Source organism: Nuphar pumila, chromosome 5 (assembly GCF_984573655.1).
Source record: "Nuphar pumila chromosome 5, dmNupPumi1.hap1.1, whole genome shotgun sequence".
NCBI classification, from domain to species: Eukaryota; Viridiplantae; Streptophyta; class Magnoliopsida; order Nymphaeales; family Nymphaeaceae; genus Nuphar; species Nuphar pumila.
In genome coordinates, this window is record NC_143253.1 from 27555586 (window position 1) to 27627674 (window position 72089).

The 72089-nt window shown below is 37.4% G+C and overlaps 1 protein-coding gene across 1 annotated transcript; it reads right to left on the reverse strand.

The window, feature by feature from the left end:
- Nucleotides 1-9700: 9700 nt before the first annotated feature.
- Nucleotides 9701-52755, reverse strand: LOC149837228 (uncharacterized). The gene is made up of 13 exons (XM_090007997.1): nt 52550-52755; nt 52250-52333; nt 49854-50906; nt 47306-49717; nt 43897-47274; nt 31223-32144; nt 30427-31112; nt 28994-29086; nt 28539-28895; nt 27486-27624; nt 27301-27382; nt 27076-27193; nt 9701-10014 (listed from the first exon to the last, which is right to left on the reverse strand). Exons 2-12 carry the CDS (start codon nt 52298-52300, stop codon nt 27091-27093), a joined length of 9276 nt encoding a protein of 3091 aa, XP_089864123.1. The 5' UTR covers nt 52301-52333; nt 52550-52755; the 3' UTR covers nt 9701-10014; nt 27076-27090.
- Nucleotides 52756-72089: the final 19334 nt, after the last annotated feature.

A 72089-nucleotide genomic window follows, 5' to 3' on the forward strand; every position in this document is an offset into this window, starting at 1 on the left:
GAAGTCAGCTTCTCGGATTCCTATTGAATCCAACTACTACTATCTCTGTACCCAAGGAAGACAGTGCAAAGTAGCTTCAAAATGGCATACCAAATCAGAATGCAATTTCAAAGCAACAAACCAAATCCAACCATGAGTCTAATCTGTTCCAGCTAAGAGAGTGACTTAATGGACACACTTTGGCTGGATATCCGACCCAAACTCGCATGAGGGCCACACAAACTCCATGGTGAACTCCCTATTTTCTTCCTGATTTTTTCAAAGTGTACCCTCTAAATTTGATCAAGAGATATCAATGGTTGTCAATTCATTTAGAGGTATCTGTGGTTAGGCTGCTTCTTTTGACTTCACACTATTGGAAGAGCACGGCTAGGCTTGTCAAAAGTTAAGTTTTGGATCGGATATCCACTCACATTCAAATCCATTTAATCCGTTTCAATATAATAACTCCCAAATAATCAAATCAAATTCAGTTTTAAAGCGTTACATTTCAATCCAAATCACGTTGCATGTAAGTGGCATATCGAATATTCATAAATCCAAACTGAATCCGATCCGTTTACATCTTAGAAACATTCTATGTCACAAAGATACGGGTATGATCCAACATGTGATGCAAGTACAACATGCAAGTTAAAATAAAAAAACGAGGACACACAAAAATTAATAATCAATAAAAAAAACTGTTTCTAATATTTTAATATATAAAAATAAATTTTTATAAAGTTTGTTTTTAATTGTTACAAATATTAAAATAATATGCATAGATGTTAGTGTTTGAATCCACGTGTCATTGTGAGGGACCCACGACCAAAATGGCATGTCCTTGTGACACATGGAAACAGGCTGCCAATTTTTTTTTTATTGTGAGGCATGAAGAATATAACAGCCCCAAGTCAAGGATTAATATTGGTGCAATTCTAGGCACTCAAAAGGCCATGAAGCCCTAACATGCTTTTGTTCCCCTATGCCAAACGCATTCTTTTCTTTTGTGCACTTCAATTTGACAATGGCATTCATTGCCAAACATGGTCTTTCAACAGCTAACAGCTAGATTTGTGGCATTTGGTGAGGATTGTATTGTGGTGGTGAGACAAGATACCATGTTGTGGGGGCAGGCCCGTGTTGTGTGGATGGATCCAAAAATAGAAAAGTATATTTATACCTAATCCTTTGGAATAGATCCATGAGTGAGATATTTGTTTGAGTTGCAAAGCTCTACCACAAGTGCTAGGTTGGTGTATTTATTTCAGTCAGCAATTCAAAAACAAAAAAAAGACAACCTTTGAAATTGCATTTTTTAATAAATATAAAAAGTACTTAGAATTGTTTTTTAATATTATTTTAATAACTTTAACAGGTGTCACGTTCTGATTGACACACAAATTTATTTTTAGTTATTTTTTTGGCCTATTCAGAATGATTCACTTGAGTATTGGCCAAATGATATACTGACAACATTGGATCTAACCATACCATGATGATGAAAGAAAAAGTTAGTAGTACAATCACCTCACAGTTGAGCACTAAGGCTGGGTGTGTGGTCGTGTTCTCAACCCCAAGTTTTAGCTCGCCGGAAAGTGGGCTCATTAATTGACCTGGTTCGATCATGAGGAGGATCTTCCTTCGTCGTCAACAAAAAAAAAAAACATTAGGAAATCACCATCCTCACAAATATCCATATTCATACTCAAGCTAAGGTCATCCACAATTTTGTTTCAGTGGACAGAGGCTCCACACTAGACAATGCGTGGAGTCCTTAACACACGTAAGTGCAGGGCTGGGAAACGAGATGAGCAGCTCGTAGTTTGGTTCCGGCCATCTCGGCTCGGCATGGAAATTAAGCTTGGCAAACCCAGTTATGAGCCAGCTTGTTAGGTAATTCAGCCGACCAAAAACATGGCAAGCTAGGCTCAGCTGGTATAGGCTCATTCGGAACATTATATAATTATGTACATATCTTATATTGTTTTGTATGTATTACATGGGATTAAGATTTGCTATAGTCATGTGTATATGCAACCCCTTGTTTGGATTTTTTTTCACTTATGTGATCTACATATTTTGTTTAATGGAAATTGGTTTTTATATGGCCAGAACCCGACTTGTATACAAGTTTTTTTATCATCCAAAAAATCAACAGTTTGATTTTTTTTTTTACTCATAAAAACATGTTTTTCATCAAAAAATGATCCAAGAGTCGATTCCTCCTAAACCGAGCATGTTGAACACATCCATGGTTAGATTGTGTCAAAACAACTAGCATCATGAGCTTCAAGCCAGACTACATGTACAATGAATGTACCAAATATAAACCCTAATATATGTGTTGTAAATATGTTATATATATTATCAAGTTTTAAAAGTATTTTAAAAACAAATTTGCATTAGAAAATGAGCCAGCCCATGACCGGCTCACAATGAGCTAATGAGTTGAGGCCAATCAGCCAAAGCTCGGCTCGTTTCCCAGCTACGTAGGGATGGCAGTGGACCTGGGGACAACGGTGATCCGCCCCACCTCACCCCGTTTGGACTGGAGGGCATGAAACGGGGATGGAGGCGGGATGAAGGTTAAAATCTATCCCCGTGCGGGGATGGACTTATGCTTTTCCCCACCCCGCCCCGCCCCACCCCATCCCTGTCTCAATCCCCGCCTAGCCCCGCCCCGTCCCCAATCCTTTAAGGGATGACTATAGACTAATTAAGGGGAAACGGGGCCCCGCCTCACCCTCATTTGGACCGGGGATGGAGGACATGAAACGGCGATGGAGGCAGGGGTGGAGGTTAAAATCCATCTCCATGCGGGGATGGAGGTTCGGATTTTGAAATGGGGCAGGGGTGGAGACCTTGTCCCCCGCCTCCGCCCCGGTCCACTGCCATCCCTACAGCTACGTGACCCCAGACAATGGCAATTAAAGCGCCTGAAACGGACGGTTGATAACAAAGCAAACATGGCCATGATTGTGGTGATCCGTGGTGGCTTGCGTTTGCGTATGCAGCTTTTGCATCAAACCCCTCCTGTCAAGCGATAATCCACCACAATTCCACACCCTTGTTGATGCTGCCCGTGGCTCGTCCATAAACGCACCGAGGCAGTCGCGGGGTCCGGTGCTTTTTGAGACGTGACAGCTGCTTCTCACGAGATATGCCACGAGAGCGATAAGTTGTCACAAGTGGGTGTTGAGCTCACTTAGCAGTAGCATTGTGTTTTAATGAAGCACTAGGAAACGCTAATTACTAGGGTGTCAACGGGTCGGGTTTGGTTGGGATCCAGGTGAAACCAAACTTAGACTAGATTTTGGAGTATGTTATCAGGACTCTAATTGGGTTTACTATAAGAAAAACCATACACGAATCCGATAAGAACTACATGAACCAATCCTAGACTATACCGGGTAAAACCATATTTTTTTATCATTTTTACAATGAGAATTTTCGGCTCTTAATCTAAACTCGGTTTGGGTCCAGGTCTGGTATAAAATTTCACAAACTATACTTGGCTCTTAAGCGGGTCTTCTTATTCATCACCATACCCGGACCTTATTGGATTTTGTTCAGGTTGGGTCTGGGTAAACCAGGTCCGTTGACACTCCTTAATTACTGCTCGTAGGCTTGGAAAAAAAAATCGACCAAGAAAGCTGGGGTTAAGCAGATCACTACCAGTTATATGATCATGTACCACTGGGATTCAAACTTGCAACGTCTCAATACAAAGTGACGCCCACTAACTGCTCATGCCAGACAAGCTGAGCCTTCGTTGGTGGGTTTAGCACTACTTTTTTTTTACAAAGAAAGCTAGGGTTAATCAGACCCCTACCAGTCATACAACCATATACCATTGTGATTCGAACTTGCATCTTCCCAACACAAGGTGACATGCACTAACTGCTCCTGCCAGAAAAGGGGAGCTGCCATTGGTAGGCTTGGAAAGAGATCCACCTTTTGTTTGTGTTTTTTCAAAAAAAAAAAAACAGTACTTTTGCTTTTCAAGTCATGAAAATTTAGGGAATTTACGACCGTTGATTTTTGAATCAACAAAACAACCTATACACACTCGATTCTGGTGATTCAAAGTCAACCCCTACCAAAAAAGCTATGTAGAACATGTATGTAACATTAGATTTGCTTAAAAGAACACGAGCAATGAGATACTGCTCATTTCAACTCATTGATATCTTATGCACAAGAGACGTCCTTGAATACATGTTGTTTACACAGTCGAATTAGTGAAGACTAACTTTTTGAATCCAACGATTTAGACGCACAAGATTTTCCAAGGGTTGAAAAATCAACAATATATAATGTTTAAAAATTTAAAATATTATAAGATTAGGGACAAGCCCTTAGCAAATGGATCATGGCAAACACATTCACACTGATGAATCATGTGCCCATCACCGATGCATTCAAGATGTGAGCAATTTTAAACTACAAAAAATGATTGTACCTCTAAAATGGTGCATAATCGCAAAAACCCACAAATATGCCAAAATTCTCTACATATTCAAAATCAAAGATTCTAGACTTATTTAGGGTCATTTTATGTTGCAATCTTTCAAATATATTTGCGCAAGCATCCTAATGTTCGCACAAATATGTTGTGAACCTTCGAATATGGTTAAAATTACTTAAGAGATTCGCAACATATTTGCTCAGACGTCCTGGCATTCTCACAAATATATTGTGAACCTTCAAATATGGTTAAAATCTCCTGAGAGATTCACAATATATTTGTGCGGATCTTCTAACGTTCTTACAAATATATTGTGAACCTCCGAATATGGTTAAATTCACCTAGAAAATTCGCAACACATTTGTGAGAACCTCTGAATGTGGTTAAATCACTTAGGAGATTTACATAATATCTACACAACGTTTGCACAAATATATTGTGAACCTCTTAATATGGTTAAAATTACTGAGGAGTTACACAACATATTTGTGCAGAAGTCATATTTGTGCAGAAGTCCTCACATTCGCTTAAATATGTTGTGAACCTTCAAATATAATCAAAATCACTGAGAATATTCACAACATATTTGTGTGGGCCTCCTAATGTTCGCACAGATATATTGTGAACCTCCGAAAGATGAAACTCACCGAGATTATTCGCATTTGTGTGTCTCCCAACAATCGCACAATTACCATTTGAACCTCAAAATATGATAAAAATCATTGAGAAGATTCATATGATAGTTGCACGAATCTAGTGACATTCGTACAAATCACTCAAGAATCATAAAGAGCTCAAGGATAACACGCAATTATGGTGCTCTCGAGGGGCAAAGAGAGTAAAAAAAAAACACAAGTATTTATACTAGTCTGAAATCATGCAACTATAAACTTTTAGAGGTTCATAAGATATTTTATATGAATGTCAAAAGGTATCGTAAATTTCATATGAATTTATTTAGTTTGATTTTAACTATATATTCATGTGAACATAACATTGGGATGTTTGCACAAATTTGTTGTAAAGGGTAAAAATATCCTAGAAGCAATGATTTTGAAAATGTGGAGAATTTTGACATTTGTGGATTTTTGCAACGCATGAATTTTAGAGGATTGTAAGGTCGTTTTCCATTTAAACTCTCTGTGATGCCATAAAAAATATTGTTGCATGTGTTTTTTACTTAATCCAAATATGTGGATGTATTCATCATTGTTAATTTATTGAAAGCCATGCTTTGGCTCATTTAAAAATATATATATATTGAATCAAACTGATTTAACTAGAAACTATTTACCAATAGTGTTTCCCTTCGTCTAATAGGAGCAGGTAGTTCGCATTACCAAGTGCTAGGATGTTGCAAGTTTGAACTCTATTGGTATGTAAGTGGTTTAATAACTATTATAAAAAGAGGGGGCCCTAATTCACCAGCTCTGTTATGGGAAAAAGAAAAGAAAAGCCTTGTTCATTTCATTGAGTTTTTGGTGCAATATGAACTGTTGATTTTTTCTAAAAAAATATGAGCTGTTGATTTTCGATTGCTCTAAAAACACATATAAACATGAAAATATCTAATCTAATATCTTTAAATATTTTACTTTTCTTAAGATCAAATACATTCACAGGTTTAAATTAAGCAAAAAACACATGCAACTATGCTTTTTAGAGGAGAAAATAAAGTTCACATGTATGATGTTTTTGTTAGATGGTACCGTACTATCAAAAGCACCTATGCCCTCACCAACATGCAGTGGCTGCTGACAACCGCTCATCATGGTTCCTCGTGGATGGTATGCAACCAATCAATAGAAATTCACAACTCTCTGACAAAAAGAAGACAACAACCGTGGCCACATGTATAAAGTGTTCAAATTCATGTCAATCTAAGTTTCTTTAAAACAAAATAATGTGTTGCCTGACTGCATGGCAGGTGGCGACCACCACCATCAGAACATTTTTTTTTATAGGCAAGATGGGGTTAGGCAGAACCCCACCAGTTATACATCATACCATTGGGATTTGAACTTATAACGTCCCAATACAAGGTGACGTTCACTAACAGCTCCTACCAAACAATGGAAGCCCCCTTGGTACCACCGTCAGAACTTACAAGCACTTTTATCTTTTATTTTTGCATAACTTACACATAGGCACCTAACTTATGAAAAAATTACGTATAATTGATCAAAGTTTCAAATGTCTGAGACGGACGACTAACCTGTCAGAAATTGTTTAGATAAAACGCCATTATCTACCCCTAACAATAGCAACAATAGTGATACCTAGTAATTTAAAGAAAAAAAAAACTAAAAATTATCAATTTGAAAAGTTAGCTACTGTCAAGTGAACAAAAAGCAGCTCAGGTGGTATTTGAGTAACTTTGTAAAAGGTTGGGCACCTATCTTACATATTGTAAAATTAAAGGGGCTAAACATAAATTTGGCCGCTTATATTAGAATTACCCTTTATTCTTTTTCATGGCAAGGAACCTGTTTAGGAAGTAGGAAAGGGACTCACTGGCCCCCTTACCCTGGGTGGAAACTTATCCCACAAAAGCAATCATTTCTTCTAATAAGGTGAGTCTTACTTTTTTTAGGAAACAAAAGCCAAACACATTTTCTCAAACAATACACTTAAATTATTTAAATTTGAAAAGTGAATTCAATTCCTTTGACTTCAAAACAACTATATAACCTAAAAAACGTCACTGCCTAAAAGGGAACGGTCATTCCTATCTAACGGTGCTAACGCTAATACAACTAGTTAAAAGTCGAACAAAACCTGTGCATGTGCGAAGGGGGGTAAGTTATCCAACCAAAAAATGTCTAATATCTCTTCTCTATCTATTTAGTATCAGGCAGCACAAACCTTATATATTTTATCGTCAGTTTGTTTTATATTTTAAATTATAATATTTTGATATTTAGCCATGTTTTTTAATAACATAAAAAATCAATGGCATATATTGCACCAAAATTTTACAATAGAAAAAATTGGGCTTTTGTACTGAAACAATAGTATCCAAAGAATTGTTGCTTGTAAATGTTGAACCTTTCTTGGTTGGTCCAAAATTGATCAAACTGCATTGACATGAAAACCTTTCACATGGCATTTCAAGGAGGGGAATGAAACATGGGTATCACGAATTGAGCAGAACAGTGAAAGGTTCTACACATGAATGAAGAGTCAATGATGCTTCTATCAAGACTGAAGGTATTCTGAGCAGAGAGGTATCAAGTAATTTGGCCCGGGAACATGCTGTAATCTCAAACGCGAACAACATAAAAGAAAGAAACCATAGATCCAGCATACCTGTCCATCTTTTCTTGACGAAAATCATATGCAAGGAAAATTTCCATTTAAAAATGTATTGCTTTCTTGATAACCAACACTAATTTCAAAGCCTGCTTTTATATCCAACTTGTAATAAAATTGACAAGAATCACTAGAGAACACATCTATACTGATAAACCGATGCATGTGCATCAGACACAATTTATTGTGTAGAACAAATTGTCTTTCATGCAACAACCTGATAGAATTTCCATCCTTTAAGTGAGCCTATCTGTATTACACAGCACGTATATCATCCAGTAGGGAATGAATGTTTTACACAGAGTTCTCATATACCACCTCACAGTAGACAAGAGTGGGACCGTGTAGTCAATATTGATATTGCTAATAAAGAACAAGAAGTCCTGAGCAAGATTCTCACATGATGCAAGAAGAAAATCTGCAGTTTCCCATGTTGCAAGAAGACAACCTGTGAAGCTGCATAAACAGCCAAGACAAGGATGTGCCCATACTTGAGAAGCTAAATGAGCAGGCTCCATCTAGACTTCTCATCTCATATTAGGGATGTGAATCAGTAACACTCAGCTAATGCCTTTATTTTCCCGTTCGTTCACTAAGATCCTATTTAGGTTATAGCGCTTTTAAGTGTTAATTAGGACTTTGTTATGATCTTATAATATTTATCAATACCATGAACAATTTACAAGTTGCAAACTTCAGAAAGAAATGATCTAAGTTCCCAGGGTCTTGGACATGTGATATGACAAATTCCTTTTTATGACGCCTAGCACCATATTTCCCTCATCTGTCAAGGGGCAAATATATCCCTTAAGACCAAATACCGTAGCTTGAAGTACAACATGCAGCTTTTGCTGGGGCCTGTTAAATTACCTGCATCTATTAACAGCGTTTATGACAAAGTTTATGATGAAGACACTACTGTTTACTTCCCTAAAATACCATGAGGAGGAGTTCACAAGAAGAAAGGCAACGGCAATGTGTGCTCAAATGGTATGTGCAGCCAACCCTGGATGAAAGCTTTCCTCATCCACAAAGTACAAGGATCAAAACACTGATGCCATATTCTAGTCAGTGCATGCACATGCAAAAAAATTTCCCTTCGAATTTTACAAAAGCACATCAGAAGATCAGCAACCAAAAGAATAGCTGATCAAGCAAAGCTATGGATGAGAAAAAGTAAGCCAGGTCTCAAACAACCTTCCAAGACTGGGATGCTCCAATGCATGGCAGCAATTAATATGACTTCAGGCAAATTTTAAATCCTCAAATTAAGCATTTATGCTTGAGAAGAACCCGTCCTACTCAAGGGTGAGGGCACCCAAAGACAATGATCCAGAGTGTCCATGAGGTTGATGTCTTGCACCAACCTTGCTATTTCTTATAGGGGCAACGTTTGCTACCCTCATGGGTAAGGAACCCCTTAGTAAAAAATGCAATATTTTTATTTTTTTTCTGTTTTTTGCACATCTGACCCCTCAGATGTGATCTACATATCAAGTTTAGTAGAAACTGACCTTTGGATCATGTTTTTCTGATGTATATGTCAGATTTTACAAGGATTGAAAAATCAATGGTCTACAATGCACCAAATTTTCAAACCATAAAAAAAACATATTTTTATGTTGAAAAACTATGAGCCAAGTGTCAATTCCCTACTATTTTGACCATGCAGAACACACCCATGAGATCAGATTTGGTCAAACAACCTCCCCCTATGAGTTCTAACTAGCGGGCTCCTTACAAGGGCAGCAAATGATATCTCGTTCTTATACCCAAGCAGGTTTCTCTCCCAATAAACTGTTCAACACTATGGAGTTTGAACTTTCAGATTACCACCATTAAGATGGTTTAAGCAAATACGAACAGAGAAAATATCAATACGGAAATCCAAAATAAGGAAATAATCTGAAGATCTACTACCTGCAAAATGTTGCAAAATAAAAGAATTTCTTCATTAACAATACTCCAGTTATCAATACAAATTTTTACAATGGAAAACGTAATGAGATTTCTTAAATATGTATGCCTTTCTTCTTTGTGGTAGCATGCTTTATTGAATGCAACCAAGGCCAACTGAGATTTAATCAACAAAAGATAAAAGAGAATATCACAGTTGCCTATATGGCAAAATAATTACCTGCTTTGGGCTATAGTCTACAAAAAATTTCTTTGGTATAATGAATAGATCTCAAGAAGACAACCCTGTCTACCCTTTTTCTAGCAAATCACCTAGCACAAGCCAAATACAACTGCAAATCAAGCAGATTATTGGATCATGACCCTTCCAAGGAAAAGGATAGAACAGAAAAGAAAGAAAAAACACATGCAATTCCAAGCCACATATGAGAAATCATGCGACAAACAATGAGCTTCCTATATGAATAAATTCAAGATGACACACAAAACTTGAGAAAACAAGCTCAAGTAGTTTGTTTAAGCATCATCTCCTTTCACATTTTGCTTTCATGGACCTTCTTTAAACTATTTTTTTCCTTGTTTTCTTTATCTTCCATCAGTTATCTTAATTCCATCAATTGGTTCATATATAGCCAAGTCTGCATTGCCAAGGATGCTTGCATTATTAGAATACATCAATGGTCTAGCACAAGCCTATAACCTGCATATGCAAATTGACCGCTTAAAGGCATGCATTTACTCATGGATACTTTTAGATAAGTCCAGCATGTGGTATGGTCTTGTTCTCACCATGCCAAGAAATTCTTTCAAAGCCTTTGCCATTCGAGATATTCCAGTTTTCCCACCAGACTACAAAACTTTTGAGCATGTTTTGGCTGTAATTTTTTCATCATGACCCCCTGAGAAACTAGTTAACAGGTTCATAACTATTTCCTAGGATACTAGGCTCATAACTCATCTGCATTGCACATTTATCATGTTGTCACCTAGTTTCCTTCTATACCTATCCTAGGATGCTTTTTCAACCATAATCCCAAATATCCGAGAGACAACCGGTATATCATGATATTATCACAAGATTGTCATAAAGAACATTACGAAGATATTTTATCATGACACTTTCTGATAATTGCATGTGTGCAATATAATTCTCTAAAAAATTGTTTCAAATTTTTTAATTATTTTTCTTCCCCTAATCCCCTGTTTTTTAATTGCTTCCTATATTTTTCATATTATCTACAGAAAAGCCAAAACATCCCTTTGTTCTTTCATATTTCTCACTTATGGAGACGGACATTCTATCCACATAAAAACTAGGGAACTCCACAAAATTCATGTTCATGTACGTTATAGCTCCTAAGTTAATATTGGTCTATGTTCTAGACTATAATGAAAAGTTGAACTTGCATTGGACCTGGATAGATTGAAAATACCAAACTAGGTCACCACCACCTACAAATGTTTCACTAAATGAACCAGAGAACCCTACTGGACCAGGTCTGAGTCCAACTGGGATGTGCCATACTCAACCCATTGGCAACACCATCTATGATTATGTGGTACTCCATCTATCAGGTTGTGTGCCATCCGTGTAATATATGTTACACAAAAAGATCAAGGACTGGGTTGATTTGAAGAAGAATAGATTTTTCCCATCTATGTCAAAAGTGGTGCTTCCTAGATCTCCCGGCAACAAATATCTGGAAGATTTAGAAACACTTATTTCCTTGCAAAAACCATAGTTAGATTTAAGACAAAAAACAATAAAGAAAAGGACTTTGGGAGACATTTTTTCATAGGAAATTACCTGATGATACTGTTAAGTTGTAATATAAGTATATATATTTAACTAATATATACTTATATATATGTATGTACATATATATACATATAAATATTTATATTTTATATTTATATTTTATATTTATATTTTATATTTATATTTTACATTTATATTTTTTATATCAATGTAATAGGTTATACCCATTAGGGGTATTTTAGTCATTTCACTGTTATGTAATAGGCACATTTGTCCTTTTGTATTTTTTCCTTTATTTTTCCTGTTTTATATTTTTTATTTTTATTAAGGGCATTTTGGACAAATTCCATAGAGAGTAGTTGGGATGCTCCCAACAGCATTATGAGCCCTCACATGTGTATGTAAAGGGAAGTTTCCCCCTTGGTTAGGTTATGCTTTCTCAAGCATTCTCACTCTCAATAAAGCTTATATTTTTTACTTGTGTTTTAGCCCCTAAGTGGTGTGTGTGCATGTGTTTTTTTATTGACCCATAAGTGGTCCTTGTTTGGTAATGTTCTTGTGCTCTTGTAAGCCCATAAGAGGCACCCACGTTTATCATTTTTCCTTTTTTATTACATGGTATTAGAGACTTGGTGCTCTTACATTGTAACTTGTATTTGAAGATCATGTGGTGGACCATGAGACTGGGGGAGCATTGGTTCATTGCTTCAGAAAGTGTACCATCAAACTTCTTCGTCACCTTGCCATCTCTTTTTCTTTCCTTCTCTCTTCTTTTTTCTTTGCTTCCATAACCAACAAGGAAGTTGTAGCTGTTGTTTCCATTAAATTTGATGGGACCAACTACAACATATGTAGTGTCACCTTCGATACGGGAGAGAAGATAAAAAGAACCACTTGACAGTCAGTTACCTCATGCCCCTTCGATTCGGTACAGGCTATAATCCTATATAGTCATCGTAGATATGTAGCGCCATCTTCGATGGCTTCCTTAGCCCACCGCTTACCTGATTGATCACTTGTTTTCATAAGATCAATATGCCTAGCAAGAACCTAGATTTCTGGAGCGGGAGCAGAGGCGGGGCTTTGTGTGCTTCGCTTTTTTAGGTATAGCTTGTTAAAATATGTACCTAATCATTTAATGTAATATATATATTTTATATATATAAGGTAATACATATACATATATTAATATATATGTATATGTATCTACTTATTATATATATAAAATATATATTTCTATTTGTTTAGCCGTAGGGGTAGTTTAGTCTTTTCCTCTATTTTGCGCACATTCATATTTTGAATGTGATTGTAAATTTATTTTCTTTTTCTTTTTCTTTTTCTTTTTCTTTTTCATTTTTATTTTTTATTTTTATTTAATGTACCAAAAGGTACCTTGGGGGGGCCACTCACATAGACGTTGGGCCCCTCCAACGGTCACATTTGTGACCATTGGAGGGACTCCAACGTCTATGAGTGGAGCCCCTCCAAGGCCCCCTTTGGTGTTGTTATAAATAGGGGTTCTCCCCTTTGTATTCTCTCATGGCTTTGAGTCAAAGCCCAAGTGTTCAATAAAGTGATTCCATTATTTTTATGCATTTGCGCATTTGTGAGTTATTTGTGAGTTGTGCACAAGTGTTCTAAAGTGTTCTTATTGTGCATCCGTGCCGGGTTCATTATCAAGAATTTTAAGGTCTTGATCTTAGTATCTTGTTGGAGATACTTTTACATAGCTTTCTTAGCAATAGGGTAGGCTCGAGCTCTTCTCATTTGTTTCACTAACAAGCAAAGAGGCTCATATACAGAACGTCTCAAAACAATACTTGGAGCTCCACGTCAACTTGAAAGCCTTTTGAAAATAAATAATCAACTTAATCAAATTTGGGCTAAAATTTGGGCACTCTGGAAAGGATCTCTGGTGCTTTCTATGGCTGGAATTGATTCAATTCTGATGTGAGTAGGTGAAAAAACAAAGTGAGCGAGGGAATTGTTGTTTTAAAAAAGATAAGTACATGAGAGAGACGGCTGGCCAAGATTTTTTCGAGTAGCCTATACTACGCAAGCCGGAACGTTTAGAATGAGGATCCAATCCTGCAGGAGGTGCTTGAAAAAGGAATTCTTCTGAGACATCATTCAAGTTAGCATCAAAGTATGCATATGAGTTCGCGTAGTAAACGACTAAGGAATGTCTTTCCTACTTCCTTATAACTAGTTGCCCTTGTCTAGTAAGGGCCCTTTCTCTTTATGCGGGATTCCCTTCAAGCAACATCTGAGTTTTGTCTTCCCTCCTATCCCTCGGGACCAAAGAATCATTGGTCGATACAGAAAAAATGGAAGGCCTTCTGAGGCAGTAAAGGGAGAGAAGAACTTGTTCAGGCCAACCAATAGGTAGGAATCCGTATAGCTATTAACCCGAATGATGGGTTGAAAGATAAGCCCAAAAGATGTCACTTAGTAATCTCTGCCTCGATGCAGGTCAGCACCTCTAAAATAAACAGAGGACTTCATTTTGTGATTCATCACATCCTGGGGTTGAAGAAGGTCCCAAGGGTTCAGTTATTCGCCGATTCAAGTGGTACGTGAGTTGGGTTTAGAACATTGTGAGCCAGTTCAAAACTTATTCTTACCAAGGTTGTTGCAAGAGATAATGGTGAAACTAAAGAAGAGACCCTTAAAGGGAATGAGAGAGAAAAAGCTCTTAGACTATAAAAAAAAGCCAATAAGGCATGAGAAGTGTGTCATGCAAAAGTGTTCTCTCTCTTCATGGAGAGCACGTGTGAGGAACCTGTTAAGATAAATGTATTATTTTTTTTGTATTATTATATATATATGTATATATGTATATGTATATATACATGTATTTATATTTATATATATTATATATAGTATGTATATACAGTTTATATATAATATATTAGTCGACCTAGGTTGACTTTATTTAGCCGTTGGAGGCTAGTCCAACGGCTAGATTTCTAGCCATTGGATCCTGTCCAATGAGTATCTTGGGGCCCTCTTTATTCCCTCTTCTCTCCTCTTTCTCTATAAATGTGTCGGTGTGGGTGTGGGGGTGTGTGAAGGTTGAGAGAGTGATGGTAGATTCACGCTCTTTTGAGTGCTTTGAGTGTTTTGTATTGAGATTCTTTGTATTTTGAATTTCATTCTTAATGAAATTATTCATTCATAATACTTGTATTTCATTTTTATTTCTTATGGTTAGTTTATATCAGTGTTATTAAAAACATGCCTCAAGGCACAAAAAGCGCGTCTCGCCTCAAGGCGAGGGCCTTTGTGCCTTGAGGCGCAGGCATAAAGCGTAAAAGGCTTGAGGCGTACGCCTCGAGGCGAAATGCACCAAAATGTGAGGCGTTCACGCCTCATTTTTTTGGTCAAATGAGGGTCAAAGCCCTCATTTGACCAAAAATGAAATTTTTAAAAATCATGCCCCTCGACCCTAATTAGGGTCGGGGGCCCTAATTTTCAGTCTCTTGTCTCTCTCATCTCTCTCTCGTCTCTCATCTCTCTCTCGTTTTTTCGAGACCCTAATTTTTCACGATACTGATGGTGGTTTTTAATACGGTTATGTTCTTTTGTGGCGTTCGATTGGTATCACAGACGAGATTGCAGGCGCAAGCTGCAGGAGTTGTGTATTGGCCTTCGCAACAACATGTTGGAGAGAGGATGGCATCGCTCGGGCCGAATATGGTGCGTTGCACGATAAGTCTTGTTTTGTTTGTTCTCTCATTTTCCTCTTCGTCTGCAAGAAATCTTTTGCTTTTATTAGTACTTTGCAATTTTCCTTCCTTCTGTTTGGGTGGAGATAGGGTGGTTTTGCCAATCAGAGGAGGTAATATTCTATCAAATTCGTCCAGGGTGTAGCTTGTTGGTGCCAGAATGATACCCTCTTATTTATTCTCTGTGAAGCTCAGGCTCTTCAATTTTAATGCAAGCTATCAATCACAAATTGTTTCATTGTTTTTGTTGAATTTTATGTTATGCCCCTCTTTTCTTTATAGGGTTCAGAGAATGTTGAATTTGGTACCAACTCGTTTGTTGTTGAATTAAAAACAGAGATTACTTTTATTACTTTTTATGATTTTAAATACAGAAACAAATTTAAGAAAAAGGCCTAATCAATTCTAGTATGAAGAACTAAGCATCTCAGAGAGCCGTAGCGTGGTATTGAGCTCGTCCATAGCCTAGTGCATGCATCACAGGTAGGTTTTGGGTTGTAGGTCTTGAGCAAGAGTATAGGTCTGATCTTCACTCATGAAAGCGAGCGGGGTGCAACCTGGCATTGTGTGGCAGCTGACCTCTTGCGATGGTTTTGAGCATAAAAGTAATATATAATAGTAATTTGACAATGTTTGAATAGCATACTGTAATGAAAATTAACGTAAGAATAAATTCATGCATAATTGCAAATATCTATCAACATAATTCATATACGTGGCATCAATCTTGTGCAACTAAAACCCCGAAAAGAAGAAAGGTGACCCTAGTTATGTTTGATCTGGGTCTGTATTGGCTTGCCCTAATGCATGCAGGTAGGCTTTTAAGTCGGCCCAAGACTCCACTAACAATGGTTCGTATATGTATTTTTAGACTTCACGAGGTACTTTACTTCTCCGAGGTAATTATTGACATCAGTGTTATAAAAAATGCATTTCTTTATTTATTTGTATTTTTTGATATTTTTTATAATTTTTTAAAAGTTTTCAAAAAAAATTGAGGCTTACGCTTTACGCCTCAAGGCTTACGCCTCGCCTTGGTCTTTGGTGGAGCGCCTCGCTATGCCTCAATGTTTTTCACAACATTGGTTTGCATACATTATTTTTGGGTTCTTGGAATTCATTTGAGAGTGCATCGGGATCCATGTCTTTTCGTGACATGGTATTAGAGCAAGGCATCGTGATCTTGGAAAAGATTTGTATTGATGAATGGTATGGGTTCAAGGATTTTGCATTCCGGTATATATCTTTGACTTTTTCATTTTCATATGTATGGTAGGTATTTTAAAAAGGTTTATATTAAAAATTAATATTTTTTTAAATTAAAATATGTAGAAATTTTTGTCTTTTGATACATGAAATATATGTTTTAGATTATAGATATGTATATTGAAAAATTATATTTTGCAAGAATATGTGGTTTCTTAAAGTCTTATATGTGTTTTATGTCTTGCAAAATATTGAATTTCATGTTGTATTTTTGTATGTCTCTTAATGTATGTGTATAGATTGATTATCGTTGGGATTTTTTAAAATATTATGATGTTTCTTTGGTGATTTTAATTATATGACCAAGCATGAATTTTAAGATATATTGTGTGAACTCCATGATTAAGATTGTGAATCTCAAAAAAAAATTGTATGGTATTGTCATTAGTAATAACACAGATGTTCTCTATGCTCTCTCAAGGTCCTATCATAGGGTGAATGTGTTACTCCTGCTCTATTTTAAAATAACTCCTTAAGATTATTTTCAAGTTAATAATTTGTACTTATGCTTCTTCTTAAGCATTTTATAAAACTTATTATTTTAAGACTCTTGTATGCTTGTTGTTTAGCACTTTGTAACCTTATGTGTTTGTTGCCCATTGGTGGCTTATTGTTTTGAGTGCTTGTGCACTTTTGTAACCCTTAGTGGTTTCTTTTTGTGCATTGATATTTCATTACATGCTTCTTAGAGCTTTTATATTTGTTGCATTGGGATAAAATTTCTTATATGTCATATGTGGGTTCATGGTTGGTGATAGTTATGTGTGGTTCTTTATATGTTTACCATCTATTGTCTTATAGTAGACTTATGATTTAGATCTAGCTTCTTAAAATATATTCTTGACTCTTTAGTGAGATTTGTTGGATCTTTTGAATGTGATGTGCCTTAATGCACTTGTTCCTTGATTGATGGATTTATGATTCCATTTTGAAGGATACTCAAACTTCATGATTTCTTCTCCTCTATGTAGATTGCTTATATTAGGCATGATCCTTATTTGTTTGCTGGTTCAAGTTTGTGAAAATTGCCATGAGACATCTTGTGTTGCATACGATTGCACTTATTTCTAAATTTTTTTATTGAACTTGACTTGAAATTGTGACTTTCGAATCTATTTATGTTGTTGGGTCGGAGTTAGCCGTTGAGTTGAGTTATGTGTGCACCTCATGTCATCTTACGAGTCTAGATTACCAAAGGTTACGAGTGATTGCCACTTGCCTTTGGCCTGATTGATAATTGATTAGCCTCTGGACCCATGTTGCTTTTGTTGAACCAGAGTTGTGCATTGGGGTGAGTTGTGTGCACCTCGGTTTTGTTAGTTTAGATTGTTGGCTTATAGTTTGACTCTAACTGACAGTTGTTTGATCTACTGGTTTTGTGAGTGTGTTGCATCACTCATTTTTTATTTGGCCATTGTTATTATGAATGCTTATAATTATGTTTATCTGTGATGGTTATCTACTTTTTGAAACCATGGTGTTTCGAAAGTGTAAAATTTAATATATCTGCCTTGATTTGTAAATTTTTTCCTTATCTTCTTGATGGCATTAGCTTGATTTCATTACAAGCTCTCTTACCTCGTGTATTTCCTCCTATTATGTTTCTTATTTAAGTGTCATTTTATGTAAACAAGAAATGTTCAATGTGGTGAGTTATGTGCACCCATTAATGTTATATGCAGTTTTACAATTATTTGTGAGGTGACGTATATGCACCTCTTGTGGTTGTAGCTCCTATTTGACCCATAAGTGGTCCTTGTTTATTCACATTGTTTATGTGTTTGTAAAGCCCATAAGTGGCATTGTGATTATGTTGTTGTCCTAATAGTTGATATAATTGAATTTTGAGGTTTTGAGGTCCAGTGAGGATATTGCTCAAACTATAGTTGAGAACGAGTGTATAACAAGGAATTCATTGAATCTCTTAGTTTATTATGTTCGAATCCAGTATGGATCGGAGCTTATAGAGTGTATAACAAGGAACTCAGATCCATTTAATGGATCCGATCCAAGTTCACAGTATTTCAGAAAGAACGAAACTCTGAGGAGATCTGGAGCACTTAAAACCAAAAAGACATAAGTCTGGATCCATGAGATGGATCCAACCTCATATCAACTTAGATCCAAAAGAGATCCATATTGATTTGGAGTCTAGAATTGGATCCAAAAATAGGGATCCATGCTCAAAACACGCGAAGACCTTATTTTATATATATATATATATATATATATATATATATCAAAACTAATACATAGATAATATGTGTTTGGATCCAAGAACCAAACGAGACAAATATGGGTCTCATATAAAATATTTGGGGTTTGAGTCCTTTCGGACGCAAACTGATTAAAAACACAAGCACCAATGCATGAGTTGGCATTGGAATCCAATCTTGATCCGATCCAACTATAAACCATTTCTTGAAATTCTCTTTTAAGATTGTTTTTTATTTGGATCTTTGTAAGATCTAAATACAAAACACAACCCTTACTTAATTGTGGATATATAGATATTAGAGTAAAGGATTGAGTTGGGTCCAACTGGATCCAACCCAAAACCTGACCCATACCCAAACCTTTTGGGTCAAATCTAGGTTGGATCCAATCGAGGATGTCAACACCCCCTATTGACATCCCCAAACCGACTCCCCTTCTCCCCTATTTAAACCCCCTTCAGGAGGTTTCTTTTTGTTTGAACACTCTCATATTTCACTCTCCCTCTCTCTGACTCTCTCTTCCACCCTTCGTGCGCCACCGAGCATCGGCGCCATGATCCCGACAGATGAGCTCCACTGTTGTCACCTTCTTCCCCCCATTCCTTCTCCTTCTTCCCTACTAAATCATTGGCAAACCAGAGCCACCAGTGGTGGTGGCTCTGGGTCGCTAGATAAGAGGGTGCCTAGCACCCTCTCCCGTGTTTTTTCACGCGGAATTAGCAGCAGTCGGAGGTTGTTGTTGTTGTTTCTGGTGGGGCAGCCCCACTCCTTCCCCCTGCTTTCACCATTGGAAAACAAGAGCCACCATCCCAAGTGTCTCTGGCCCGCCGAACGAGACGATGTTTTGCACCCTCTATCGTTGGCTTTTGCAAGGCGGAGGCTGAGCACCCCACTCACATTTTCTCCTCTTCCTCTATTTTGCCGCCTGCTCCGCCCCTTTCCCCCATCTTTTGTCAGTGACAGCAGCAACATCCTTCTATTGCTGCCCCCGGGCTAGCCTACCAAGCTGAGCTCAGTTTGAACCAGGCCCAGCTCGGTTCCCTCTTTAAGAGGACCAAGCCCAGGCTCGGTCCTGCCTCGGATGGGGACCAGGTGTGGCTCGGCTTGAGTGTTGAGCCCTCAACCCCCCCCCCCCCTTACTGTGTTTGAGCAACAACAACTTCTACTGCTACTGTTGTCTCGAGTCGGGCCAAACCGAGCTGAACTCGTCTAAGGCCGAGCTCATCCCGATTCGGTCCAGCACCCCTGGGTCAGCTCGGGTGCATCGAGTCTGACTTGGTTTCATTGAGCCAGCTCAGTCGGACTTGCCAACCCTCCCTCGACCTGCCTTGTCAGGTATAGCCGAGCTGAGCTCAGCTAGCATCTAGCCCAGCTCGGTTCTCCTTGGTCCTAGCCCGGCTCGGTCAGAGGCAGCCTCAAGTTGCCTCTTGCTTGACCCAGCCAGTCAATTTAGGGGACACCAAGCCCGGCTCAGTCTTGGACCCCGGGTCCCTTATCTCCTTTCGAACCGAGTCGGCTTGACTTCTTGTACTGAGCCCCCCTTCCCTTTCTTTTTGAATCCGGCTCGATTAGACCTAGCCGACTTGAACTTGGGATTTCTGACTCGTAAACCGAACCAACTCGATCCTTTCCAAAGCAAGCATAGGTCGGTCTGATCGGCTTGAACTAGGTTCGGGTTCGACCCCAACGACACAATCGTGGCCTCATCCGCTAATATAAGATTTTAACATCATTATTTGCGCTGAACAATAAAATCCTTTTAGCGCTCCACATCAGTGTAACGGACGAATACGCCTAGTGAAGCACGAGCTTTTAGGAACCTACCCTCAAAATCATCAAAAATTTGGACCATCTTCGAGGTAGAGAAAAGTTGCATACGATGACAACGGCGAAACATTTCTGATATATATATATATAAGCTTTTAACTCAAGAACGCAATTTTGCGTATTCTTGTCCCATTTAAATTATGTTATTTACTTTGGCGAAGCGATGTTACGTGCACAGGTCCTGCTTTACGCAATTTACTTAGTCTGATGTGTGGTTTCATACACCGGGCTCTGCTTTATGCAATTTACTTAACCTAATGTGTGGTTTCACACACCGAGCGTTTCTCTATGATATTTAATTTGTTGTGCACAAGTTTATGCTTTAATATATATGGATCCTATATACATATATAATTATTCTAAGTACGCAGTTTTGCGTACTCTTGCTCTATTTCAATTATAAATGCATTTATTTAGAGTATGCAATTTTGAGTATTCCTGCCTACTTTAAATTATGCCAGTATTTATTTAAAGACGAGGATTTGTGCATCCCTGCTTTAACTAAATTTCAAAAGTCTTCATGCGAGTTTTCAAGTTTGCATGCCCTAATGTCTCATAAAATAAAACAAATGTTTTACATTCGCATGTTTGTGATATTCAGCGTACACATGTGTCACTTATCCTACGGATAAGGCTCTCATACTTGCATGCATCAAGGTTGTTGTGTTCATTCTTATCGGACAATTCTCAAGCATTGGAGTGTTCTTTAAAACACTTTTACAACCTGGTTCGAACTTGAACATAAGTTGAGATTGACACGACTCAAGCATTCACAACTGAGTCTTCTCTTCAAACCAATATAAAACAAAGACTTCGACTACGTAGACATCAGTCGTACTTCAGTTAGGTCTTTTTCTGTATCCAGAATGACCCGGATATGCTCCCGGCCTACGGCGCGGGAAATCGTGATTTCTAGTGTTGTGATTGGTCTTCTTTCTGAGAAACCAATATCATTTTCATCGTTGTAGTACTATCAGACATGCTCGTACATCAATAAATGGTTTTGAGGTTTATAACAAACTTCGTTGTGCGATAATGCACCATTTTATGAAAAAATCATGTAAACAGACATGATTGCCTTAACAGGCAAGATGCTCGATTTGGTTTAAAAGACCAAAGCATATTGAATAAGTTGTCAGATAAAATAAGACATGACACACCCATTCATCTCTTGGTTATGTCAAGAGAAGATAAGAGGTACAAACTCCGATGGAAAAGTTGTTAACAACTATTCTCCTCGAGTGGCAATGGCTCGGCATCGCCAGTCATCGGAGTTAGGGGATTGAGCTACTAAATATTATCCTAGGTGGTAGATCTCATTGACTTCTGTAGAAGTTCAGATGCATCCCCTATTTATTCCTACCTATGGAGAATTCTCTCTCGGTCTCTAAAACCGTCCCCATTGGAGCGGACTCAGCTAATCGTTTGGGTTATAATTTATATAAAATATTAAACCCCTAAACGGTCTCAATTGTTTCTACGTTTTGTCCTGTGAGTACTCACAAGTCGTTTATTATCGAAACAAGATTATGATGTTCACTATGCTTCTCTTAAAATCGAATGTTGTAAAATCCGATAATGCATATATTAGTCTTGTCTGATATCAATGCACCTACGAGGCTTTCATGAGTCTGACCCATTTTTATGAGATACAGGTGACGAATAGACTGATGTTGCAAGCAATGGCATTACATTGCATGTTTTACATATATATTGATATTTGCAAAATATCATTTATTGATATTTGTGGGATTTTAAATTTCTTCATAATTTTTTGTAAGTTGTTATCTCTTGAAATGTTTTCTTGAAATTGGTCCATAAGTGACCCTGTCATTTGTTCTAAACTATTGCATGGTTCATTTATATATGGATTAGTTGTGTGGTTAATATTACTTCTAAAATGTAATAGTTAATTTATTCATGTTTATTTATTTTTTCTTAAATCGGTATTAAATGATTTAAATCATTTCTTATATCATTGTGTAAAAATGATTTGTTCTTAAAAGGAAATCAATCTATGAGTAATTTATTCTCCTTTGTGGGTTCTTATGATGTAAGCACCTTTGTGAGTTATTCATGATATTGATGCTGTTTGAAAATCCATGTTTGATACCTTTTATGCATTAATGAGCTTTTCCTGATAGATATATGTGTGTATTGACTTTGAGTAATGCATATTTTCATGAATATTTAAAGTGATTAATGATTTATGAGTTTATCTTTGAGATATTTTATGCATGCAGCTCTCATTATGATAATATGTAATTATGTTTTCATATGAATTAAGAACTATGATTTCTTAAAAATTATCTATTGAGGTGAGTATCTCAATAACTATAATGATTTTTCAAAATTAATGTCAAAATTTTTTCTTACTTTAAATGATTTGAAAATCGTTAAATTGTCTTATTAAATATTTTCTATATATTATATTTTTTTTGTGTTTGGGCATCCTCTCCATAATATATAAATAATATAGGCAATTTTTGAAATCTTCTTATGATATATATGTGCATAGTTGGGATATTTTGTGAACTTCATTTACATATTTCAAGCATTGATGATATTAAAGATTCTAAAAACCCTTTGTATAATAGAGCATATGTTTGAAGATCAAGAGCACCCTTTAAGGAGGCAACTAATGAAATAACTTGATGAAGTCAATGAAAATCTTTTATGTAATGGGTTCTTTATTTGTATTTTCAAACTTCTAGTGAGTCATGTAAGTTTGAGGGGGCATGTTAAGATAAATGCACTATTTTTATGTATTATTAATATATGTATATATGTATGCATATATATAATATATTTATATATAGTATGTATATATAGTTATATATATATATATATATAATATATAAATATATTATTCATTTCATAGTGCATCGAAATTCATGCCATTTCATGAGTGAACCATATAAAAATATTTTAGAGTTTGAAAGAGCATATGAGGCATGGACCATTATTAAGGAAAGATATACCCAAAGAGATGTCACTAACAAATGAGAGTTGTGTGATAAGATCCATAATTGTAAACAAGGTGAAAAAAATTTGTTAGAGAACTATAGAACTCTCAAAAGACTTTGGGACCAAATGACAAAATTGGAGCCTATTTGGGACAAACCCAATGATGTTCTTCTAAGGAGAAATCAAATCATTGAAGAACAATTTTTCCAATTCATGAAGGGCCTTAGATTCGAATTTAAACAAGTGAGAGTCACTATCACTCATCGTAAGAAATATGAGCTTTCACCCATACATGAAGTTTTGGCCGAAAGACCATGTCCGAGACAATGTGTTTGCCATCTCAAGACCCGGAGTTTAACACCAACACTTATAAGCCTCCTCACTTCACGAAATCCAATTTTGGAAGGCAAAATATTGGTGAAGGGGGAAAAAGATTATATGCAATAATTGTGAAGAACCGGAGCACATTAAGCCTTATTGCCCCAAATTCAAATGAAAGGATGAGCAAAATGCGGCGAGCCTAAATGCATCGCAAGGGGATAAGAGTGAGACCAATGGAGATTCCAAATCCATTGGAACCATGTTATTGTCCGAAAGTAGAAGCCCTACAACCGCTTCTCAAGTGATCATCACCTCCAATAATTCTTTACTTTCTGAATGTAGAAGTAACTAAAGTGTATCTAATGTTTCTACTGTCGATGGTTCCTCTCATGACATAAAAAGGATTGGTGATTTAAAAAATTCTTCAAATTTTTCTATATGTAAAATTAGATTTGTTCCAAAACTCAATTTTCATGAGACCAATGTTTGGTGCAGAATCTCCAGTCTGTTTCTCAAATAGTCGATCATGGTTGTAGAATCTCATTTTCATTGGACCAATGTTTGGTGCAGAATTTCTAGTCCAGAATGAAGATTAGGTAAAGCCATAGAGAATGAGATCTCTACTACATGAATCGATTGATTATTCCTAAAAATACATTTTTGTTACAATGTACAAGATTTGAATATTTTTTGTGGCATTAAAGGCTAAGTCATCCTCACATATCTAAATTATCCCATGTGCCTCATTTAAGAAAATTTTGTAATGAAGATTTTGATTGCAGTGATTGTATTCTTGGAAAAATGAGTGTCAATCCCTTTAAAGAGAGAACCTTTTTTGCTAATAAACCACTTGAACTCGTACATTTGGATGTGTGAGAACCAGCACCAAATGTATCTATGGGTGGTTATGTTTATTATCTTATCTTTATTGATGACTATTCTCGGTACACATGGATTTATTTTCTTAGCCACAAAAATGAAGCATTTGAAATTTTCAAATCTTTTCACAATTTAGTCAAAAGTTTATTTGAGACTAATATAGTTATTTTTCGCTCTGATTCAGGAGGAGAATTTATGTTAAATGATTTCAAAAAACATTTGGAACTGAATGGAATAGTACATCAAAGATCCTGCGTTACATCCCTGGATTGGCAGAAAGAAAACATAGGCATATTATAGAAACTACCATAACTCAAATCATTTCGAAAAATGTTCCAAAAAAATTTTATGCCGAAACTGCACTTACTGATGTCTAAATCATAAATAGAATGCCTTTTGTCAAGACTCAAAACATTACACCTCTTAAAAAACTTTACAAAATTTTCTCGAATTATACTAGATTGAGAACCTTTGGTTGCAAATGTTTTGTTCTTACCAACAAAAATGACAAATTGTCTCTGAGAGCAATACCTTGTGTCTTTCTCGGATATTGTAAAACCCAGAAAGGTTTTAGATGCTATGATCTCAAAAAATGATGAACTCTATATTTTTAGAAATGTGACATTTTTTGGAAAAAGAAAGTTCATTTGATCAAAGTTTGCCTAAGAAAGCTAGTAATCTATGTCACATAGGTGTGAGTGCAGGTGTGGATGTGGATACGGGTGCAGATGCGAATGCGGGTGTGGATGCAGCGATGCAGCACTTTAAAAAAACTTGGGTGCGATGGTGCGGGGAGGGTATATATATAATTTTTAACAGTTTTAAGCTAACACTACATGTATGTGTGTGCATTTATGTATTTATATATATAATATAGATAAATTTGGTTATTTTTTGTTTGAGTTACTTACTAAAAATAAGGAAAGATCCTTTGAGTATTGATATTATGAATGAAGAACCTCCACTAAATACTCTCAGTGATGAGAATCATGATGTAGATGGAAGTGAACTTTCAATTTTTCAATACAGAAAAAGAGGTAATGATAGTCAGCCTAGTGCCTTTGAAAGATATTTTAGCCTTGAGTCACATGAATCTAGTACCCTTAGAAGATTCATTAGGGAATCTAGACCCCCAGATAGATTTGTGTCCTATGAGTCATTTTCCCATCAATATAGAGCATGTCTAGCGAAATATTCTCCTATTTTGAACCCACTACATATAAACAAGCCAAAAATCATCCTGAATAGATAGATGCCATAAACATTGAGCTTGAAGCTTTATAAAAATCTAATGTATATATGTACGTACATATATATAAGTATATATAGTTAAATATATATACTTATATTACAACTTAAGAGATACTACCATAAGAATGTCCCAGCATACCTTTGATAAATTTGAATATAGTGATATTCTATACGGTGGTTTGGACATATTCGGCGAAGGCCTAATGATGCTCCAGTTAGAAGGTTGGAGAAATGGGAAAATATATTAGTTAAAAGAGGTCGGGGTAGGCCTAGGAAGACTTGGATGGAGATGATAGGAAAGGATATGAATGCTTTGAACCTCACCGAGGACATGGCGTTGGATAGAAATGATTGGAGGAAAAGGATTCATGTGGAAGACCCAAAATGAATTTCTTTTTTGGTTCATATCGCTGACCCCAATTGTTTTGGGATGAAGGCGTAGTTGTTGTTTTTTGATATTCTATCAACCATATTTAGGAGTGGCAAATACATTTGATTAGAAACAAAGAAAAAAAGGATATTTTTATGACCACCTTACTCCAGTTAAAAAACAATTGTTTCCCTTTCTCCAACCAATAGTACCCAACCATTTGATATGGCCAATTTCTCACTTTTGTCATAATCTCTCTTCCACACCAGTGATGTTCTTTTGCTTTCACCAACCAATAAAGTTCCCCTAGAAGATGGCGTACCAAGTACGCCAAACACCAATACCTACACTCTCAACATCATAGAGCCTTGTAACTATCACATAATCATCACAAAAGAATGCAGGTCCAATTTCGAATTAATTTGCATCAATGAAATTGAGAAAAATCAAAAATATTGTGTAAGGTTCCCTCTAGAAAATGGCGTACTAAGTATGCCAAACACCAATACTTACACTCTAAACATCATGGAGCCTTGTAACTATCACATAATCATCACAGAAGGAGGCAGGTCCAATTTCCCAATAATTTTCATCAATGAAATTGAGAAAATTCAAAAATATTTTTTCATTTTCCATAACTTTGGATGGTAATTTCAAATCATAATGTACAGAAGCAGGATCATTATGAACTTCCAATTAAATAGTGATTGCTGAAGCAGTGGAGATAAATACCTAAAGACAATAGACAAGCTTAAAGCAATCCAACAATTATACTAAAACATGCGTTTGCAACATGATTCATAACTTACCTGAGAGAAGTCTTGTTAGATAATAGCAGCAGCAAATAGTACATGCATTACAATCCAATAGATTACAATTCCAAGCCTAAAAGTGGGCTGCCTCATTAACACTCGCCCGCCCGAAACCCTGGTTGGGTAACAGAGAAATCAAATAATGTACAGAAACAAAAATATGAACAGATGAGAAAATGTAAAAAATTATATCAATGACATGGTTACTGAATAAAGGCATACCATAGTCCATCAATCCTGTCAGCTAAAGGCCTTGCGATCCTTGGTACAATGCTCGATGTGGTTAGTGACTTGAAAACATGACCTTCAAATTAAAAGATATCTCATCAACAATGTATTCACGAATTCCCATCCCATGATCACTATAAAGCATTATAAAAGGATGGCAGCAAAAGAGCAGAACTGACCTTTATCATCATCTTCTGCATCTGACAGACTGCTGCCAGCCTCCATGTCAACAGCAACATGATCATTGGCAACTTTCCTGACATTCCGTGCATGAGATATAATAGGGCCCAAAGTAACCACTTTCTTGTTCCGCTGTCCCTAAAAACACAATAAAAAAAGTTGAATTTTAAGTGCATAATGCAATAAATGAGAACCAGCCTTACACAACAAAAATGCAAATAAACCTTCCAATTTTCTATCAAGAAGTATGGGATGCATTGTCCATTGGCAATCACCCAAAAAGTCACAGCTCAACTGCCACTAAGAAATGTGAATCACTAAATCCCACATGCATGGGATAAGGCTTGACAGTTAATGATGGATAGTCAAATTTTCTGTATATGAAATGAGAGAGTCTTCCTGTTTGACCATATATTATGTAAAAGAAATAGATGAGGAACCACAATGCGAAGTGCAAACAGACATTAACATCAAGAAGCGTGGGAATTCATGATTAAGTGGCTATGTCTTCCAAGAAGTTATAATGCTAGAAGGCAGAAAAACACATTAGTAATGGTGAGATGGCCATAGCAAAAGGAACTATACAAGCCAGACTCTTCTACGTAGGTCTAGCTATTGCTTCAGTTTTGCAGTCCTAACACTCCTAACGTGATGAAGCATAAATTACATGCCTGGACTCAAAACAACGAATAAGCATTATGTCTTACCTGTAAAAGATAATAGTTTGAAGTAACACACGATTAGGCTTCTTTTTTATGGCCAGAACTTACATATAAAAGTTTGTGTTGGTGCAAGATATTGCATTTGTAAGTCCATATAGATTTGAAAATTACAAGCAAAAGGAGGTAGGTCAGTCCACATACAAAAAACATACCTTATATTTAACAACAAAATGTTGATAAATAACCATGTAGACCAATAAAGCTGACATTTATGGAAGATCACAAGCACACACACACATGCACATGCACACACCCACACGCGACAGACACACTTCAGATGTGAATATGCAGTCAGGTCGGCAATTTTTCCAGCTGAATCAGTCAATGAACAGTCTGAGCATTTTTAGCATCAAACTTCAGATGTCCTACCATGTCTGTCCAAGAAGTCAAGCACACTAACCACCAAGCAAAAATCAGTTGCCATCTCCAGTGGCTCTTCGTTTCTTTCCTTTTGCCCAGAAAGCAGGATTTTTTGCTTTTTCTGTTTTTTTTTGTCTGGATAAGCACCCAGCAAGCAGGATTCATTAGAATTCCTCTAAAACTCGAACTGAAATAGAAATTCAAGTCTATCCAGCAAATGGAAGAGTAGAGAAATGAACAAGACCAGACTAGATGGAAAGTCGACTTCTCAACTCTATCACACATGCAGCAGCACCCATATAGAGACCTCTTCTGATTGGAATGTGTCTGCACCATATTTAGGGAGAATCCATGTTAAAATCTTTGTCATAGGCAAACCCCAACCCCCTACCTGTTTTGGAAAAGGAGCAGTCAAGGATTCTCACAAGGGATGAGCGAGATTTAACTGAAAAAATCCCTGAAGGTGTGTATTCCCAACTGATGCTATCCTCCTTCTCACTGGTTTCAGCCTTGAGAGCCTACCCATAAAATTTGACTTCCAAAGATTATATTACATGTCAAGAACAGGAAAAGCACTATAGTCATGGATAAAAACTTCTTAGCATATCCTGTGATGCCTACAAAAAAACAAAATCTTCCAAGGCACATGCAACGTTTTGGCTGAATCAAGAGTTGCTATTAGGCATTACACAAAATAGATTACTCAAATAGCTACGATAAGTAGCAGCACCTGATTGTTCTTTTTTCAATTTTAGGGAGATGGAAAACACTGTGGTAAAAAGTATCAATAGGGGGCATAGACAACATAAAACAACATTATTCTGACAGTTGTAGGTGAGAGGGACCATGTCTATTCTGACCGAACCAATTAAAATTCAACCAAGGCCCTAAACCATATGTATTTTTCAAGTTTTATATACAGGGGAAATGCAGAATTGGACCACTATACTCTAACACATTCATTCTACAAGTTGCCTACACTTGGGTAAGATCCAGAAGAAAGTTGGAGAAAGCTCCAGGACCAGGCTTGCATGAACTTCAAAAACCAACCAATAAAATATATTGGTCCCACTAGATGAGAATGATTCATGTTTTTAACAAAGGGTTCACAGTAAATTTCCAGAGATAATAGCCTTATTAATCATAAAATGAGAGTATGCACGTCTAAGTTGCATTCCCAACCAACACATTCCCAGATAGTGTAAAGTGAATCCAGAGGAAGTGTAAAAACTTCCCAATTACTAAGAGTATTAAGAATTTAAGACATATCCAGGTACCTTTCTTGACGAGAAAATAACTAAGGAAGTCTAAAAAGCATATTATAAGACTACATGGATGCAACATAATACAAATATTTCAACAACAAGAGTAACATCCAAATCAGCTGAGTCAAGGTTGGGTCCACTCTTTCCAAGAACTATAGCATGTCACAGGTTGATTCACCATGAGCATTGAAATTTAAAAACAATGTGAAGCTTAAAACACGAAAGAGCAAACAAGTCAGTCAGCCTTACATGTTTCATCAAACTAATTTCACAATTTGAAAAAGGAAATATAGAAAATAAGAAGTTTCAAAAGCCAAGCCAAAATTGAAGAAAGCAAACAACATCAATCATTGCATTGAGAGCCATATCTGAAAGAATATCAATGAAGACACCACAACCAAGACCATGTCCAATCAATGTTGTAGAAGAGTGACACAATCAAATATGGAAAAAAAATATTAGCTCACCAACCAAAAATTCCATAAGCATTTTCAATTTGGCAATGCTAAAAAAATGAGTGTGGTAGAAATATTCAAGCGACGGCAAAAAAGATAAGCATTGCATAGCCGAGGAAAGAAAAATTCAGGACATACCACTGACTCAATCTCTAATGCTTCTGAGGTACTGAGACCTGTTAATTGTCCAGATTCCCATGTTCCTGAGACTAATTGTAATCGGGAGTCCTTTTCTTTTATGGAATTCTCAAGCATTTGCACTTTCTGTAATACCTCCTCTAATTTATTCCTTTCACCTTGTAAAGCAGAATCTCTGCTTCTAGCAGCAAGCCTTAAGTCTTCTAATTCTGAGATAATAGAAGCAATATGTGCATCTAATAACTCCATGAGCGCGTGAACCTTACCATGCTTCATGTCATCAGAATTTATGTCATGCACCCCAAGACGTGAAACCATCGTCTCCAACCACGTAGATAGGTCATGCACCTCTGTCAAATTCATTTTGTTGTTCTCTTGCAGTGTGAGGATATCATTGGTATATCTCGTCACTTCTTGGCGTAAAAATGAGATCTCTTCATCACGACCTTGCAATTGCACTTGAAAATTTTCAATATCCGAAAGAAGGTTTTCCGAAAAGTGGTGCAACTCATCAAACTTTCTTAATGTAGAAGAAAGCTTGGCAACAGCCTTTGCCCGAGACGATTCAAGGTTTCCTACAGCATGATTCTTTTGCTGTATAATTTTCTCTAGCTCCTCCACCTTTTTTGCCATGTCTTCCATCTGCATCTCTTCCTCATCCAGTGCTTGCATGAGACCCTCAATTTCTTCATGTAGCAAGTTTCCAATACAAAAATTACGACAAACAGGATATTAGTCCATATTAGAAGGGTAGTAGCCAGAGAATTTTCAAAGCAAATTGAGAAACATAGGTTACCTTGATCTTTTTTGGTCAACAAATCAGTCAGGGATTCAACTTTCTTCTGTAACTCTCTTGAAGAGGCCTCCCAACCCGAAAGATCATTGACCTCCAACTGCAACGTTTCAAGTGAATGTTCCAGCACTTTCATCTTTTCCTTCAGATCAATCTCCCTGGTTTTGGTAGAATGGAGATCCTTCAAGTATTTGTTGGCAGTTGCTTCAGCTTCCTTAATCTGAGAAACGAGCTCTGCACAAATCCTGTTTCTTTGGATTTCTTTTTCTTGTATTTGTTTCTGTAAATCGAAAACTGTTGCCTTCAATTCCTTTCGATTTTCTTCTGTCATCTCAAACCACTTCTTAGTTGAATCCTTAACAGTAGACAGTAAAGTATCAGCCATTGTCTTGACAGACTCCTCACTTAAACTGAACTTGCCTTCGTCTTCATTTCCTTCATTCTCAGAGTACATGGGAGGTGGTTGGATTATTCTTGCTTTAAATGCATGCATTCCAGAAGATGGAGAATGCATTCCATAAGCTAAGCCAGGTGCAGATGCTACATACATATGATTCTCAAGTTCCAAAATTGAACTATTGCATGCTTCATAAACTAGCACAATGAGCTTGTGCATCCTACCCAGTTCAGTGTCCTTCTCCTTTTTCCTTTCCTCAAGATCAGATACGTATCTCTTCAAAGAAGCTGAAGATTCTGTGCAATTTGTGATTTCTCTTTCACCATTCTCAATGATTTTGCCTAGCCATTTAGAACTTTGGCTAAAATCAGAGAACTGCTTCAGTGATCTTTCATGAATCCAAGTTATTCTCTTCATGCATGTCTGCAGGCCATGACCAACAAACTCAAAAAGATCAGAAATATCATGATCTTTGTTGTATTCTTCCAACTGAAGTTCCGACAATTTTGTATATGCAGGAATTGCCTCCTGAGAAGAAAAACAAGGTAAAATAAGACATAAGGGTGCAGTTACTTGCAAGTGCATAAACAGTGAATAGTGGAATTAAATAAAAGAATTATCGCTGACTATACATAAAAACAACAACTACACCTTCATCCCAAAACAATTGGGGTCGGCGATATGAACCAACAAAGAAAATCATTCTGCGTTTTCCACAAGAATCCTTCTCCTCCAATCATTTCTATCCAATGTCATGTACTCGGTGAGGCTCAAAGCATTCATATCCTTTCCTATCATCTCCATCCAAGTCTTCCTAGGCCTACCCCAACCTCTTTTAACTAATATATTTTCCCATTTCTCCATCCTTCTAACCATCATTAGGCCTTCGCCGAATATGTCCAAACCACCGTAAACGATTCTCTCTCATCTTATTTTCAATGGGTGCAACGCCTACCTTCTTACGTATTTCCTCGTTCCGAATCTTATCTTTTATTGTATTTCCACACATCCATCTAAGCATACGCATCTCAGCTACACTCATTTTTTGAATATGATGTCTCTTGGCAGCCCAACATTCTGTACCATATAGTAAAGTGGGCCTAATAGTCGTCCTATAAAACTTTCCCTTCAACCGCCATGGCATTCTACGATCGCACAACACTCCAGTTGCATTTTTCTATTTCATCCACCCAACCTTTATCCTATGATTTACATCTCCATCAATTTCTCCATACTTTTGAATGACTATTGATGCAGGGCAGGATGGACCCAGACCCTACTCCAAGACCCGTGACCCGAATCCAGATCCATCAAGAAGAAGACCCGGATCTCGTCTCGGATCCAGATCCATCAAGAAGAAGACCTGGATCCGCCAGTTGAATAGTTAAAACCCTCTCCTAGGGTTTTACGAAGGACAGAGAAGATTAATTCCTTGGTAGCAGCCTTTTCGTTCCAGCATTTTTTACTTTCTTTCCCTTTTGTCTCATTCATTTGCCTTGTTTGCTATTTTCATTTATTATTCAACATTGTTTTTTCGTTCATTGAAGTTCTCTATTCCAATAAAAGGAGGTTTCCACACAGTCACCATCATTTTGGGTGATTGTCTCTCTTATTTTTTGCCCATTGCTGAACGTGAGAGTCATATTTCCTCAGCCAGCCAGTAGATAAGTTGCAGCCGACCCTCACCACTGCATCAAAGTGGTATCAGAGCCCGCGCCCACCTTCATCAGCGATATGGCTCTTGAAGCAGGGACCGATCCGGCACGAGGCGAGGAACGTAAGGAGGCTTGCAGTGAAGATCTGATGCTGCGTGTGATGGTTGTGCTCACAAAAATCCAAGAAAACATGTTGCGGATGAGCAAGGACATTGTCGGTCTGTCAAAAAGAATGGATGGCTTCGATGAACGACTGGTGACCCTTGAATCATCCAGGACACAACCCATAGTCGCAGGCGCAGATCTGGTGGATGGCGCGGCGACAGGCGTGAACCCTGACCTTTCTTCAATTTGTCCGCCGAACCAACTTCAGCACAGTCGTATCCCTTCGCTCCCGACGGCACCGATGCACACTCCCAATCCGGGTACTTTCCAGCTACCTCGGGGCGTTTCGATGGGCGACGTTCCCTCTGTGGGGGTACCGAACTCAAGGCAGTTTGCCAATGTGGCTGCATCGCAGGCTAATTCGACCCTGCAAGGAATCGGCGTCCCACTGTGTCCTTTTTCAGGACCGATTCTGGGGTACCAGCACCCTGCGACCACGCAGGCCGGCCCGAATCATCGGGACCCCAGTATTACGCTGGGCCCATCGGTAGGCCCCAGCTCGTGGCAACCGGGGGCACTACAGGCCGGAACGGGACGACAAGGCCCCAGCGTTTCTCTGGGTATCTCATCGGGCCCTGTTCTGTCGACCCGACCCGGGGAGACAACCTGCTACCCCCCTGACTTAGCGCACGGAGGCCTAGCGACCGCGTACCCGCGCACTGGAACAGGGGGGGGGGGCCTGCTGATTGGATTGAACCCAGGAGGGTCCGATCCAGTCCTCATGACTACAGGGCCTGGGCCCGCGTCGCTGGGATCGTCCGTTGGGTCTCAGGGAGCGGGTCTGGCGCCAGAACCCCTTCATCCAGCTTACCCCGTTGGGTCCGGTTCGCGGACTGTCCCGAACCAGATCCAACTCGTTAAATTTTATCCCCATGATGGACCCCCTTCCGACCCAGACCCATATCGGACCCGGACGGAGCTCCAGTTTGGATTTGAGCCGGGTCAAAACCAGACCCATAATATTATGGATCGGGGATCGAGTTCAAACCAAGCTTCTTATCCCCACAATTCGAACCTCGATCCAACCCATCCATATCTGGGTCCGACGAGTAGTGTAGGAGCGGGCCCGATCCATATCCCATCGGGCGACTCAACCCATCAAGATAACCACCAGACCCTGCACCTAAAACCAAAACCACCTGTCCACCCAACCCCGACCCAGAACCCACTACAGCACCCGCCCCAACACCATATTCCTAACCCACAACCATATTATGCCAACCCTACCCATCAGGAACCCGAACCCCATCTGAACCCTCCACCCTACCTTGGACTTCCCGTCATCCCAGTACCCCAATACCGGCCGCAGATGGTGCCCACTCATGGGCCAGCCAGACCGAGGCAGATTCAGCAGGGACCGGTGCGACCTGAGCGTCGTCCACACGTCATTGGAGTAACACAACACCAGCAGCCAGGCGAGCAAAACCGCGATGATAGATCAGTGTGGGGCGATACTTTTTGGGATGAATACCCTGCAGGCTTGGTGGAGGCCCGTCAGCAGAGAGCACCAGAGCGCCCCTCCACGTATGGGGTGAAGTTAGAGCTTCCAGAGTTAGCAGGTCGGTTCGATGCAGAGCAGTTCTTTGATTGGTTATATGCCGTCCAATTCTTCTTCGGCTACCACGATGTCGTCGAGCACCGCCGTGTCTCCCTAGCCTCTACTCGGTTGAGAGGCCTAGCACAGACATGGTGGGTCGAGATGCAGCGGTCGAGGGAGCGACAGGGATTAGAGCGTGTACAGACTTGGGGAGAGATGCAGCGGTTGATGCAGTCTAAGTTTGTGCTGTCAGATCACGCTGAGAGAGCCTACAAGGAGTACCTGACCCTGCGTCAAGGCACCAATATTGTGGCGGATTACACTGCGGAGTTCCATCGTCTCTCCCTACGAGTGCAGATCGAGAAGACTGCCCGCCAGCAGGTCACGAGGTATATTTCTGGTCTCCGTCCTACTATTTCTGACGACTTCAGTTGTATCACGGCCGAGTCACTAGATCAGGCAAGTAGTTATGCTATGAATATAGAGGAGAAACTGAAAAGGAGGCAGGAACATAGGACATCCCGTAGTGATCAGTCCAGTCAACCCAAGTTGAGTTTCCCAACCAGGGGAGCGAGCTCCCCTAGGAAAGAAGACTCAAAGTCCACCCAAGGAGTCGACCCTATCAAACCCGATCAGTCTGGACCCGCGTACCACACCAGATCCAAGGGTAAGCCCAATGAGTCCATCGTTCGTTGTTTTAGGTGTCAAGAGTTAGGTCATATTGCGTCCAAGTGTCCCACCATGAATAAGAACACTCATCTAGCAGAGGGCATTGTTGAGTCTGTGTCCGATAGTGAGAGCGAGGGTGAGTCGCTTGTTGAGGGGAGTGACGAGGTGAAAGTCGTAGAGTTCGATGGCAGCATCGAAAATTTGTTAACCATCCGTCATGTGTTGACCACATCCTGAGAGTCGGCCCCCACGAAATGGTTACGAAATAATATTTTTAGAACCCGGTGTAACTATGAGGGGCGTGCGTGTGATGTTATCATTGATACTGGAGCGTGCGAGAATATGGTGTCCGAGAGTGTCGTGTCCACCTTGAACCTAAAAACAGAAAAAATTGTCCCAACCTTATAAAATGGCATGGTTTAAGAAAGGCAACGAGGTGCCCATCACCCTGCGTTGTCTAGTTCGGTTCTCTATGGGGAAGCATTACCACGATGAAGTGTGGTGTGACGTGGCGCCCATGAGTGCGTGTCACATCCTGTTGGGACGTCCCTGGCAGTTTGGCCGTAAGACCATCCATGATGGTCGTAGGAATACGTACACATTTGTCTTTCAGGGTCATAGGATAGTTCTCCTTCCCACCAAGGAGACCGGGTTGCCCTGGCTAGCAGGCCTATTTGACCGATCTTCCCTCCTTGGGCTGCCCAAAACTTGGCACCTTTCTCCTACATCTAAGGTGTCTGATCTATATGCTTACTGTGGAGACAACAAGTCGTCAGAGCCGACTTCTTTCCCACCAGGAGAGAATGATGCAGGGCAGGATGGACCCAGACCCTACTCCAAGACCCATGACCCGGATCCAGATCCATCAAGAAGAAGACCCAGATCTCGTCTCGGATCCAGATCCATCAAGAAGAAGACCCGGATCCGCCAGTTGAATAGTTAAAACCCTCTCCTAGGGTTTTACGAAGGACAGAGAAGATTAATTCCTTGGCAGCAGCCTTTTCGTTCCAGCATTTTTTACTTTCTTTCCCTTTTGTCTCATTCCTTTGCCTTGTTTGCTATTTTCATTTATTATTCAACATTGTTTTTTCGTTCATTGAAGTTCTCTATTCCAATAAAAGGAGGTTTTCACACAGTCACCATCATTTTGGGTGACTGTCTCTCTTATTTTCTGCCCATTGCTGAACGTGAGAGTCATATTTCCTCAGCCAGCCAGCAGATAAGTTGCAGCCGACCCTCACCACTGCATCAACTATACATAAAATATATGAAGAAATACAATTGAGATCAATGTAAAAGGCAAGAACCCTAGTATAACCAGAAAAAATTTCCATGAGGCACCACATGACCGCCAGATTAACACAGAAAGAAAAAGAACAGATCACTATCTAGTGCCATCAAACTCTAAGAGGCCTGAACAGACTAAATTTTTTGTGTATCTGTGGCTGCACCCAATTGTTGATGAGATACATCCCAAACCAAAAAAGGAACTACTTAATATTTTAATCTGGAAGAATTTTATTGTCAACAACTAGTAAGACATGAACATAAGATAGAGGAAGCTTAAATAGAAAATCACCTTGAGGGATGTATTGTTAAGTTGTACATATATATATACAATATTGATGTAATAGGTAATACCCATTAGGGGTATTTTGGTATTTTCACATGTGTAATAGGTGGTGCCTATTAGGGGCACATTGGTCATTTTGTATTTTCTGTTTTTGTTTTTTACTATTTTGTGTTGAGCTTTTTATTAAAAAGCCAAATATAGTCGTTGGGATGCTGCCAATGGCTCTATGTGGGCCTTTGTGTGTATATAAAGGGGTGTTACCCCTTGGATGGGTTATGCTTTCTCAAGCACCCTCACTCTCAATAATATTTATATTTTTTAGTTGTGTTTTTTGCCCCTTAGTGGGTTGTGTGAATATGTTTATGTATTGACCCATAAGTGGTCCTTGTTCTTGAGATCTTTAAAGCCCACAAGAGACATTCTATTGTATTGTTTTTCCCTCTTTCATTATATGGTATCAGATTTTTTATGCTCTTTGATTGTAATTTGTATTTGAATATAGCATGGAGGACTGTGAAGATCGAAGGAATGCCAATTTGTTGCTTTGGGAAACGTGCCATCAACCATCTCCAACTTTCTTATCTCCCTCCTCTTTTCTCTCTTTCTCTCTTTTCTTTTTGCTTTCATGGCCGATAAGGAAGTTGTAATTGTTGTACCCATCAAATTTGATGGGACCAATTACAACATGCGGGTCATCGAGGTAAAGAGAATCCTAGTTGAGTAAGAATTATGGCACTTTGTTGATAGTTCTACTCTGAAAGCTCAACTTATTCTTACCAAAGTTGTTGCGAGAGAAGATGGTACATCTAAATAAGAGACGCTCGAAGGAAATGAGAGAGATAAATCTCTCTTGGATTACAAAAATACCTATAGGGCATCGAAAGTAAATCATGCTAAAGTGCACTCTCTCTTCGTGGGAAGCACGTCTGATGAGCCATGTGAAAAAGCGGATGAGACTTGAACTTTTATCAAGCAAACGTATACCCAAATAAATGCCACTAATAAATGGAAAATATGTAACAAGATCCATAAGTGTACTCAAGGTGACAAAAGTGTGCATGAGTACTATGGGTCCTTAAAAAGATTATGGGACCAAGTGGCGAAATTGAAGCCTATTTGGAACACACCCAATTAAGCGCATCTAAGAAAATAAATAAATCTTAGAAGAGCAATTTTTTCGATTTATGCAAGGCCTTAGACCCGAATTTGAACATGTGACGGTCACCATCACTCATCGTGAGAAAGATGAGACTCCTCCTCTTCATGAAGTATTGGCCGAAGTATGTACGAGAGAAACTACATTGAAGACCATGACCGAGTCCAAGGAACCTAAAGATAATGTGTTGGCGGTCCAAAGAAATGGTGCCAACACTAATACCTACAAGTCTCCTCACTTCACAAGACCCAACTTTGGGAGGAAACGTAATGATAAAAGAAGGAAGAAGATTATATGCCATAATTATGGAAAATTGGGGCACATTAAGCCATATTACCCCAAATTTAAAGGAAAGGATAAGCGAAGAGCGTAGATGCATCATACGAGGATAATAATGGAACCAATGAAGATTTCAAATCCGTTGGAACCATGTCGTTATCCCAATTAGTTGAGGCCCTACAACCGCTTCTCAAAGGTTCATCATCTTTCGTCACGGGTGTCGCGGTCTCCTCTTCTCTTCCAGGTAAAAATTTTTGGCTCTCGAACTCTGGTACTTCTTTCCATATGACCTCTCATAATTATTTATTTTTCGAATGTATAAATAATTCAAGTAGATCTAATATTTTAACCGTCGATGGCTCCTCTTTTGACATAAAAGGGATTGGTGATTTTAAAAATCCTTCAAATTTTTATACCAAAAATTAGATTTGTTCCAAAACTCAATTTAAATCTTCTTTTCGTTTCTCAAATAGCCAATCATGGTTGTAAAATCTCCTTTTTATTGGAACAATGTTTAGTGCAGGATCTTCAATCCAAAATGCAGATTGAGAAAGGCCATAAAGAAGGAGATTTTTACTACATAGATCGATTGATAATTCTCAAAATACTTTTTGTTACAATGTACAAGATTTGGATATTGTTCTGTGGCATCAAAGGCTAGGTTGTACTAGCATATCTAAATTATCCAATGTACCTCATTTGAGAAAATTTTGTAATGAAAAATTTCATGGCACTGATTGTATTCTTGAAAAAATGAAGAACATTTTATTTCAAGAGAGAACCTTTTTTGCTACTAAACCACTTGAATTAGTACATTCAAATGTATGGAGTCTAGCACCAATTGCATCTAAGGGTGATTATGCTTATTATGTAATCTTTATTGATGATTATTCTCGATACACATGGATTTATTTTTTTAGGCACAAAAATGAAGTAGTTGCAATTTTTAAATTATTTCATAACTTAGTCGAGAATTTATTTGAATCCAATATAACTACTTTTCGCTCCATTTCAGGGAGGAGTTTATGTCAAATGATTTCAAAAAGTTTTTAAAACTAAATGGAATTGTACACCAAAGAACTTGTCCTTATACCCCTCAACAAAAAGGCTTGGTAGAAAAAAAACATAGGCATATCATAGAAATTACTAGGACACTTCTCATTTTAAAAAATATCCCAAAGGAATTTTGGGTCGAAGCCACCCTTACCGATGTTTATCTCATAAATTGTATTCCTTCTGTCAAGCTTCAAAACATTATCCATCTTGAAAACTTTACAAAATTTTCCCCGACTAGTCTAGATTGAAAACTTTTGGATGCAAATGTTTTGTTCCTACAAACAAAAATGACAAATTGTCCTCTTGTGCAATTCCTTGTGTTTTCCTAGGATACGGAGAAATTCAAAAATGATTTAGATGTTATGATCTTTATAATAATAGAGACTTCATGTCTCTAGAAATGTGACTTTTTTGGAAAAGAAAAGATTTTTTTATCAAAATGTACCTAAAAAGTTAGTAATTTCTCTTTCTTGTTTGAATTGCTTCCTAAAGATAAGGAAGATTCTTTAAGTATCGATATTTTGAATGAAGAACCTCAACTAAATACTCATGGTGATGTAATCCATGATGTAGATAGAAGTAACCCTCTCATTCTTCAATATAGCAGAAGAGACAATGATAGTCAACCAAATGCCTTAAACAAATATTCTAGCCTTGAGTCACACGAATCTATACCCTTAGGAGATCCACTAAAAAATCTGGACTCCCAGATAGATTTGTATCCTATGAGTCTTTTTTCTCTCAATATAAAGCATGTCTAGCAAAAAAAAACTTATTCCGAACCCAATTCTTATAAACAAGCAAAAACCCATCCTAAAAGGATAGAAGCCATGAACATAGAAGTTGATGCTCTAGAAAAATCTAACACATGGCAAATAGCAGATTTACCTAAAGGAAAAAAGTTCATAGGTTGCAGATGGGTGTACAAGGTTAAAACCAAGAGTTATGGTTCCCTTGAACGATATAATCATATAAGGCTAGGTTAGTTGCCAAGGGTTATTCTCAATAATATGGTATAGACTATGATGAAACCTTTGCACCAGTAGTTGCAATTAGAAATTAACACATCTATCAGATGGATATCAAAAATGCTTTTTTAAATTGTAAACTAAAAGAAATATACAGAGATCCTCCACCAGGATATGAAATTCCAGTAGGAAAGGTTCTTTGTTTACATAAAACTTTGTATAGTTTGAAACTATGTTATGGTCAAACTTGGTTTTAAGTCTTGTTATATTGGCACTGCTATGTTTGCTAAGCAATCCGATGCAGGTGTTGTTCTTCTTTTCTACATTGATAATATGAACATTACTAGAAGGGAGTTAGTTATATCAAAATATTTTGAAACAAAGTTTTGAAATAACATATCTAGGTTTTGTTAGATATTTTTTAGGGAGTGAGGTAGCACGTGGTTATTTTCTAACTCAATCCAAGTTTACCACTGAGATTAATGACAGGTCTAGCTTTACAAATGAAAATAGGATAGATACTCCAGAAGTTATCAATGCAAAGATGAAGATCGATGATAGGACACCCTTGCAAGACCCAACTCCTCATCAGCGGATGATTAGGGCCCGTACTTATTTAACGATCACCCGACCTAACATTTCTCATGCAATGCATACAACAAGCCAGTTTCAACATTCACCTACAATTGCGCACATGAGTGTTGTTATGCGCATTATTAGATATTTACAAAATTTTGTTTCAAAAGAAATTTTTTTGTCTTCCTCTTCCCCGACTTGAATTAATTGTATATACTGACTCTGACTGGGGAGGAGATCTTAATGATAGACACTCAACTACGGGTTTTTGTGTGTTTATAGGTGATTCGTTGGTATCCTGAAAATGCAAGAAACAGCAGAAGGTGTCTTTGTCGTCTATTGAAGTTGAATATCGCATCATAGCTACCACGACATCTGAAATCGTGTGGTTAAGAAGGTTATTGGAAGACATGATGGTGCATATGCAATCACCCTCAAGGTTATGTTGTGAGTCTATGATAATAAAATTGTCATCGACATAGCTGACAATCACACATTCAATGAATTGCCACTATGTTCATGAAGAACACCTTAAGAAGACTATTATCCTGCCTTATGTAGCATCAAAGTTCCAACCGATTGATTTCTTTACAAAAGTTCTTGCTTCTCTCCGATTTCATTTCTTACTTGACAAACTTTTGGTGATAAGTTTGAGAGAAAGTGTTTATACATATATATATATATATATATATATATATATATATATATATATATATATATATATATATATATATATATATATTGATGTAATAGGTAATACCCATTAGGGGTATTTTGGTCTTTTCACATGTGTAATAGGTTGTGCCCATTAGGGGCACATTGGTCATTTTGTATTTTTCCTTTTCTTTATTTTTTTTCTTATTTTTTACTGTTTTGTGTTGGGATTTTTAGCAAAAAGCCACATATAGTTGTTGGGAGCTCCCAACGGTTATATTTATAGCCATTGGGATGCATCCAACGGCACTATGTGGGCCTTTGTGTGTATATAAAGGGGTGTGACCCCATGGATGGGTTATGCTTTCTCGAGCACCCTCACTCTCAATAATATTTATTTTTTGACTTGTGTTTTTGCCCCTTAGTGGGTTGTCTGAATGTGTTTATGTATTGACCCATAAGTGGTCCTTGTTCTTGAGCTCTTGTAAGTCCATAAGAGGCAATCTATTGTATTGTTTTTCCTTACATTTTTTACCCCTTTTTGAAAACCCAAAAATTCAAGGCAAAAAAGAAAAATGCATTGTGCAATGCTAGTTCCCAAAACTAAGGTTCACATGTCAGCTCGTTTCTGAAGAACATTAAACAAATAAATGAAGCACATGTTATAATTTCAAGCAACAAAACAAGGTTCTAAAGTAGGAAGATGCAAAATTTTGTGGTTTAGTTAGATTTGTTGCATAAATTGCACTGGGTAAACCCTTCCAGGGGATCCTTATGTTCCTACTATTTAGTGGTGTGAGTCATCTAAAAATATAATCACTAATATAGTTTCCCTACAGAAACAAACAGAAACCACATACAACTTTCATCAAAATTCACAAGTATTTCAAAGTGGAATACAAATAGCAATATATGGTTACCAAAATGAATTTTTTATTGCACTCTTTATTGGGGGGCAATGTCATCACTAATTGCACTGGAGCTATAAGGCCAAAAGTAAGCACCAAATTGAAATGCTAATAGAAATATGTTAGGTACATTCGATACTGGTGCAAGGAAAAACTCACAAAATGAAGCGAGAGAATAAAAAAGAATGTGCCAAGGGATCCTATACCACATAACATACTGAAACTTTAGAAACGCAAAATCATGCCTTCTATGACTTAACAAGAACGTAATACCTAAAGTCCAAAGAATATTTTACAAAGCCACAGTATTCTTTATAGCTTTCAAAATCAACGAAAAAAGAGCAACCAACTATATTCTGGTTACTTTTACAAGATTCAACAGGCCTCTTAGGGCACGTTTGTGTGCTGCTGAAGAGAGCTCCATGGCACCATCTTCTGCAGAGCGCTTTTCTGCGGAACACAAGTCCAACCACCCTTTGAGTGGCCGTTTAAAACAAAGTCCACTTTCTGCGGGGAAAGAGGGCCTCGAGTTTGCGTTGCCAGGGCTGGCACACAAGTGTGCCCTCAAGCAAAAGAAAGAAATCGAACAACAAACCGAACAAGAAGCCACAAAGAATTTAGTTAACTTCCATAGGCCAAAACAAGCAAAACTAGCACTCATACTGAGCACATGCCAGAAATTTTTAACAGCTGAGCAGGTAGCGTCCTATCAATTTTTGTTTCAGAAAAAATGCTACTGTCACTGCTGCTGTTATTATTACTATTATATGTGTTCATGTGTATAAAGACACATGCAGATGGTCTAGAAATACTGACAAACAATCAGTTTAACCAATGAATAATGACACCTTTGCAAATTGTCAGCCAAATTAACATGAAATCACAGAAAAGAACTGGAATCATTATAAAATCCATAATCTAGAAACAATGATCATGACAAATTATCCTAGAAATGTCCACTCTTATCAGATACAGGAAAACTAGGAAAAGAGACAATAACCTAAAAAATGCATTGACTACTTGTTCTTTTTAACCTACCATATGCTATACAAAATATTCATGAGCCGAAATTAACAAATATTACCTTATCTAATTGCTCACTTGTTGAGACCATGCCATCAACTTCAAGAACAGGAAAGTCAATGACTTCATTAGAACCCATCTTCTTCAAGAAAGATACCAATCTGGTTTCTACATTGCCAAATATTTCTACTTCCTTGTGGAAACCATTAGCCAGCAGACTATATAAAGCATTGCATGCCTCACTCAGCTGTTCAATTCCAATTCTTAGCGCCAAATCTTTCTGATGTTTATTATTTCTATCTTCTAGAATGTATTTAGTTGATTGCTCAAGATGTAAAAGAGCTTCTGCTTTGGCAGCTTCAGCAGCATCTCTCTGTGCAGATATTGTCGCAATTACAGTTTCTTTCTCTGCTAGTTCCACCTGAAGATCGTCAAATCGATCTTGGACATCATTTAACTCAGCTACAAGTAAGTCTGCTGCTTGTTTTGATTTTCTTGCATCCTGTTCACAAGAAGCCCGCTGAGCCTCTAAATCATGGACAAGCTGTACTAGCCACAACATTTTCTTCACTGGATCAATGTTGTTAACTGCACCAGTAATATTAATAGCATCCATAGCAGTCAAAACCCCATTCAAGGCTTCGATTTTGCTCTGTAAGGTGTTCTCAGTTTCTTCCAGGTGATTTCTTAGTACAGCATTTTCAGATTCAAGTATTTCAAACCTCTCCTGGTATCCTCGTAACTGTCCAACTTTCTGCTCATATTCTGCAAGAGCATGATCATGCTTCTGAATCTCAACTTTTAACCTTTTCACCACAGCGTTGGTCTCATCAAGAATCTGTTTCAACTGGTCCCGCTGCTGCACCAATGCTTTCCCTTTTCTAACCGCAACACTAAGTTTCTCTCTTGTTGAAGTACATTTTTGCTCCTCTTGACTTAGTTGCTCCTCCAAATGTTCTTTGTGCTTACCAAGTGCTTGGACATCAGTGACCAAAGACTCACATTGTTCAAGGATTCGATCCCGTTCTTCCTTTACAAGGGATAAAGCAGACAAAGCATCTTCAAGCTCTCTCTTCAAACTCTCATTATTTTTTTCCGTTGCTAACATTGCTTGCTCCTCTATGAATGTATTAGCTTGTTCCATTTCTTTCTGTTTTTCATTAGCTTTTAAAATAGAATTCTCCAAAGAGAGAGTTTCATAACTATCTAAAAGCATTTTGATACATTCCCCTAAAGATTCCATGTAGTTAGCACCAGAAGAAGTTCCTGTTATATCATGATGAAGCAATGCATCATGAACTAAAGACTGTAACTCTTTTATCTCATCTTCTGTAACAGCACAATACTTTTTATGGGAAGCATTCTCTTCATGTATCTTTTCCTGCAGATCTTTTATTTCCTTTTCCATAGCGGAACAATATTCATTGGTGGCAGTATTCTGCTCGTGAATCTTTTTCTGCAATGAAACAATCTGTTTTTGAAAATTCTCCTTCTCCAGTTCATGTCGAAGTGTTCTCTCCAAGAGTTGCTCATGCTCATGGGCAAGTTTCTCAAAGTGCCCTGAAAGAAGTTCCTTTTCGTGTGTAACAGTTCCAAGTGCAGCATCAAGGTTGGATATCTTATTTCTTGACTCTTCCAGATCATCCATGGCTGAACTAGATGATTCCACAAGGCTCTCAATCTTCTGCCTGAAAGCATCTCTGTCGTGTTGAGCCTCCCAGAGTGTGTTTCTTAACCATTCAATCCTATCTTCTGGCTCCATTGACCTCGGATGCAGTGGCATATCTATTTTGTCCAAAATTTCTTCCCATCTCTGCACAAGGTTGTTTCTTTCCATTAAGGACTGCTCCAGCATATCATTTTGCTCAGCAAGACCATAGAACTTACTCTGTAGCTCCTCATACTTTCTCCTGAGATCTTCAACTACAGGGTTTAAGCTCGACTGGGAATCTTCCTTCCAAATATCAGAAGCCATAAATCCAGCCTCACCCACGGAACTTTTCTGATCCCAATCCATCAAAACAGGATTTCCACTGCTGGATCTGACCAACCATTCAATTTTTTCAGTTACATCACCAAAGTTAAAATGGTCAGGTAACTCCAATTCCTCTAAAATCTCCTCAATTCTTTGAAGAACTGAATCTTTCTGGAGAAATGACTCCCTCAGTGTGGTGGCAGAATTCCTAATGTATGATAGCTCGGATTCAAGGGCTTCAATTCGTTCTCCTGCCTCAGAGTAAACTTTAAGTTTTGTCTCAACTTCATGAAGTGATGCACTCTTAGACTGCAATTCTTTCCAGCACTTCTCGAGGTCACTTGACCTCTCTGACAGCGACTGTTTCAATGCATCACGTTGCACAATCAAACCTTTCCCTTTAGCAACTGCTATACTAAGCTTTTCCTTGACAGAAGCCAGTCTTTGTTCTGACTGCTCAAGTTCGACATATTTACTTCTTAATTCTAAACAAGTTGCCTCAAGGTCTGCTTCCATCTTGGTCAAACCTTCTTTGAGGTTCTCTATTTCAACTTCTAGTTGAACTTTTAAGGAGTTCAACTGATGGATTCTCTCTTGCAGCTGGCTTAAACTAAGTGACTTCAACTCAAACTCTTCCCTCAACATCACATGCAAAGGCACCTCGTTATATTCATTCAAAAGTTCCGGCCTGGAAGTAAATTCCCAAATGCAGTTCCTTAACAAATTCAATTGGTCAATAACTTCTTTATATTTTCCAAGAAGCAAGAGAACCAAAGTTTCTAAATACTCTAATGGCTGCTTACCCACATCAAATACCATTTGTTCAGGCAGAACTTCATCCTCAACAGCTTTTATCAACTTTTTGACCAGTGTGTATGAGTCCTCATCAATACGTGAACTGAGGTCTGTAATTCCTTCGCTCACGTCCTTTTGCAATGACAACTGAGGATGGGAATCCTCCAAATTTGTAAGTTTTGCAACATCAGAAAAGGCGGATGCATTCAAATCATCAGAGATGTTACCACCCTGAGTTATATCACCAACAGAGTGGATCTTTTGGGTTAAATTTTCAATTTCCTGAACTTTAGACAACAACTCTGACTCAAGTTCAACTTTTGCAGAATGAAGGAGTGATTGTTTATTCAGAAAGTTATTCAACTGCATAGTAAGTGTTTCACATGATTTGGGTAGCACATCTTGCAGCTCCCCAAAGCTCACATCCTTCTCAGCAGGCTGCTCAAGCCCACAAAAGGCATTAACCATCTTCATAATATCAGAATAGGTGTGGCCAAGCAGTAAAACAGCTGATTGATTCCTTTCAAGCACAACAAGATGTTTCCGCTTGAGTTCTTCAAATGAGTGATAAAATACTACACCTTCAATATATGAACAGAGAAGCTTCTTGTGCAGATCCTCTATTGCTTCAGCAGCAGTAGAAACAGCAGCAGCAAGATGCATGCCAACAGCGAAGTCATTGGACTCATCGAACATGCATGAGACAGGATTTGTACACTCTGAGCTTTTCTACTGCAGTGAAGATTTCTGCATAGATAAAGTTGCTCTCTAGCTCAAGAATAGACATCTTCTCGTCCACTTCTTTCTGCAGGCATTCAACTAGCATAAACACGGTGTCAGCTGTATGGCAGAAACTGTGGTGTAATTCATCCAAACGATCGTGAAAGTTAGAGGTCAAAGATTCATAGCCAAGTAACTTTTTCATATTTTCCTCATTAGACCTCAAAAGTGCATTCATCCTTGTTTCAAGGTTACCATTTTGTTGCTTTTGTGCAACATGTGCGGCCTCAAGGTCCCTCAAAGCCCCAAGTGCAGCTGCTTTACAGTTCTGCTCTTCCATGAAAAGATGAGTGACCTTCCCCACATCGAACTCTAACTGTTTCAGAATAGCATTTAGTCGGTGAGATTCTTCCTTGGCTAATTTAAGACAAGTAACAGAACTAGCATCCTGTGCTTGATTAATGACATTCCTTTTGTCAACCTTTGTCGGAGAATCTTCCGTTACCTCTTCTACAAGGGTTTCTTCACTAAGAGCTTTTGTCTCAAAAGCTTGAATTATTCTTGAAACTCCAGAAGCAGCTTTATTTGGTAACCTAACTAAAGGTGTGTTATCAGAATGCATGTCCTCGATGGACTTCTCAAGCCTCTGCATTATCTTCTGAGCAACCTCCAGATGTTCCCTCAAAGAATCAAACCCATCTGAATGGGCCCCATGTTCCTGTCCAAGATGACCAGGCTTTGCCTTATCACAGTGGACAGCAGAATTTTGGATCATGACAACACCAGGTCCTTCACATGGTCTAGTGCTTAAATACGAGTCTCCAACTGCTTTTGTTCTGTGTATATCAAGGCTACAGGAAAGATAAAAAATTTCCTCTGTAAGTTGTTCAATATAAGACATTGCTTCTCTTAGATCATCCTCCAAACAAGCTTGTCTCTCAAATGCCTCCACCAAGTATTCCTTATGTCCAAGCAACTCGGCCATGATTTTTGAATTTTCACTCACAATGTCATCTTCGCTCTTCTTTCTTGAAGTAACTTCAAGCTTATTCACATCCAACTCCTTCCTGGCAGAAAGAAGATCCCTTGTTAAATTTTCATTTTCTGCTTGTAATACAACCACTAATTTCTTGCAGTTGGCCAAATCCAATAATAGCTGACCTACCTCAGCATTTGACTTCTCCAATTTAGCCTGAAGCTCATTATTCTGAAGACTAAGCTCCTCAAATCTCTCACTTGCAGAGCATAATTGTGCTTTGAGCTCCTCTTTTCCAATATGCATATCTCTAAGTTCCTGGTTTACCACTTTTTCAGACAGTGCCAACTTCTTCTGCAGCTCAATTGCTGTATTGTCAAGCTCTGCAATTTTGCCCCTTGCAGAAAGTAACTGGGTTTCAAGCTCCTTCTTTCCAGCAGTAATGGCCATGAGCTCCGAGCGGCACAGTGCAAATTCCCCAGTGATACTTGCACTGCTTCCATGAGCTACATTGAGCAAAGATCTGAGCTTTGATACCTCATTGAGAAGTTGCTCGTCCTGTTCATCAGACTTCAACTGTATCAGGAGTTGTTCATGAAGTTGCACCTGAAGAATATCTTCCATAACACTCCTTGTATAGAGTTCTTCAATAATCTTTGATAACACATCAGCAGAGATGCAGCTTCTTCCAGATTCAACTATACAACAAACATCCAAGGATTCAGGCACTTCATTCTCACATAACACCATTGAAGACACCAATCCACTATCAGCTGCACACACATAAGACCTCAGCTCCTCTGAATGGCCAGGAAACGAATTTGTAGCTTTTTCAGATAACTCAGTTTCTGATACTACAGATTTTATTTCTTTATCTTGCTTTTCCTGAAAACAATGCAGAGACTCAGCACTAAAGCCCACCTCCGACATAGTCTTATCAGCCACGTTTTTGTCTGCATGCCCAGATGAAGATGGAAGTCCAGCATGCCCATGTAAATCCTCTTCTTTTAAATATCCAGTTTTCATCTCCTTGTCCGTGGCTAGAGTGATGCCATGCCCCTGCACATCCTCTTTTTCCCAAGGCTTGCCATGTTGATCCTTTTCCATCTCCAAACTGCCAACATCTCCCGGCAACACCACAATTGTTTTCTCCAGATCCATCTCCAACACCTTGGTTGTGCTGCAAAAAGCATCTCCTTCCAAAGATCCGTGTTTTTCCTCCTCAATCAACTCTGACACTGTGGCATCTACAGGTAAGTCATCTTCTTTTGACAACTCATTGTTCCTCTCCTCACCCCTCTCTGAAGGATCAGCCTCTCTTTGAAACTCCTCTTGCCGTACAGAGCAACTACTCTCATGTAAACCCGCATCTACATGCATACAATTGTTGTTGTCCAATCCCGAAAATCGAGCTTCCTGCATTGGCCCTACCCAGCAAAAAATGAGAACATGATTATACACCAAAGTTCAATTACATTTCTTAATCTAACAAATGTAGCGTTTTTGACAGAGCACAATATTAGAAAAAAGAAAAAAAAAGAATATATCTCACCTGATCAACAACAAGATCAGAAAATGTGGACTCGACTGAACCTGAGTGACTTCCTTTCCCATTAATTGAACCCTCACCATTCTGCAAACCTGGTGAAATGATTTCTTTTTCAAGATGCAAACCTTCCAAATTTTTGTCCATTACACCTGTGTCCACAACCATCTGACTGCAGCCTGCCCTCGAATCAGACTCATGATGGATGCCAGGTAAGCTCAAATCTTCTTCCAGGTGCACCTTTTCCAAATTAACCAATGTTGCTTCACCTTCATGAACCTCCTTATGACAGTCACCCATAGCATACTCATGCTGAACATCTCGGAAACTCATTTCCTCTTCATGACGTACCCCTCCAAGACTAACTGCTGCTGCTCCACCTTCATGTATTTGTCTACAGCAATCGACCATGGAATCCTGATGGAAACCTAGTCGACTTGTTTCTTCTCCCAGAGGTCCTCCTGCAAAACTGACCGGTGTCAGATCCCCATCACGTTTCAGCTTATGATCATCACCTGTGACATCCTGCTCTTGCCGGAAACCCAATGAATATGTTACCGCTTTTGCATGTATAACTTTCCCTTGATCTATATGCATTAGTTCATCCTCCTGCACAGGTTCTAGTGTATTTTGGAGATCTGATGGACCTGTTTCTACTTGCAGATGGGACCTTCCCACATCAACCTTCATCATTTTGCCATCATCCGAAACTGGCAAAGCTGCAGAATCCACCTCTGCATCAGGGTCTTGATTAGGAGATGCAGTGTGCACTGCTTTTTCCTGTTGAGACTGCACCACCTCTCCATCCTTATTCATTAGTTTGTCATTCTGATCCTGTTCCAGCATCTGTTGGAGACCTGGTAGACCTGTTTCTACTTTATATAACTTCTCCGCATCAACCTTTATCATTCTGCCATCACTGGAAACCGGAAAAGCTGCAGAAGTCACCTCTGCATCAGGATCTTGACTGGGAGATGCACTCTCCATCACTGTACCTTTATCTAAAGGCTTCCCCTGACCACCGCCCTTGCTCTCCCTCTTTTGCCTGAATTGTTCAAGCTGGAGGAGAAAAAAAGACAGTAAACACGACAAGAATGCCAAGCGGAGAAAATATGGAAATAAAACTACTCCAGATTCAAATACAGCCTAATTTATAACTCTACTCACAAAGTAAATCAGGAATAAAATAAAACAGAAGGTTCCTCAATTTTTAGTTTTGCTTTACAAAGAAAATTAGAGAGATGTTAAAATAAAATGAATGCAGTAGAACTGCAATGCGCGCAACTAAAACAACTTGCCCTAAATTTTCAGTTTTGCTTTACAACAAGTAAACAAGATATCCATCACAACAAATTGAACCCTCATAATTGCAGTAACCCAGAGTTACATTTTTGTGCTACACAGGGTAGAGACTAGAGAAGGTACCCATCACATAGGACTACAATGCTACATTGTGAAGGAACCAACTAGAAATGAAGTTGACTTGCCTTAAAAAAAGTGAAGTTGTGATAACTTTCAATTTGATTTTTTTTTGGTGGATTGCAAATGGTATAAATACAGAAATAGTAACAGATCCAAAGTTCCCCTTACAGTATAATTGGTTAAACACTAAAACAAAAATGCCGTAATTTGAAGCAGGAGTTAAAAACCACCTGGTTTATGGAATTTTCTTAGGGAGTACAGAACGGGCCAATGAACACAGAATCAAACAGAACAAATGTGGAAATTACTACAATTGAATTTGCCAGATTTATGAGAGCTGTCATTCACAAGAAAACCTAAACCGAAGAATTTCAGAAAATTTAAGATAGAAACCATCATAGGTTGAAATTTAACTAATTTTACTTGACAAATAGCAAAGTCGTAGGTCCCAATAAAACTTAAACCCAAAAACTTCAGAAAATCCAATATGAAAACCCTATTACAATTGAAATTGCCCAAACTTATTGCATTTGCTTCTTAGCTTAGACATTAATTTGTTTTCCAGTTCACTTTACTGTTTGGATCTGTGACAAATGGAATATATGTCGAAGCTCATTCATATGATATCATTCTATAAAGAATGAGGACGGCCGGTTATAGAAAAGGAAGGAAAGAGTAGAAAAATATGAGATTTTTCTTGATTAGCAACCGTTTCACTTCCAATAGCATCAGAAAATAAACAGCAAGGATCACCGTAAAACCTTAAAACTCTCATAGCTTCCTGGAATAAACAAAACCCTATAAAGTCTCCCAAAATTTCTCAAAATCAACAATTTTGCAACCCTATAATCTCAGATCTTCCAACATTACATCATTAATATCTCCAGACCAAAAAACCAAAAAAAAACTAGAATTTCGTTCGTCAACCGAAAACGACAATCCGCAAGCACATGCAGAAGGCTCAAGGTTTAGAAAGAAACCTTTTTCCGGCCAGCGGCGAGCAGATCACTCTTCTTCCGATTCTTCTCCATCGAACAAACGCCGCCTCCGACTGCTCAAACGACCTGAAACCCACCACCAAGCAAATCATAAATTACAACCCGATCTCGACTGGGAATCCTTCCTTGACCTAAATCTCAACCCCAAAATCTCTAGAATCAAGTGCAGACGAAAAAAACAAACAAAATATCTAAATCCCAAACCAAGAGAGAATTCGACAATTTTCACTTGGATCCCGCGAATAATGGAAAGCACAAACTTCAATGAGAATACAAGTTTACCTGGAATGAGATTCACATAAAGACAGCCCGTATCCGTGAAATGAAAGAGCTCCTTCTTTCACTGATCGATCATTCTCAGAGACAAAGAGAGGAGTTAATTTAGAAAATAAATGGTCGTGATTTCGTAGATCTGACGCCAAGATCCCTCTCGCCTGCTTCCAAAGCGATGACGCCCAAACACCAACCCGAAATCGCGAGCCTTGGTTGAATTTTAACACGCCGGAACGAATAAAACAGCAAGGGAGAGGGTGGAGGGATCGTGGTGCAGCCAAAATGTCGATAATACCCCTGTTTATTTGCAATATGACAATTCGCAAAGGAATGGGCTGCCGATAGCAGGTCGGGTCCTATAGGATCAGATCCAAATTTTGAGCAGCTAGTTGGAATTTGAATCCCTACCGAATTAGACTTGATGCAGTAATCATAGTCACAAAATATCGGCTGTTTTTTGGAAAATCTCTTGATTTTATCATGAGGTTTTCAAAAAACTGATAAAATCCTTAAAAAAGCATGATATCTTCAAAATCTTCTCTTATCTTGATTATTTTTAAATATGTTGAAGTTTCCTCGAGATTTTCTCAAAAAACCTTTTTTTTTTTTTAATGTATCGCAAGATTTTCTTTTGGCAGGAGCAGTTAGTGCAAGTCACCTTGTGTTGGGACGCTGCAAGTTCGAACCCCAAATGGTATGGTTGTATAACTGGTAGGGTTCTGCCTAACCGCAGCTTTCTCTGTCTAAAAAAAAGTGATCAGGTAAAAAAGGTTGGAAACAAGTTTTTACACATAAAAATACAAAATGCATCGGATTTATTATGAAACTGATTTTTTCTTCTTGGCCAAGGCAAAGGGAAATTTTTTCGTGCCTGTCCTCCGGTGTTCTGTGGGGGACACAGAACAGCGGTGGATGCCGTTATGGCATCCGCGGGACACACCAAGCACGTGTCCGTGCATCCCACGTTTGTGTGGGTGCCCGGATGCGCATTGGGCGACTTATGGACGTGCGCGGATAGCACACGTTTGAATTGCGGATAACGCTGGATAGGACAGTGTGTCCTGTCCTGTACTGTATGTGGACATTCCAGGATGCGCTGTCTTGCCGCGTCCAAGTGTTAATCAGACATCTCGTGCCAATCAGATCAGTCACATCCAAGTAAGGGTGTAAATAAATTGATTACTGGCCCGATTATGACTAATTCAAATCTTAATTTCATTTTTAAGCAACATGTCCAGATTCAAATCTGGATCTGATTGCACATTTGGATCTTATCTCAAGATCCATATCCAAGTGAATTATGTCATGCCCGATCAAACGTCTGATCAAATTGTATCCATTTGCATTAGGGTTGGATTTGGATTTTCTAAATCGAATTGTTTTCATGTTTTCGTATTTGGATCGGATTCAGATCAATATTGCAAGCAAAACCTAATTGGGATGTAGATCAAAATCCAAACCGTTTGCACTTTTCACGTGTAAACAGCTTGCTTTTTTACTTTTTAACTGGATCCAGTTTACCACATGCAGTTCGGACCCAAATCAACCTTACCTCATGGGATCTGATTCGGATATCTGTTCACATTTCGGATTCAGATCTACCATCATCCAGCCTAAATCCGACCCGTTGGCACACCTACAAGTCTAACGCAGCCACTAGCCGGAAGCATTGAAATGGTGGCCAGATAGGATGTAAGGGGTATGGCGTAGTAGGATGGGACCTAGGATGCTAGGCAGGTGGTCTAGGTTCAAATCTCATGGGTGTCACCCCTTACCCAAGCCCAAGTGTGTCTACTGGCAAGGGGCACTACAAGCAAACAAGGTTTTACTTAAGCAGCTTTTATGCAAGTAAAAGTCTTTACTGGCTCAATTGCTGCACCAGTAAAAGTCTTGTCGATAAAGGTTTTACTGGCTAAATTTACATTCACCAGTGAAAATAGTTTTCACTGGAGTAAATTAAGCGCCAGTGAACTATGGGCCAAACATGGCGCCAGTGAAAACGTGATACTTCTTGAAAGGTCTTTACTGGCGCAAATTCAGAGCCAGTGAAAATGTTTAGCCAATGACTAGTTTCCCCGAGTAAGCCCACGGAGTAGTATACTCAATATGTAAGAATAGTTGCTCTCCTAACTACTATTAAGAATAAAGTCATGTCGAGCTAGTTACCACCTTTTATCGAGTAACTGAACCCAAATTCGATAAAAGGTCGGGTTTGTATCTAGTAACCGAACCCAAATTCCCAAGTATGGGCATAAAAATGCCAACGCATAGTATTTAGGTCATCCCAAACCCAACCTAAGCATTATACAGGCCGGGTTTGGGTCATGATTTTTTTCAGGTACCCGACCAAACTCGACCTTTTTTCCAGGTACCTGACCCCAATTTGGATTTTTTGCCAGGTAACCGACCCAATTTGGATTTTTTTGCCAGAAAAAATAAATTTCTAAAATAATGAGTATATGGGTTTGGGGTCTCATTTTCATGACTTGACAATTTGTTGTTTGGGTGGGTTCGGGCATACCTTATTGGGTCAAGTACCCGACCGGATCTGAGCCCTAATTGAATCTGACATTGTAGAAAAATGATATCAATGAAAAACCCAATATACTTTTTTTTTCTATTGGCATTTTATAAATCACTTAATATATACAATGCAAAATAAAAGATAACAATAACAAGTCACCGACCTCTATCATATAACTAACTTAAAGGATTCATGATAATTTCTCTTATATCTTCTTCTTAAAATAAGTAATCTGAAAATGAAACCTACCTAAAATAAAAATGAGAAATCGCATTAATCATATTTACAACACACTCAATAAGAAACAGTGTAAATGAGATATTAACAAATCTAACACTCTCCCTCAAGTTGGAGCATATGGATTTATGATGCCCAACTTGCTTTTTAGTAGAATGAACTTATCTCGACTCAAAGGGAAAGAGAGAGGGTTTTGAGAGAGACTTGAAAAAATCCAAAGAGGCAAAATAGGGGGTGGTGAGCCCCTCCTCTTTTGTAGCTCCTTTGAATTAGGTCAAGGGCTAGGATAATTCCTGGCCCTTGATCTAATCTAAAAACAATTGTAAATTTTAAGACAAGCTACCTACTATTTTGCTATTTTCTCCTTCCATCTTTCTATTATACATTTTATTTTATTTTATTTTCATAGCTTAGTATACTATATACTTTATACTCTATTAGGTATAATATATATACTAGGTTATAATTTGAGAAGGAAGGGTTGGTCAACCCCACTATGGGAGACAAACCTTCCTTCTTTTCAAAGTTAGGAACTTGCTTGCCAAGCAAAGCAAGCAAGTTGACTAATTCAATTTTTTTTCCTTAAGCCTTAACTTTCTATTTTGTTCATGGGTCCAGCCCTTGCTGGAGCTCTCTCAAAAGAGTGTCACCCCTTATGGGGTTTTCTTTTTTGAATTTGGAAAGGTTTTACTTATTCAACTATTTTTCTTGGTTTTTTGGTAACTTTCAATTTAACCTTTATTTAAAATTTATTTTTATTTTTATTTTTATCAATTTAAAACTTTAAATAGGATGCCACATTGGATGGGATGGCCCACCTAAGGACTCTTACCATTTTATAAATCTCAATTAATTTTTAAAATCCATTCCACTAAATTACAACTTAATTTCATGTAAATTCATTTTAAATTCAAACAAAGATTTTTCCTAAATGAACTTGTAATTCATATGAAATGCAAATACATAAAATACAACTTGAATATATCCTAATTAAGTTTAATAGTTACATTTGCAAAATCTTAAATGTTTTAAATTACTTATTTTAATTAATTTTCCCTAAAATAAATTCGCATCTTAAGAGAAATGATTTAAAGAAATGTACTTTGAATTTTCTAAAAAACCTATGCGTGTAGGGGTTATTCTCACACCTAATTATTTTTTTACTAAACCCTACAAATACTCCAATGCATTTTTTTTAACCAAAATTGAAGATTTTATTTTGGCTCATAATAAGAAAATTCAAGAAAAAGTCTCCCGAAAATATTGGATATTACACTAAGTCCTTTAGTTTGAATCTTACATTGAGATTTTCCTTCAACTTTTCAATGTTGTTAATGTTGTTTTCTACTATAATTATGTCATCGGCATAGATTAACAATAATACACATACACAAGATACTCCTAACATCTTTGAAAATAAAAAATAATCTACCTTTGATTACGCATACCCTAATTTTGTTAAATTTGATGTAAATTTAGAAAACAAATTTTGTGAGGATTGTTTTAGTCCATAATGAACTCATATAATCGACAAACGATACATTTTCCTTTATTATTGAGGTATGGTGGCAAATACATGTATATTTTCTCATCTAGATCATCATGGATGAAGATATTGTTCATATCAACTTGGTAAAGATACCAATTTTGAATAGATGAATTTGTCAAAAGACATCTAACTGTAATGAGTTTGATGATAGAAGAAAAAGTTTCACTGTAGTCAAGTCTCTCAACTTGTGTACATCCTTTTACAATAAGACAAGCTTTGTGCCTCTCAATGGATTCATCTAATTTGTACTTGGTCTCGTAGATACACATAAAAGCCTTTTTTTCTTCTGGGAGATATGTAATCTCTCAGGTGCAATTTTCTTCTAGTTATCGATTTTTTATGGTCATGGCATCATGTCAATGCTTGTACTTTATACCTTGATTGAAAGACTCAAGTGTAAGGACTTAGGCAATGGCAACGAGAAAGGCCCTATGTGTTACTGAAAATGACTCATAACTCAAATACTGAGACAGGATATTGTGAGCTCTTAATCACATCACTCAAATCATCCAATTGAAGAACAGGGGCTGCAATGTAGCATTGATAATCTCGAAAATAAGATAGTTAAATATGAATTCGTTAGGATTTTCTTATAGGTCTCACTGAGTGATATTAGGACTCTTAGCTTGGCTGGATATAATTATTCCTGATTTTCAAGATTTGGGATTTTTGGGATGTGTTCATTCTCAAGTTCTGGGATAAAGTTTTAGACTGATTGCACATTTGGATCTGTTTCAACTTATTCAGAAATGACCATGGGAATGACACTATTCTCATTATTGCCCTTATCACATTGACCTTGAAAATGAAATTGATTTTCATAGAAACACACAACTCTACTAGAAAATATTTTTTGTTTTTTAATGTCAAAAAATTTATAGTTGGCTTGACCATAAGAGTAGCCAACGAAAATACATTTTTGAGCGTTGCTATCAAACTTGTGCAAACAATGCATTTTATGATCATAACAAAGGCACTTGAATACTTTCATTTGATTATAACCACAATTTTTTGTTGTAGAGAACCTCGAAGGGAGTTTTTTTGGATAATAGTTTAGAGAGAAGGTGGTTTATAAGATAGGCAAACATAAGAACACATTCCCCTCAAAAATATATGGGCAAGTTGGCTTGAAATCTAAGTGCACGAGCAATATTGAGGAGGTCTCTATGTTTACGCTCAACAATGCCATTTTGTTATAGCGTTCAAACGCAACTATGTTGGTGATTTATCCCCTTTTTAGCAAAATACGATTCCATTTCATTTGGAAAAAAATACGATCTATTATCAGATCTGATGCTCAAGACATGAATGTTAAATTGGTTACTAACCAAGGCGATAAAATTTTGAAAAACATTTCTGTGTTTCATATTTGTGTCGCATTAAATACACCTATGTTTAACGACTAAAATTATGAACAATGGTGAGAAAATAATGTGCCCTGGATAATCAAGGGGTTTTGTATCCACCCCATATATCACAGTAAATTAATTAAAATTGAGCATATATGGATATAGAACTATTAGAAAATAGGGATGAGGTTTGTTTGGCCATATGACAAATGAAACACTCATCAAGAAATAAATGACAGTTAATCGTCTTGAAGTTTATCAATGTTTAAAGTATAGCATTGGATAAATGTCTTAATCGAGAATGCCATAAAGAAGAAAAAGATTTTAAAGATGCACTAAGTGTGAAAATACCATCCATCTCAAGAAAATATAGCATGTTATGCAGTCGATCTGCTTCAATCTTTGTCTTCGAGTGTGAGTCCTGAAACCAATAGTAATCATTGTTAAAAACAACTTCAGAATTTAAATCTTAAAAAGGTTTATTGACATATATGAGATTGAATCTGAAATCAAGAACACACAAAACATTCTTCAAGATGAAATTGAAAGAAATATTGACATTTCTATGTAGGTTACACAAGTGGCAGCTCTATTTGGTAGATCGAGAGGTAGATAAGAAACAATAGACATATTATTTAGATTCAACAAATCATTGGTCATATGATCGGTAGTACACATATCTATGATTTAATGTTGGGGAAATGATAAAAGTGAGGAATGGAAGAAGAGAATGCCTGCTAAGTTAACTTGTGGGTTACCTTGGTGGATGAATGACCTCAGCCTTTTATACTCGTCATGGGTGAATTAGGGTATCAGATTTGTGGAGTTGTGTATACTAGGGATGGTAGAAGCATGGGAACTGGTTTGAGCATCAACGGTGTTAGCATTAGCTTGACCACTTATTCGAGCACGAGAGGATGCCCCTTGACAACTTGAAAAACCATGGAGATAGAAGTACTTTGCCATCATTCCTTCACAACGCTCCCTTTAGATCATGTGGCTCTCATACCATATAGAAAATGATATCGAAGAAAAACACAATAGAGAAGAAGTATTATTTTTTTATAAATTACAAAAAATTTACAATAAAAAATAACAAGTCACCGACCTCTATCATATTCCCAAGGGATTCATGATAATCCCTCTTCTATCTTCTCCTTGAAATAAGTAATCAAAAAATAAAACTTAAGTTTAAAAGAAGAAATTACATTTTTATATTTACCACACCGTAAATAGAAAACATAGTAAATGAGATAAATTTAACAGATCTAACAGGAATGGGCCCATGCCAATTTTATGTTTTCTATACACATGGATATAAGATCCTAAAATCTAAGAATCAAAAGTAACATCAAATTCACGATTCTCTCAACCTTTGAGAGAGAGATGGCTCTCTCTCTCTCATATCAGTCATTGGATTTTAAATCCATTTACAAATTTTAGGATACCATGTTTGAAGTATTCAAATTCACCCTAAGTTTTTTATTTTGTGTTATTTCTGAAGAGAGGATTTTTTTTTTAAAGAGCTAAAGATGGGAAAATTAAAGATATCAATGAAAATGTGTGAAATGTGGTTTTAATCATGCTTGGTTTCATAATTCATGAAATACATGTTCACAAACATTTTTTAGAAATTGCAGATTGCATCAAAACCAGAGAATCACTTAAGAGAGAGAGGGAGAGATGAAATTTGGAAAAAGCCACAGAATGCTCAACTAAGGACAACTTGAATGACTTGAAATCCTTTAGCAGTGTGAAGGGGTGAATGCAAAAAAGTTATATAGGAGCAGTCAGCTATACTAGGGATGGCAGTGGACCGGGGAGGGCGGGGGTCAAGGTCTCCACCCCCGCCCCATTTCAAAATCCGAACCTCCATCCCTGCACGAGGATGGATTTTAACCTCCACCCCCGCCTTCATCCTCGTTTCATGTCCTCCATCTCCGGTCCAAACAGCGGTGAGGCGGGGCCCCATTTCCCCTTAGTCTATAGTCATTTCTTAAAGGATTGGGGACGGAACGGGGCGAAGCTCGGCGGGGATTGAGACAGAGACGGGGCAAGGCAGAGAAAAACATAAGTCCATCCCCGCCTCCATCTCCGCACAGGGATAAATTTTAACCTTCATCCCCGCCTCCATCCCCGTTTCATGCCCTTCATCCCTGGTCCAAACGGGGCGAGGTTGGGTGGAGCCCTGTTGTCCTCCGGTCCATTGCCATCCCTAGGCTATACATACATATATAAAAGAAAATATAAACAAATTGCTTAAAAAAACTATAGGCCATCTTTTATTGGATATTTTAATCAAAATTAATGCATTTATCTAAAAATCATGTTAAAATTAAATATAATTAATTATTATCAATTCGTAAACAATTTTTTTCTAGAATTTGTTGATAAAACATGAAAACACTTTTTTGTGATATTTTTAGTCTAGTTTTAGAAAAATTGTGATTGACCACTTTAATCTTGAGTTATCCGATTTTCTTAATAAGTAGGCAAGTTCAAAAACTTAAATATCTACAAAACTAAAGTTGAGTCATGGAGCATCACACAATATCTCAACCTATCCTAGTTTTCCAAATAAATTGGTGCTTTCAACTATCATTATAGTAAAAAAAAAGGTTAAATTGCATATACAAATAATAAAATTTGCTTCTATTTTCTTTTCTTGGCTAGGACAAATTTCCTTACACAATGTGTTCACTAATAACTAATTGTTTACAAATATTTGAGAACACATGACTTGGAATATGTTAACAATTTGTGAACTTGAAATTTACTTTTTTGTCATTGGCTCACACTCACTTAATTGTAGATTCACATATTTTTTTTGCGGACCTCGTGAAGTTTGCACAAGCAAATTTGTGAACTTGCTAAATTGAAACTTAAAAACTTTGCAAATATCATACTAAATTCACATATATAATATAAAATTCACAAGATATAATGTGAACATCATGTTAATATATCGTAATATCGTAAATATTATATTAACTTTGTAGGTTATAATGTCAACTTTCTAGGATCCTCAAGAAGTTTGCAAATTATGTACTAACATTGCAAATTATGTCATTGTGAATATGCTTGTTTATAGATTTTTGTATAAACATTAAATGCAAATTTTCTTTATTGTATAAAATCTGATTGTCGCACCCCAGTGCCATTTTTGCATAAACTAAGGATTTTTATGGTCTCCAACTAGTGGTTCCCAATGTGCTTTCCCCAACAACATTTTTTGGTGAATCATCAGCGGTGATTCATCAACAGAAAATAAAAAGTGGGGCATTTTTTTGGTGAGCACATCTTTAACAGTTGAACTTGTTATTTTTTAAAATGACTTGAATCAATTATTTTTTTGAAACATTGGCATGAGTTAGTTATATTATGGAAGAATTGCATGGTTTTCAAGTTATCTTTTAATGTTCAATAGAACATGATTATGGAACTCTTTGTTTCTTTTGGTTGTTTCCTTAACAGTTTGAGGTTCTTTTTATAAGATATTATGTTTATTTTTTGCAATGTTTTTCAATAGCCTATGCCTTGTCTCTATTTTTGTTGATTGCATGTTCATTTATATTCCCTATGTTGTTATTGTAGAAATTTTTGAATTTGTTTAATATGATGATTGAGAATAGACTCTAAGGGGGCACATTTACAACATCCAATATTGTTGGAACAAAGCAAAAAACGCAAAGGAAGAAAAAATATGTATTAGGTGATAGTTTGTATTATGAAGTACAAAGTATGCTTGACATATGGATAGAGTGAGATCATGCTCTATTGCCAAAAAGTCTGAGTGTGTAGGAAGTGAGTACAATAGGCATCAAACAATATCCTATATTTTTTATAAATAATATAATATAGGACTAACCAAGAATAAAACTTTGGTTTATAGATAATGTGGTGCTCCTACAAAGATGCAAAGGAGGATGACTCAGATGTGGTTGTGCAAGCGAAGGATATCATGAGCAGGGACATTTGGTTACACAACTTGAATGAAATTGTGCACCAAATGGCCATCCAAGTGGTCTGACAATTTGGTTTTGTTCACCAAACACGCAATCTTCCTTGTGTAGTTAACACAACAATCTTTTACACAATGAAGGACCAGACAAAAGATTAACCCGCAAATGTTCTCTTAGAACTTGAAGACTAGTGCGAAGGCGATGATGACATCAGCTTGTTATCCATGGTATGTGCCTGCAATAATGAGGATGTAAGCAGTCCCTCCGCAAAGAGGGCTATTGAGGAGTAGAAACTTGTGGCAAGGAGTCTAAAGAATGTAAGGATTGGAAGTGGAGCGAATGACCAATTGGCTCTTGCATTGGCTGAAAATCACATGCTAAAAGTGTTGCTTCAAGCAAAGGAGTCCATTGTATGGACTCAACTTGTGAAAAAAGAACTTAGAACCTTTAATCAACAATTTTATATTTTTTTGCACCTGGATCTATGACATTACACATATTCCAACAACGTAGCTTTGATACCACTGATGGCCCAGATAGAGAGAGCAGCATCATATTTACAGATAGAGAGACATAGGGATTTGATGGCTTACTTCAGGGGGTTATCTTTGTCAGATATACGTCACACACATATCTCTGATAGAGTCCTTGGGCTCCTACTTATAATGTTTACACTTTTGGTGTTGACATCATTTCAGATTGTAATGCCCTAAAATTTTAACCTAAAAATATGACCATTTTTTAAAACTCTTTAGAATATAACGAAAATATTCATTATGGTTTTGTTTATAATTTTGGGTAGGTTACAGGTACTCTAACATAGGAATGGATCCATTTTCCTTATCAAACTTGGGCCCAATCCAAATCATGGATTAATCCAATCACAAATTCGAAATCCAAAATATTTTGATTCATAAACCAAATTAAATCATTCAATAATTAAATGAATTGTTTATAAATATTAGACACTAAGGTCAGCAACATTGTCAAAACAAATTAACAAGTCTTAATAATCATATAATATTTTCTAAAACAAACTTCAAGACTAAAACAGTTGGTTCGTGACACCGACTGCAGCATCTCGTTATCACTCTAACTCATTTACTCATTGCCTGAATGTTTATAATATAAGGGTCAAACTCATCAAATCTCAGTAGAAACACAATAACAATGCATGTATGTACTCAATCAAGCATACATGAAATCATACATCCTTTCAAAATATATAAAATGCAATATAACATTCATAATGCATTTAGCTGAACAACTATTTATGTAACATGTTACAGAACAAGAACACATCCGTGATTAAGCATTTAAATCATTAAGGGCATATTTTCAATAAAAGTTTATTAGAAGATAAATTTGCTCAAATGTATGACCTTGTTTTTCTTTCTTACTCAGAGACCATTTCCTCTAATTAGAGAAGACCACTCAAGTGTTTATTATGCCATATATTTTAATTTTTTTAGTGGCTTACTGAAATGGATCCATTGAGGGTGGTTCACGACTGAGAAAAATTTCATCAGTTGCCACTAAAAATATAACGCATCTTAAACTTTTGTAGAAGACATGGACATACCCTCTTAGGACAATAGTGATAGTCCAACCTCCAAGTTTCGATGACTAGCGACCAAATGAACCTTTTCACTTAAAAAAAATTATAACAGTTCAACGAAATATGTATCACCAACCCCCTCTAAGGTAAGCTTGAGAATAAATGAGTTATTGGATTTTTTTATTAAAGGCAGGGGTTCAATGCATTGTTTTACATGTGCTATTTATCATTCGGCCCTTCTTGGCCAATTACCCCACACTCATTTTGAGGAAAATTTTCAAATTTGCTAGTATGACAATAACATCATACTGCCTACTCATGGCAGTTATATAGTTTATTAGCACATTCATGTTGATAACTCATTTAGTTTACTTTGGTACCTTTAAATTAATTGAGCATTCATACCCCTGTATTCGCTCTGAGGTAACTTTATATGTGCATGTATATTTATCATAATTTCGTGCACTTTTAGCACCACATTGGTTCTTTTAAACCACTTATTCTTTTATGAGTATTCACGTGTACATGCACGCTTTTTATGACTTATTACATATTATCATAACATGTCACATCACATAATTATACACTTATGACACCACATTGGTTCTTTTCAACCACAAGCTCATTCATGAGCATTGAGAGCATTCACGTGTGCATTATTGAGGACCTACCAGCGTGCTTGATGCATCTATAATAATGACTTTCATTTTCGATTGTATATATATATATATAACAATGTTTCATTCCAAATCATGAAATTGTTTTCGATTGAATTATGGATCTATTATAAATTTGAATTATAAATCACAATATTTGCCTATTGTAAATTTGATTACTATTATAAAATATTGAGTGTAAATTTTATAGATTATTGAATGTAATTTTGATACATTCTTTGATTTGTTTTTAATTATTGATGTTCTTGTAATATTCGATGTTATGTACATTACATTTTGAAAGTTTTGGATGTACATTATGTTTTATAAGTTTTGGATGTTCTTTAAACAAGTTTATATGTTTAACTAAATTTCAGGTTTTTAAAGTTCGGTAACAACGACATCCACAAAATGCATTGGTCAATGTAAATCATTAATTCATTAAATTGTCCTTGATTGAATTGTGTATCTGCTGTAAATTAAATTTGAATTGAGTATGTGAACTTGAATATAATAGGTGAATGATGTAAATGTAAATTTGAATTGAGCATGTGAATTTGAATACAACAAGTGAATTATGTAATGTTGTAAATTTGAATTAAGCAGGTAAAGTAAAATCTATAAAATTTTTGAGATTTATCTTCAGTATTTTATGAAAAATTCATTGACCATAAATAAATCGATGAACTTTAGGATGATAAAAAGAAATAAAGCTTAATCAAACTTATTACGGATTTGCATCTTGATAGAGGATCCACACGGATCGATAACCATGAAACCTGGTTCTGATGGCAAATTTGACACTTGAGAGATTCACTGAATCTTTGAGTTTATTATGTTCAGATCCAGTATGGATCCAAGCTTATATAACATATAACAAGGACTCGAATCCATTTAGTGGACCCGAATCAGGTTTAGAGTATTTCAGAAAGAACAGAACTTTGAAGAGTTCCAGAGTACTCAACCATTAAGACATAGGTCTGTATCCATGAGACTGATCCAACCTTGAATCAACTAGGATCCAAAAGAAGATCCATATTGATTTGGAGTTCAAAATTGGATCAAAAAATAGGGATCTATGTTCAAAACACGCAAAGACCTAATTATATATATATATATAAACCAATACATAGATGCTTGTGTTTGGATCCAAAATCCAAATGAGACAAATATAGGTCTCACATAAAATATTTGGGATTTGAGTCCTTTCGGACCCAAACTGATTAAAAACATAAGCACCAATACATGGGTCGGAATCAAAATTCAGTCTAGATCTGATCCAACTACAAACAATTTCTTAAAGTTCTCTTTTTAAGGTTGTTTTTATTTGGATTCTTTTAAGATCCAAATCCAAAACACACCCTTTTTATTATTTGTAGGTGTATATTATATATATCTTAGAATGTGATTATATAGTTTGTTGGTTGTGGTGTAAATTGATCCTTCATCTTTGATTGAAAAAAATGTTGAGTTTTTATGACATTGATAATTACTTTGACATGTTGGTTATTGTTTAAGTCTTCATTATATATGTCGATTTGAAAGTAGGGTGATTCTTCATCAAGCCTATGATTATAGAGTTTGATGAGGGTTTCAATCTTTTCTCATTGTTGGTTTTGAAGTGGTTGAACGTACAACATGGTTTTCATCTTTTCTTATTATTTAAGTGGTCACATAAACACGAGTATGGATCCCATAATTTGACATAGGATGGGTTCAATCCTACAATCAACCTTAACCCTACAATCAATGGCTAGGAATGGCCCACATTTCCACCTGGATGTGAGTTGACTATAGCCTTTCAGATGCTTTAGCTAGATGACTAGGATTAACATAGCATATGTCAAAAGATGGGATTTTTTTGCCATATTTTTTCTTTACTCCTCCTTTATAATGCTTTTGTCTTTTTTGGGAATTTATGTGAAGTGGAAGAATAATCCACGCAAGGGTTTATGCACAATATTCTTTTGCTAAAACAGAATTGGACACCCCCCCCCCCCCACACACACACAAACACAAACAGGAAAGCTTTCCACGAAAAAGGGGGATCACGTTGAAAATGACCCTCTCTTTCTGCTAGTAAAGAGAGGGTAGTGTTTGCATAACTACAGTGGTGCCCACAAAATGCTTTGTGCATTTTCACATAAACCCCCTATTTTCATGGCACACAAGCATGCTCTTTAGGGGTTGTTTGATGGCACATCATGCGAGATGTCGTGGCCACGTGAGACACCATTTCCATCAAACAATGGAAGCGACAAATGTGAGTGATAGAACCCATGCATGCCCAGCCATCATGCACACATGAAGCTATGGGCTCGCGCACATGTGAGTGTGCGAGGCACACAAGCGCCCAACACATACTTGGTGCATTCAGTTGGGCTGAGCCACATCAGTGCCAACTTAGAGTTCCACTACGGCCGGGCAAGTTTGTTATGGTAAACCACTTACCACTAGTGGTTTTTGGTTTTGATTGTTTTGGTTTTGTAATAGCCTATAAAAGGCCCTATTTGGCACCATTGTAGTATCTTTTAAATATTAAAGAATTAAAGTTTCTTCTTTGGAGAGTGCTCTCTCTTAGGCTACTCGAGAACTAAGTAGAGGGCTTAGCCCATCTTGGCTAACTGAGCTCATCTCAACTCAAGTAGATATAGTTTTGCTCTTGTTTGAGCTAAGACTTGACTCACCTTGGTGTCCGATCATCCTCAAGGCAAGTGTAGGCGCATATATGGTGAGTTTCAACACATTCCGGCATGCATTTTGAGTGTTCAAGCATCTTAAGTGTGTTTCAGTGGCTGAGCATCAGATTGATCATTAATTTAAAGAGGTTGCATGGTTGAAACTCTTTATTCAACCTTTTTTGGTGAAATTGAGCATTCGATGAATAAATCCCAAAATATGATTGTTCCATTGAGTGATTTAATGGATTGTACCATAGATTTGATGTATGAGTATGTGAATAAAGATCTAGAAGTGATTTGATGGTGTAATTTTAGAAATTGAAGTGTTTAAGCCTTGATCTAACTGTTAATTTGTGAATTCATGGAGTTTAATGGCGGATCAGAGTTTAGGACTCAGTTTTGGAACAATTTGTAGGTCAATTATGGGAATTGAGCCTAGATATGTACTCTATAGTTCAAGAGCATCAAAATTGACTATTTGGATGCTCAATTTAGAGAAGAATTGAGGAAGATAAGAGTATTTGAAGTGTAGGTGTCAAAGAGCTCCAACTCCAAGTAGGACATATTGGATCTTTGATCATCATTTTTCGGTGATCCATACGTGCATCTTTGGTGAACTAAAGTTTTTCATCGTCAACTTGTATATGTTATATATGCTTGTACTCTTCATTTTGTAATTGGAGGCATTTGAATTTCATGTACTGTACACACACATATGTACAGACACAACACAAGGCATGTGCAAGCCTGTGCAGTGAGCACAACATGTGCACATCTTGATCATCATTTTTCGATGAACCTCCAGCGATTCTGTCAATGCTCAGGTGACTTTTGTCGACAACATAGGGGTCTTACAACTACTATCCAAAGGTGCTCCCTGAATTAAAGCCCAAAGTCAGAACCTCCTTTGTAAAATTGGGATCCTCTTTATGCATTAGTTATAGAGTTTTGTGCACAACAAAATGCACACTCTTATGACTGTGTACTTCTGAATCGAGTTGCGGCCACCTGTGGCAGTGCCTTGCCCTACAGTGCTGAGTGCACCACTTTTCACACAACTTGGGTTGAATATCCTGAAAAAACTCTTGTGGGGTGAGTGATTCCCCTTGGCTCGAAGACCCTTCAGAACTAGATCTATCCAAGGTGGTTAGTATTTATGAGATCCTTCTCAAGGAAGGTTGTGCATTGAGATTATCAAAGTGTGCAATGGAGATTGGAGAAGTTGTTGCACTACTGTGCAATCATACTTGTGTGATAGAGCATAGGCGGACAACGTGTGTGCATCCAAAATTAATAGATTGGCTTGCACAAGTTCTACAGAGGAATTTATGCATGTGTTTGAGCTAAAATTTGGTTTGCATGTGCTTAGGACATAATATTTGAATGTGTCCAATATTGAGCTTGATTTGAATTCTATAACTTGGGTTTTCAAGCCTGAATTTTCTGACATAGCCTTGTAATCTAGCTTTAAAGATAGTCGCACCATCATTTCTAGCCTTGCATTCTTGTTTTGGTGTGGTTTGTGAGGCCAGATGCATTAGCATATGTCCTATGTGGTTTTTGGACACACACTTGGGTCGTGGCTACACTTGCACAATTGGGCATGGTGCTTGAGTACTGGTCCACATTGGTGTGCTTGGATTAAAGCACACACGAGCCTATGGATAATCCAAGTTCTCCTAGGTAGGTCCCACTAGTTGGTATTGTTACGACAATGAAGCCATACATGGTACTTCAAGTACAAGGTTTTGATGATGAGCAAGTGGAATCAATTGTATTTCAGCTAAGGCTATGAAGAAATTGAAGAATTCGGTGAAGAATCCTTGAAGACTAGTGTGCAAATGTTTAATTCATTAAAAGTCTTAGATTCTTGTAAGAGCCTTACTTAGAGTGCATATTTAGGTTGCATTTCACCTTAAAAGTCTTTAGAAAAACTTTTCTGAAAGAAACTCTTTTGAAAATCTTTTTAGAAAACTCTTTTCTTAAATTTTCATGTTTATTAGTCGACCAATAGACTTATCAGTCGACTAATCCTTTCGCGCCATATTTTCTAAAAAGTCATTTTTGTCAAATTAGTCGACCGAAGGTTTTATCAGTCGACTGGACAGAATGTATGTTTTCTGGAAAATTAGCAGCAGTCGACTAATGGTTTTTCAGTCGACTGAACAGAACATGTGTTTTCTGAAAAAATTAGCAGCAGTCGACTAATGCTTTTTATCAGTCGACTGAACAGAATGTTTATTTTTCAGAAGTTTTTAGCAGCAGTCGACTAAAAGGTTTTTCAGTCTACTGATGATATTATCAGTCGACTAACTTTTCTCAAGTCGACTAAGTTTCAAAAGTTCAGATTTTCAAACGGCTCGATTAACAGATCAGTCGACCGACGATAACTGTCAGTCTACTAATAACTAACTATTAGTCGACTAACTAATGTTTCAGTCGACTAATTTTGCCGTTTTCCTGAAACTTCAAAAAGGCGTGTCTTTTCATTTTTCAAACGTTTTGATCGTTTAAAATGGACAGTTTTGACACCCTTTCATACTCTCAACGTATGGAATATTTTAACTATAAATATGAGTGCATTCTACACTCAAAAACATCAAATTCAATAGAATTACCTTGAATTACTTCTTGCTTTTCACTCCTATTTATTCAAGTATTTGTTTTCTCACTCACGTGATATTTTCACTTCAGTTTTTCACTCAAATCACTTTGAGAGATAGTGAATTTGTGAGTAGAGTATTTCAACAACCTCAATAGCCAATTGCATTTCATTTGCATTCAAAAGGAAGACTCATAGGTTGTATTGTAAGTTGTTATTTCTTTTGTGTAAAAAGGACTCCTTGGTGTAAAGGAGTTGTTTGCTTTCAGTAGGGTTGTTACTGAAAGTGGGACCGGTTATGGTCTGTGTGATCTTGTAGTTTACAAGGTTGATAGTGGAAAATATCAAGCTGGTTTTTGCTTGGGGACTGGATGTAGGTCAGGTTAGACCGAACCAGGATAAAATCTTGTGTTCTTTGTGTGTTTGCTTTGAGATTTGCAAAATCATTCTACATCCTGCAGAAAGTTTTAAAAGCACTATTCACCCCCCCTCTAGTGCTCGTTGCCTCGATCCTAGTGCACTTTCATTTGGTATCAGAGCTCAGGTTTGGTATTACTTTGATTTGACCATCATCTAGCATGACAACTACAACATCTCAGCACAAAGAAGGAAGCTCCTATGTTCGTCCTCCTCTCTTCGACGGAACAAACTATGGATACTGGAAAGTAAGAATGACAATATTCCTGCAATCCATGGATCTCGATATCTGGAGAGTTGTTTCAGAAAAGTACCAAACTCCATCAACTGATTTCAGCCGATGGACCGATGAAGAAAAGAAGACTGCTTCACTGAATGCCAAAGCCATGAATGCATTATATTGTGCCGTTGACAAGGTAGAATTCAATCGCATCTCTCAATGCTCTACAGCTAATGAAATCTGGCATACTCTTCTCGTGACACACGAAGGTACGTCAAAGGTAAAAGAATCTAAAATTGCTTCTTTAGTTCATAAATTTGAATTGTTCAAAATGAAGCAAAATGAATCTATATCGGACATGGTAACTAGAATGACCGATATAACTAACACTTTGAAATCCCTTGGAAAAGAATATTCACAAGTGGATTTAGTCAGAAAGATTCTAAGGTGTTTAACTTCTGAATGAGAAAGAAAAACCACTGCTATTGAAGAAGCAAATGATCTCAATACTCTCACTCTTGAAGACTTAGTTGGTAACCTAATGGCATATGAGGTCCAACTTCAAGACAGACAAGAAGAAGACCCTAAAAAGAAGTCTCTTGCTTTTAAGGCTACTTCTGACTCAGAAAATTCAGAAGAAGATGAAGATGAAGATATTGCCCTCATCACAAGGCAATTCAGAAGATTCATCAAAAAGGGAAGATTTCAAAGAAAGGCAAAGAAAGTAGATTCTTCCATTCCCAATGAAGTAAAGTGCTTTAACTGCAAAAAGGCATGACATATCAAGAAAGATTGTCCTCTTCTCAAAATCAAGCCCAAGGACCAATTCAAGAAGAAAAAGGCATTTCAAGTCTGTTGGGATGATAGTGACTCCTCTTCCGATGAAGAATCAAATGAAGAAGTCGCCAACATGTGTTTTGTAGCACAAGAAGATTCGGTAAGTCAATTTGACTATGATGAGTTATTTGAAGCATTTAATGTTTTATATGCTAAATTTAAGAGTCTTAGTTCTAAAAATAAAGAGTTAAAAACTGAAAATTTAACTCTTGACTCTCAAAATGAAGTATTACTTCAAGAAATAGAAGATCTCAAGAAGGAAAATTCTTGCCAAGCACTTGAGATAAAAGAAATTGGAGTTAGAACTAATCTCTTATAAAATGAAATATTTAGTCTTAAAGAAAAGTCAAAAGATCTTCTTTCTATAGTGACCAAATTCACAAATGGTCAAGAGAATCTAGAAAAACTTATTGGTTCTCAAAGATGCTCGGTTAATAAAACTGGATTGGGATATAGCTTCTTTGATACTCAAAATAGACCAAACCTTATAGTGAAAAATCAAAGACATTATTCTCAACCTTTTGTTCATAGAACTAAACTTTCTAGTTCTAATAGAAATGCATCTAGATATGATTGTTCTAGACATGTTTATTCTAAATCCTTTTATAGAAAGAATACTTATTATCAAAGGAAACCAAAATCCAAATGGATATGGGTTTCTAAGACTAACTCTCATGGACCCGAAAATAGAAAGGGGTCAAATGCTCTGTTGTCTGATTTTGTTGTAGGTACACAACATAAGGAGCAAATGGATATTGGACAGCGGCTGTTCCAAACATATGACTGGAAGGCCGGAGTTATTTTCCACCCTCCAAAATAAGGATGGAGGAACCATCACCTTTGGTGACAATAACAAGGGAAAAGTGATAGGTATTGGTAATCCAAAATTTCCCTTGATAGAAAATGTTCTTTTAGTGGATGGTTTAATGCATAATTTAACATCTATTAGTCAATTAT

Excerpts from the sequence above, each read along its gene's own strand:
- LOC149837228 (XM_090007997.1), bottom strand. The coding sequence starts at position 52,300 with ATGGAGAAGAATCGGAAGAAGAGTGATCTGCTCGCCGCTGGCCGGAAA. Across the intron at positions 49,718-49,853 it reads CTGATCTTGTTGTTGATCAG|GAAGCTCGATTTTCGGGATT; the intron begins GTGAGATATATT and ends GGGCCAATGCAG. Across the intron at positions 27,383-27,485 it reads TGCAGAAGATGATGATAAAG|GTCATGTTTTCAAGTCACTA; the intron begins GTCAGTTCTGCT and ends TTTAATTTGAAG.